General features: G+C 39.8%; 1 long non-coding RNA gene across 1 annotated transcript; it reads left to right on the top strand.

Moving 5' to 3' along the window:
- Positions 1–13,473: 13,473 nt before the first annotated feature.
- LOC121441139 lies at positions 13,474–53,970 on the top strand. The gene is made up of 4 exons (XR_005973430.1): positions 13,474–13,576; positions 15,669–15,767; positions 36,394–36,490; positions 53,896–53,970. It is a non-coding gene; the product is annotated as an uncharacterized LOC121441139 (long non-coding RNA).
- Positions 53,971–72,089: the final 18,119 nt, after the last annotated feature.

The raw sequence follows: 72,089 nt of genomic DNA, 5'->3' as shown, positions 1-72,089 counted from the left end.
CAAAGGAACTGCTGCCCCCCGGGAGCCCCGGGTACTCGGACTCAGTGCCCAGATAGGCTGGGCTGGGCGATGCCACGCGCCAAAAGAGGGCAGTGGGGGCGAAGTGGGGAGGGCTCTGGACGGAAGCTGGGTGGGCCAGGAAGAAAGAGGCAGCACCCGGGGAGTAGAGGCCCTGCAGAGAGCCCAAGCAGGACAGGGGGCCAAGAAACCCCCGAGCTCCCCGTCCCAGGCTGGCGCCGTGGGCCAGAAACTCACCCCAATGCTGGGTCTCCTGGCGCCGAAAGATCAGGCCTCCGTGCTGGTTGGGCAGCTTGCAGACAAAGCGCCTACCCTGCTTGGTGCAGGCAGGCCACCAAGTCTTAGTGATTTTGTTTAAGCCAACAACCCTGCTTTTCCATTTTGCACTGGTCATTGGAAGTTATGTAGGAAACCCTGGGTCTGTGTATTAAGGATTTTATTGATTTGTTTTACTATGTTTTATGTTTAATTTTGTTTGAGTGGGGATTGTTTTCTTTACTTCCTTTCTCCCTCCCTTCCTCCATTCCTCCCCTTCTTCCCCCCTCCCCTTCATTCTTTCTGAGATAAGCTGGTCTTTTGGCCCAGGGATAACCTTGAACTCCAGGACCTCCTGTCTCCACCTCCCAAGTGCTGGGTTTGCAAATGTGAACTCCCAGGACTTTTTGTAGGTCTAGCCCTTCATTCTAGGCTTGCCTAAAACTATGTAGCCTCAAACCTTCAGCGGTCCTCTTTTTTTGACCCTCCTAAGTGTGTTTGCTCCTTAAAGCATCTCAGGTGATTTTTGAATAAGAAGCACAATTGAAGTACTAATATTGAAGCCTTGGATGATGCTACCAGTGAATAGTAGACAATGTCTGTGCATGAGGGAACCTCGACTTTCTGAAATCTAGCAGATTCTTATTTTCAATGATGTTGGACTCCACTTTCCTAGTGGATCCTCTTGCCTGGCATACCTGCCATCTCAAAAGATACTTGCCACGGGCCCAAGTAGTGGGAGCCTTAATGAAGAAGGTGCCTACCGTGACATCTGTAACATAGATCTCAGGTTGGAGATGGAGGTGTGCAGTGCTTTTTTTCTTCCCTGGTGTTCTACTGGTGTCATGCTGGTCACTTACAGCGGTGAGGGAGTTTTCCTAGTTTATTGCCCAGTGCTTAGATCTTTTTCTTTGTTTTTCCTCTCTTCTAGGGCATGTCACCTGACTCCTCTCTTCCTCTAGTCAAAGACTCCCTTCCCCATCTCTGTCTTTGAATCACCTGAGTTACTGCACAGAAATGGGAGAAGAGCCGAGATTGTATAAAAAGAAGGTCTTATCATTCAGGCATTATCAGGTAGATCCACATTAACATATTCACAAATAAGAGCTGGGTGTGCTTCCAAATTGCCTGTAATCCAGGTATGAAGAGAAAGAAGCAGAAGGATCAGAAGTTCAAATCTATCAGCAATATAGTGAGCTTCAAGCCAGTCTAGGCTACATGAGACTCTCTATCTATATGCATATATAAGTGAAGAAGAAATGTACATGTGAAGAGAATGAGCACAAAGCATTCATCATGAACCTTTACTCTTGATTATTATCAAGCCTTTGCTTCAATAAGATAAAATTAATCAGAACACTAATTGGCTTTCTTATTAATAAGTGAGTGAAATCTGAACATTCTTTGATCCTATTCAGTGTAACATATGAACTTACTGTATTTGTATTGGGTTTGGTGAACTAGTTCAGTGAGTAAAAGTTGTTGCCACCAACCCTGACAGTCTAGATTTCATTGCTAAAACCCATACTGTAGATGGCGAGAACTGACTCCCACAAATTCCCACTTAACTGCACCTGTACACACCCACATATATACATGCACAAAATAAATAAATGTAATAAAAATTAATTTTGTACCAACCAGTCTTTCAATAAATATTTATAAATCATCTAGAATATACAAGACACAATTCTAGGTGCCAGGTCATAATTGTAAACAAAATAAACAAAAATTTCTCTTCTCAACAAATGGTTAGTTTGCTGGGGAAAGATGGATGCTAGAAAATATAAGATAAAGGGTATTTGATGGAGACCTATGCTACCAAGAAATGCTTCCCTGCTATGATAGAATCTTATCCCTCTTGAATAGTAAACCTAAATAAACTCTTCTTTAAGTTGCCTTGGTCATGGTGTTTTATCACAACAATAGAAAAGTAACTGATAGGGTAGGGTTTGCGGTTCCAGATCAATAATATCTAAATAATTGCTGTGCTTGAGTGATGGAGAATTTTTATCTGATATTGGCTATCACTGCCCTAAGGCTAAGGAAGACTGGGACCCAATTGCTGGACAACATTTTCACAGATGGAGTCAGCTTCCCTACTAATATTCTGATTGGTTGGTTTAATGGTTGGTGGAATTCATATGCATGGTAAAGAAGGACTCTTAAGATACCACATCAATCAATTCCCGGCAACCACATGGTGGCTCACAACCACCTATAATGAGATCTGGTGCCCTCTTCTGGTGCGCGGGCATACACACATACAGAATATTGTATACATAATAAATAAATATTAAAAAAAAAAAAAAAAGATACCACATCAAAAACACTCAGGACATCCAGACCTGTGCTTGTAACTTAGCCCTTGGGAGGTGGAAGCAGGAAAATTAGAGATTCACGGTCATCCTTAGCTACAAAGTTTGAGACCAGCCTGCACTACAAACAACCCCAAACTAAACAACCTATAACACCATGAGCAGACAACCAAGTTTTGAATTTTTAACATTTTTTCCCCACAGGGATGATTCTGAGAAAAACAAGCTAATATCAAATTCATTTTCATTTTACTGTAACACTTTGATTCAGTTTGTGGGCGTTAGCTGAAATACTTTTGTACATTTTTGTGAGAGTAAATTTGATCAAGTTCCAAATGGCTTCTGACTGAAAGTTTTTAAGGGTTTAGGTATTAAGACTGAACAATAGGCATATAGAGAATTATTTCCAGCTTCTCTCTCTTCAGAGAATTGACACTCTCTAATTCTCTTGGCACTTCTGTCTGAAAAGTCACACTATGCATCTTCAAGTAGTGCAGACTCCTTGCAAAAGCATTCAGTTCTCTTTTCTGGGTAATATACAAAGGGTTGGGTTTCAGATATTGCTTTTTGGGTTATATTGGGGTCTATCCCAGGCATACATTTCAAAATGAGTTCTCGCTAGCAATGGCATTTTTCTATTAAAGAAGGGCATAGGACATAGGCGCTGTATGTGATTGGAGTTAAGAGGTGGGAGCCAGCACTAAAAAGTGTGCTTCAAGTAATTCTAGCATACCCCACACTATTATCTAACTTAGATATTTTAGGAGGATGGCTGAAGAGGGATCCAGAATTGGTGGAGATTCTAAGAGGGAGTGAAAGACCCTTTGCTGACCTTTCATGTCTACAAAGGCTAACTAGACTGGGAGGAGTAAAAAGAATGAGGCTCCTAAGAGAGAGATCTCTTGCTCCCATATTACAGTCCCAAGTTTCCACCAAAATTGGATAGAACGTCACCTTTCTGGGGCTTCTTTTAAATTAGCTCGAGGACAAGTCTGTCTTAGATTTTTCTTTTCTTTCATTGCTTTGTCTGTCTTCCATGCATCCTCCATGGTGAAAATGATGCTGTTGTCTCCAAAATTCCTATTGATCCCTAACCCCCAAAGCAATAGTATTAAGAGAGAAGAATGTTAGGGGATGATTAAGCCAGAAGAGCTCTGCTCTCATGGATTGGAACAGTGTGCTGTAAAAGGGTTGGTTTTATTGCTCAGTTGATAGAGTAACTAGTAAGTGTGATGCCTGATTTCCAGCACCACAGAAAAGCAGAAGTGACATGCACATTTGCAATCCCAGCACTTGGGAGGTGTAGCCATTGGGATCAGAAGTTCAAAGTCATCCTCTGCTTGTAGGGAGTTTAAGGCCAGCCTGAGCTAGAGGCCCTGTCTCAAAGGGAAATAAAAAAGGAAAGGGGGTTGGGAGAGCTTGTTAGGTTTTTCCCCTTCTTCCTTCCAACATGGAAAGCCACACAAGGTTTTGTATGAGGAATAGGCCCTTGTTAGATACCTAATTTTTCAGTACTTTGATTTCAAGCTTCTTAGTTTCTTAAACTAAGAATAAGAGTTTCTTATAACTGACCCAGTCTCAGTTATTTTGTTGTTGCAGCATAAACAGACTAAGGAATTGCTTACCGCATCCTTCAGTCTACTTCTTGTTAGTTTTGTCTTCTCAGCTAATCTGGTACATATTAATGGAGCAAACACTATGTGCTGAGTGTCTTTTCTTAAGTATTGAGAAGCTTTTGGTCTTCTCTATTGCCAAATTAAAATATAAATGGATCTGGAAGGCTTCCCAGACTGAACTAACATCAATTCCCAACTTGAACAGTCCTCAGTTCATCATTATATCTTTCGTTTCCTAGGAAAGACGCTATCACAACCCAGTAGCTAGAGATGGAGTCAAATCAGTGGGGTGTCTTAGGGATTCTGTTGCTGTGAAGAGACATCATGACCATGAAACCTCTAATAAAGGAAAAATATTTAATTGGGGTGTCTTACATTTTCAGAGGTTTAGTCCGTTATCATCATGGTGCAACATGGGGCCATGCAGGCAGATGTGGTACTGGAGAAGGAACTGAGAGTCCTACATCTTGACCTGAAGGCCAAAGGAAATGGCTTGAGAAGTCAAAGCCCACTTCACAGTGACATACTTCCTCCAATACCTACTCAAGCAAAGCCACACCCTATGAGCTTATGGGGGCCAATTACAATCAAACTATCAAAGTGAGACATACTTTTGGTGTTGCACAATCTGGGGAGATAACCCCATCTTATGTTTTTTTAGAGTCATAACTCCTGCCATGTGTTTCTAAAAAAAAAAAAAAAGAAAAATCTCTAAAATTCTTTAAACCTGCTAAGAGTCTGTGATTCTAAATTTCTAACAGAGTTCTATTTTGGAGGAGTCATTAGATTAGATAAATTCTTAAGATTTTTCCAAGTTCTAGATGATTTTACCTGCTGTTGTTTTTTTGTGAACAAAATTGACTCTGCCTCTCATTGTTTGTGTATGTATGTGGTGTATACATATGCTCAGTGTGTGTACATGTATGTGTTTGCACGTGAAGGCCAAGGTCACCATCAACTATCTTCCTCTAATGCTCTCTACTTTTGTTTTAAAATATCCATTCATTCATTCATTTGTTCAATCACTTATAGGTTTTTTTGTCTATCTAGGTATATGTGTACACATGCATGCAAATCTGTGTGTTCATGATCAGGTAGGTGTCCTCCTCTGTCACTCTTTGTTGATTATTATTTATGCAGGGTTTTTCCCTGAACCTGGGGCTCTCATTTTGACTAGGCTAGAAGCCAGCAAACCTCCTTGGAGCTAAAGTCACAGGATTTGCAGGGATTTCATGCTTATTACATGAGTGTTTAGATGCTCATAACCACTGAACCATCTCTTTAAATCCTTTTTTGGGGAAAGGGTTTTTCAGTGAACCTAGAGCTTACCAACTCAGAGAGACTGACTAGCCAATAAGTCCCAAGAATCCTTGTAACTGCTTCTCTAGTCCTGAAATTCTAGGTGCAGGTATGCCACATCATTTCTTATGTTGGTGCTGTGGGTTCACAGTCATGTCCAGAAGTAGTTAACTAACTGAGCTATTCTCCCAGGAGTTTGCCAGTCATTTGTAAGCATGCTACCCTTGAACATTTACTGAAAGCTGGATGTAGAAGATGATGGACAGGTATCACCAAAAGTTGGTGATGAGTCCCTGATGTTTTGGTTCCTAAGTGCTACAAAGAATCTCAAGTAGAGTGGCTAAAACTAGCAGAAATATATTGTTTTATAGTTCTGGAGACTGGAAGTCCCAAATCAAGGTGGTATCCGAGTTGTGTCACCCTAAAGGTCCTAGAAGAGGAGAGTCAATTCTTATTTCTGATTTCTAATTATCTTGACTTGTGGCAATGTAACCCCAATCTCTAGTGTCCTTCTGACTGGACATGGGAAACTTCACTCTGTCATCTCTTCTTGTGAGAAACACCAGTAAAATTGAATAAAGGGCAATTTTATACCTTTGTGACCTCATTTTAACTTATGTCATAATCACATCTTCTTTTTGAATATGGTCACACTCTAAGGTACCATAGAATACAATTTCATCTTATCTTTGTAAGGGATACAATCCCATACGCAACACCTAGGGACCAACAATACATTTATCAATCATGAAAAAGAATAAAGCAAAACTGTCCACAATGGAATGAAATCGTGAGCTCACTAAACTGATAGGCTTCCCAGTTGTACCAAAGAGCCATACATATAACCAACCTTTTACAGTATTGCATGACTTTCCTGAGTATACGTGAATAAACATGAATAAATGTGTATTTGCTTCAGAGAGGTCACTCTCTAGTCTCTCCCAATAGGCCAAAAACATGGTTATACCCAAGTCTAGCTTGTTGAACTAATGAATTTATTGATGTTACCCATAGTAGAATGTTAGAGGGCATAATAGAGTGTGAGAGGACTTAATTATAGAAGCATGGATGACTCCAAGGCTGCTGCTGTATCTCCTAAAAGGGCACCCCAGCACCAAAAGTACTCAAAAAAAAGATGCATCCCTGGGTAGCAGAGTCTTGCAGGTGTCCCTCACCCTGAGTTGTTTACCACTAATATAACTTTGGGGAGATGCATCTCATTCTTGTTACTTTCTGAGCTTCTAAATCATGTGTATTTCCATAACTCTTGAGCTTTTGGACCCTCCTATCTCCTTCCAGGAGGTGATGTTTTAAATTGTAGCAAATTGCTATACAATGTACACTACTTCTTATTGGCCTCTTTATTTTTCATTTGTTCCCTTTTTCCTTTCTTTCTTTCCATATTTACATTATTTTATTTTTTATTCATTTTATATACTAACTACAGCCCCCCTTTCCTTCCCTCTTCTTACTCCCTTCCCCCAACTCCCATCTACCTCCCATCCACTCCTCTGAGAAGGTAAGGCCTCCCATGGGGAGTACTGGCATATCATTAAGATGGGGGCAGGACCAAATCCCTCCCCTTTGCATCAAGGCTGAGCAAGGTATCCCACCATAGGGAGTGAGCTCCAAAAAGTCAGTTCATGCACCAGTGATAAATCCTGGTCCCACTGCCAGGGGTCCCACAAATAGCCCAAGCCTCAGAACTGTCACCCACTTTCAGAGGGCCTAGCTCAGTCCCATACAGGTTTCCCAGCTGTCAGTCCAGAGTCCATGAGCTCCCACTAGCTGGGGTCAGCTGTCTCTGAGGGTTTCCCTATCATGATCTTGAACTCCTTTGTTCATGTAATTTAAATTATTTTCACCATCATATCCTCTCTGCCTCCACAACTCTTCTCATACCTCCACCTGCCTTTCAAGTTCATTACCTCAAGCTAGCCATGGATAGCACACATCTCTAATTTTGGCACAAGGGAGGCGGAGGCAGGAGGATCACTCTGAGTTTGAGGCCTGTCTGTTCTACAAATTGAGTTCCAGGTGGGCCAATACTGTGTGTAATAACGAGACCCTTCAAAAATAAACCTACAAAAATGAAAGCAAAATTCATGACCTCTTCTTCTTTAAATCACATACACACACAGAGAGAGAGAGAGAGAGAGAGAGAGAGAGAGAGAGAGAGGAAGAGAGAGAGAGAGGAGAGAGGAAGAGAGAGGAAGAGAGAGAGAGAGAGAGAGAGGAGAGGAAGAGAGAGAGAGGAAGCGAGAGAGAGGAAGAGAGAGAGAGAGAGAGAGGAGAGAGGAAGAGAGAGGAAGAGAGAGAGAGAGAGAGAGAGAGAGAGAGGAAAGGAGAGGAGAGGAGAAAAGGAGGGGGGTAATTTTCTGTAGCTGTTGATCTAGGTCTGGGATCTTGGGAGATGTCCTTCATCCATCCATTTTTGGATGTCAACTGGGTACCATTGTTCTGCAGGTTTTTCTCAGGAGACTATGCTGTTGAGATTGCATGGGTGCAGCTTCCCTGTAACATACAGAAAACACTATCTGGCAGCAGAGTTCCCAGTCCTTTGGTTCTTACAATCTTTCTGCCCCTCATTTTCCAAGAGCCTTAGATTTAGGGATTGTGGGGTAGATATATCAATTGAAGATGGGAACCTCCATGGTCAGTATTCTCCACATTTTGACCTGCTGTAGATCTCTGTATAGTAGTCTCCTGCTAAAAGAAGTTTCTTTGCTGAGGAGCTAGGGCCATGTGGATATATATTTAGAATTCACTTAGAAATTGTACTGATTTAGGAAATGGCAATAGTTGGTTCTCTTCTAGGGTTCATGACTTCACCAGCCATTAGTAATTGGTCTGGTTTACAGTGACAGGCATAAATTCCTTCCCACTTAATCAGGAGCAGAAGGAAAGAGAGCACAAGCAAGGAACTCAGGACCACGAGGGGTACACCCACACACTGAGACAATGGGGATGTTCTATTGGGAACTCACCAAGGCCAGCTGGGCTGGGTCTGAAAAAGCATGGAATAAAACCGGACTTGCTGAACATAGCGGACAATGAAGACTACTGAGAACTCAAGAACAATGGCAATGGGTTTTTGATCCTACTGCACGTACTGGCTTTGTGGGAGCCTAGGCTGTTTGGATGCTCACCTTACTAGACCTGGAAGGAAGTGTGAGGTCCTTGGACTCCCCACAGGGCAGGAAACCCTGACTGCTCTTTGGGCTGATGAGAGAGGGGGAGTTGATTGGGGGAGGGGGAGAGAAATGGGAGGCGGTGGCGGGGAGGAGACAGAAATCTTTAATAAATAAATAAATAATAAAAAAATAAGCTTTAAATCCAACTGTTGGCTTTTGGCTATTTTGAAGTTCCTTGAAAGCAGTAACATTTCAATTTGAGAAATAGATGGGTGATACTGTCTCTATCCTCATTGTCTTGTGTGGTAACTGCTGACTTATTTCCCTAACACGAGGAGACCAATTAAAGTAATTCACATTGTGCAAATTTAAATCAATGATGTTGCCCACTTATCCTAATCATCCAAAGTAAAGAAATTTAGTGCTTTTCTCAGAGCCAGAGTGGCAAATGTCAAAAAAGCTTTCCCATCACGGTCTTGTAAATCAATTCTCAATGACAAGGAAAAAGGAGAGAATACTTTATTATGTTCAGGTTTATGGCTTAAGTGGTAAATGGACAAAATTTACAAAACAATTATCAGGTGACATCTTCTCAAGTGGGAATGCTAACACACTTAGTAGCTTTCTGCTGGTGTGAGAACTGGGACGAGAAGACATCAATGGGATTAAACTGTCAGAACAACAGTTTATGCCCCGTTTTAATCCATTGTTTTGAACATGAACTGCAAGTTAGAACTCTCTTTCCAGGGCTCTGAGGATGCTCACGTCTGTTCTCACCTATGTTGCAGGCATGTCAAGAAAACTTCTAAAACCAAATAGAGAGTCCATTGGATTTTTTTGAGGACAGTGAAAGCATCTAGTACACATTCTTATTTAAAAGTCAATGAAAATTTTTCAACTGCACAGGAACTAAATAAGAAATTTAATGGTCCTTGGTTGGTGGGACAAAGGGTTTGTCCCAGTGAAAGAAAACACAGGGAAAATTATTTGAATTGTACCCTTTACGTATCATGAGATCGTGCTTTAATTTTGGCCAGAACAAAATTGATCTGTTGGTTTATTATCATTTTTATTCAGATGTGTCACACCTTCCTGATTTTGAGAAAGTCAACTATTATCTCTTAGAACGAAGCCTGAACCCCTGATGCTATGTGGCTCAGGTGAGCTAAAGACACCCATGGGGCAGCCTAGGTCCTCACAATTCAGCTTGCCTGAAGCATTTACATGCCTGGGGTCAGGTGCCAATATAATGAGCAAGTGTTTTATAGATGGTGGTGAAAAGAGAGGCAGAATGGTTTGTGTACTGTGGTAAGAGGCAGTTCTGAAGAAGCAGGAGCTGTGAGGAATGGGGGTGGCATCCAGGTTTGGGCTGCTGCCTACAGCCAAATATGTGTCTTCGACAGCCATATATGTGTCTTCGACAGCCAGGGTCAATGTTGACATCCATGACTCACGCTGCAACAAGGCCACAGGGAGGGTCAGGGATGTGGACTGCCACGTGTGGCCATTTTGGTGTCCAAGGGCTGTGCCCCCACTGGAACCATGTTGATCTGAGTGGCCTGTGCTGCCACCAGGGGACATGATGACATTCTGTCCCCTGGCAACAAGGCCATTTCTGGGTCAGTGCCCCAACAGCAGTCAGAGTCTGGGCTTATGTCCACGACTCCTGTTACCACAGGGCATCATAAGAACCATGTGTGTTGAACTCTGAGGGCCGTAGCTGGCTCTGTCCCTCGCTGGACACTGCAGTATGGGAGAGTTGACCCCAGCACTCACTCAGGAAAGATGGCCGCAATGGTATGGGCCTTGGACCGCTGGCTCTGCCCCTTGCTTGAGCGGGTGGTCCCAATGTCCAGGGCCAACCAGCTCAGCTATCACTCAGACCTACATCTTGGGCCTTGGGTGTGGCCCTCCCTAACAGTGGCTTCATCTATGACCTGACATAGTGCGTGAAGGGACTGATCCTGCATAATGATAACCGTGAGATCTTCGTGACTTAGCAAGAGCAGGATATCTGAGAAGAGTTTTTGGTGAGGGTCCAGTGTCAATGATGCATAAGAAACTGAAGTCTTCGAACCAGACCTTGAACATTTTGCAGGTGGAGCTGATTGGACAAAAGGGATATATACTGCGTGACACACCACAGCTCCTCATGCCACTAGGATGGATAAAGAGGTGTTGGAAGGATGGAGGGATGAAGGTGGGTTTTTTTGATTGTTTGTTCTTTTTGTTATTTTTTAAATTAATTTTGGGGGCATACTGCAGGGGCAAGGGGCAGATATGGAGGGACTAGGAGGTCAGTAGGATTGGGTTGCATGGTATGAAATTTCCAAAGCATCAATAACGAATTATTTTGTTTTAAAAAGAGAACTTTGCCTGAAGTACTCTTTCCAAATTTAGATGTTTAATCTCACCAATTTTTTTTTAAACCAAGAACTCAAGGGAGATTCAACCTAAAGGACATCTGCTAAGTGAGATATATAGATCGGGGGTTGAGTCTTGAAAACTCAATGGACATAGTTTAGAGAAAGATAGAATCAATAAGGTAGATAGAAAGAAATGAAATGCATTTCCAGAGGATAGACAAGGCCACACCAGAACTCATTATAGATGTAGCCAATGAACAGCTGAGAACCAATATCTGACGTATAACTTAATATGCAGAAGTCACTTAATAATAACTTCAGCATCACACATCCAACCAAAGAATCTGGCTTGCAATTGCTACTAGTTTTTACCTTAACTGTTTTAAATTCTTCCAAGTGTTTCTTTGGAAGCAGAAATAAATGTTAGAATAAAATTGAATTTATTGGAGGCATTTACTTGGATTAATTAGGTAATAAAATCATTTTAAAATTGCTAATTTACGGGCTGGAGAGGTAGCTCAGTGGTTAAGAGCACTGTCTGCTCTTCCAGAGGTCCTGAGTTCAATTCCCAGCAACCACATGGTGGCTCCAAACCATCTGTAAAGAGATCTGGCGCCCTCCTCTGGCATGTGGGTATAAATGGAGGCAGAAAGTTATATACATAATAAATAAATCTTAAAAAAATTGCTAATTTACTAGGCAATGTCACCAGAATGCTGAATTTCTTTATTTTTATTATTATGATCAAAAGAGATGAATGCAGGCCTAACCACAACCCGAAGAGAGAAGAGGCAGCAGTCACTCTTTGCATAATTACTGATGTTTGTCATGCTTTCTACAGAATGGGTATCTTCAGTTTTGCTAAAGACTGTTTTCTTTACTTCAGAGTGTCTGCTTTAGGACTGTTTATCATCCTTGTTGTCTTACTTTATACAGAAACATATATAGTACTTTTATTAATCAATTTAATAAATTTAATTTTGGTTCACAGTGTTAATTAAAAAGTGTGCACTTATAGAAACAAACCATTTCTTGGTTCTCTCAGGAGTAGGGGAACCCAGAGTTCAAAGCCAGACTGAGCTTCATAGCGAAATTCTGTCTCAAAACAATTATGACAGAAAAACCTTCATTCCCAAGTATCAGGTTAAATGAATGATTAAAAGCAGGGTTGAAAGTTTAGTATTATGAGCTTCACATGGTTTTTGATAATAAATGATCAGGAATTTTCCTATTCCTTTTAAGAAGATAAAATCTCAAAAAGGCTCAGTTATGTTTGAGGGGCAATTTTGGAAGGACAATGCAAAAAAGAAAGGGAGTTTGCCTGAAGGAGAAAGAAAGAAAAAGCTATCATCAGATCATCCCTAATGAGTGGGAATCTTAGTTTTTCTTGGATTTAAAAACAATTTGTTCTTTGCCAGATCTAAACATACCGTTAACCTAGAAGAAAAAGGATTTATTTTTCTGTATAACTACATTTAGTAATCTTCATGAAATGATGTCTTAGATAGAAATAAAGACAAAAATCAAATGAAATCACTGGGATTCCTGATCCCAAAATTATGAGCCTGTTTTAATGAAATACTTAAAATCTACCTTATAAAGAGCCAATTAATATAATTACAGTAGATTGAAATAATACATATGCACTGAATCTGTTTCTGTAGACCGTAACTATTGCTATCTATTTTTTTTTGTTTTTAAATGAGAAAGGTGGCTTATACAACGTATATAAGAAATGCAACTTTTTTAAAAACGAGGGAGCCTATGGTCTGCCATCATCTTCCACCCGCCCCCCCCCCTCCAAATGCCAACAGCCCAATACCAATTAGCATGAAAATCTTTAGACTGATGCCTCTGAACATTACTGCGGTTTTAACAAGGACAGCGGCATATCCAGGTAGTTAATGTAACAGAAACCACAGGCAGCAACTTGCATCCATCCCCTGCCAGTTGACATGGTTATTTCTTTGCCTCCTCTCACTGGTTCATTCTACTCCTCTTTACTTGATTCTCCACCTCAGCACTTCTACCCCGCTTCCCACAAAGCTTGAGGCAGTCACCGCCGGGCGGTGGAAGTTGCCAGGCAGGGAGTGAAGAGACAGCGGAAGAACAGGGCAGAGCCTGCAGTGCCCATAGCCTTGGCGGCTCGTTGAGCGCGGGAAGGTTAGGAGGATTGGGGTCGGGGCGGATCCCAGGGCCGCCCCCAGTCCTCCAGGGTGCCTGGGACCCGGGAGCTGCTACACGAGGCTTAGCGTGGCAGCCCAGGGCTGTGTCCTCCCCCCCCCCCCCCCCCCCCCCGCAGCTAGGGGAGGGCGGTCAGGGGGCGGAGCGCAGCACTGCGCGGGTGGCGGGAAAGGGGCGGAGATGAATGCTCGGCTCGGGCTGGTCGCTGGACCCAGTTGCAGAACCTGCAGGCCAGGTGGACGAACAGAGCTCTTGGCTCTAAGGTAGCTCCGTCTGCTTCTCCGCTTCTCCGAGTGAGCGAGGCTGCCTGGGGGGTCCCGCGGTCTCCCGGCCGTCGCCTTCCCACTGCTGGAGACAGCGCAACGGCGGGCGCACCCTGCATTCAGGTGGGTTCCCCGAACAGCAGTGGCGCCTTGCCCGTTTCTGGGGTCGCTGTGGCCTGGGAAGCAGAGTTTCTGTGGCCATTGTGGGCAAGGGCCGGCCAGGTCCCAATTGCTAGAGGAGGGTGCTCGACCCCGTAGGGTGCGCGCTTGAACGCGCGCTTGAGCTAGGTGGGGAGAGGTACGGGAGAATTATTGCCTGTGGGATTTCGCTCCTTCAGGTCTTCTGGGAGCGGTCCTCACCTCGACTCCTTGGAGGAGCTGAGCTTCCATGTTGCATCTGGCGACCACGACGCCCTTTACCCACTCGCGATCTGGGTGGTAGTAGCCTGTCGCTCCAACCTTCCTGATCCCCACCTAACAGCCATCAGGACGCCCCCTGTTCCCAGCCCGCGGGGACTGAAGGGACTGGGTGAAGGGAGACTGGTGGCAGGACTGCGGGGGATTGGAGGGGGGAAGGCTGGAGTTACTAGAGTATTGTGTACCAGCGCATCGCCACACCCAGGGTCTTCCTCCTGCTGTCCGAGCTGGGGTGGGGGCTGGGGTGATAAGTGTGCGGAACTTCCCTCCCCGAGAGTTGGCCGCGCACACAATCCTCAGGAGCTCGTGCTCCTTTGCATTGCACGAGAAGGCACGTGGGAGCGGTATTGGTCTTTAGAGGGTACTCAAAGACCTTCTTTGGGATGGCCCAGCATACGATCGGGCTTGGAAAGGGAGAAGATTTTTGGTATCTTTTTTTTTTTCTTTTTTCATTTTCTTTTTAATGAACATCATAGGAAGGAGGAGGCGAGGGTCTCAGGGAGACTTGGTTTTCCAGGATTTGCGCAGTTCCGTAAAACAAAACAAGCTTTCGAGCTTTAAAGTAAACGATGGGTAAGTGGGATGCGTCTGTGGTGTGGGCAAAGAAGCCCTTGGCAGGTTTGGTGGGGGTCTAATGCTGTCTCAGCAGGGGGTGGGCGCGGGAAGTGCTTCTTGTGTCTTTGGTTTAACATATTGGAGCCTGGGAGGAGGCGGCCACTTGTCCTGGGAAGACTGGCACTCCGAAGGGCTGGCCCTCTGCGGTGCAACTGCCCGGGCAAGGCGCTTCCTCATTTTCAATTAACTACAGAATTTAAAGGTTTGTCTTTATCTTTCCCTGCGATGCAAACCCTTCTTTTTATCTTATGGCTGCTTGGATTCTCTGGTAATTGCTTATGGATATTTTATTCCTCTGTTCTTTCCGTGACTTTTTTTTTTAAGGAAAAAAGGATCCATCTGTATTTTAATCAATAAAAGGTAGGGAAAGATCTTTTCGGATTTGTTTATGTTCAAATCAGGCCCAGGGTACTATGACGAAAACACCCCACCGAAAATCTGTTTAGATTGAATTAAGCTCTGTTCAGATTCAGACTGGAATTTTTATTTTTAAATAGATACCTTATGACCTTGGAATAAAGTAACGTTAGCGTGCGTCCCTTATCTTTTTATCAGGTTACGTTATGAAATTCTTTATTCTCAGATTATACAGGGCAAATTGACTCCTAATTTTAAATGGTAGGTCTCGAAATGGCTGTAAATTATGCTGGCACGTGCTTTCTCTTCCCCCTCCCCCCACCTCTCCCCTTCTTCCTTGCTCCCTCCTTCCCTCCCTCTGTCCCTCCCTCCCTCCTTTTCTCCCCCCCCCCTCTCTCTCTCTCTCTCACACACACACACACACACACACACACACACACACACACCTCCCCCCACCCCACCTTTCTTCCCTAGCCTAGCCTGGAACCCTGTAGGTATCCCGGATGGTCTCAAATGCGAATTCATTTTCCTTCTCTATATACCCAAGCGTTGATGAGCAGAACTCCCATATCTTTTAATGAACTATTCAGAAGGTGATTTGGTTGATGACCTGGGACTTAGTATGTTTCAGTTTCTTATCAACTACTTTATTGAACCATTGTGGAAGGAGATTCCTTAGGTAAGTTGCATTGGGAGAGAAAACACTTTGTTGGTCTTTCGGAGCAAATATTTTGCCACTTTTCCTCCCGTTTTTCTCTGTTAGATGCCTAGGAAAGATGTAATGCTGATGAATAAAACATGCTTTATTTCTCTTTTATGTCTACAGGTGGCAGTATCGAAGCCAAAAGCTTCCAGAAGTGGTTTCTAAAAAAGAAGACTTGAATGTACATGAGTAAGCAAACACAGGAATCCAGAAAATCCACAGGTATGTACGACAATTAATCCACCTATCCAGCTTTATGATTATTGCATTCCAGTAGTACAATCCCATTTATTCTTATGTTAAATATTTTTACATTTCTTTCTATTGACTTTTATGAAGTGAAACACATTTTGATGTTCTCTCAGAAAAATCTATTTCAGTTAGTACATTTAAATAAAAAAAATGCAGTATACCAGATTACCCCAGTCTTTTTCACTGTATCCACACGGTGCATTTTAAGGAGTGGCCTGATCCTTGTTAACCTTTTTCCTGAAACTGAATCTGCCGGCTGCTCAAACGATGTTTTGTAAGCGCATTTCTGACTTGTCTTGTTGAGCCAATGTAAAAACTGTTGCTGTTAATTCCATATCACATTGATCGGGCTTCTTTGTGCTTCTGATCTACCTGCTTCTCTGCCTCCCATGGATGTGTGCAGCCACTACTAGTTTATCCTGGGGCTTTTGTGTATGTATGAAAGGCAAGCATTCTACCAGTTAAGACAGCCTGGTAAGTTTCTTTTACATTGGCCTTTCTGTATTTAATACCTTCTCATCACTTCACAGTTATTACCTTCCCACTAATTTGTTTATTTGACTAAGCTAAGGGCATGTTAGAGGCAATCAAGTTTGTAAAATTGTGACAGTGAAAAGATTTGATTCTTCTTACTACATTGTAAGATTTTGCATATTAAGGTCTTTAATATTCACATTATTACTAATGGCGGGAGCCAGGGGAGGTGGGGAAAGCCAATACCCTTTATTTTTCTTTTTTGAACAGCTCATGTTATCTGTGCTAATTGACTGTTTAGGGACCAGTCAATAAAATGTCCCTTTATAAAAAGAATGAAGGTTTCTCTTCTTAGAGTGGGTAGATGGTGTGTGGAAAGGATAGGTATTGGAGGGATGCCACACGTTTATCAAATACTGAAGTATGATAATATTGTAACCTGCCTGGCAGCAATGAAAATGTTCTAAAAAGACATATGTCTATCAGATTATCAGACTTTTGAAACAGTAGACACCGAAGAAATGGGAATTTCCCAGGGAATCTCACGCTTAGAGAAGGAAAAGCCATCAGTCAGTGTGGGTGAGGGTGAGGCAGCGGGACGCACAATGACTTATCCCTGGGAAAGAGATTTCATGGTTATAGCAACTTGTCAGAGCACCTTACAGCCATCTAATGATGCTTAAATATGCATATCCTTTGATGTGGATTTAAACTTTGATCTCACTTCAGGACTCTGACTGACTTCAAGGATACTGGATCTCTTTGTCTCTTTTCCTAATGTGTCCAGTTTGAATAAATTCCCCTTTTCTGCTTTCCATGTTTATCTTGGCTCCTTTAATTGACTTCTTGAGGATGAATAAGCAGGACTGACTTAGCATAGGTGTGACCTCCCCCATGTTTGATAACACCTTATGATATATATATGTCTATATATATATGTATGTATATACATATATATATATATCATATAAATATATGCACACAGTTTTGGGTGGGAGGCGGGAGATGCTGCTGGAAATGCAAGTCAGGGCCTTGGCGGGGCATGAGCTATATTTTAAATATATTATAGTTATATATATAAATATATATTTCAAATATATATTAAAATAAAATGATATTTTGAAAATTTGAATAGACATAGCTATCATGGTGAGCCATGATTTTAAGCCTTGCCCTTGGGAAGGAGTAGCAGGTGGAATCTGCTACGTAGTGAACTCTGTCTCAAACAAAACAGAAGAAAAACACCCTGCAGGGCAGGTTGTAGTTACTCACACCTTTAGTTCCAGCACCTGGGAGGCAGGGCCAGGTAGATCTTTTGAGTTCAAGGCCAGCCTGGTCTACAGAGTGAGTTCCAGAACAGCCAGGTCTACACAGAGTAACCCTGTCTCGAAAAACTAAAACCCAAAAGATGAATAATGTCAAGTTGGTCATTTGACCGATAGAAAGCAAACAGGAGGTGTAGATTCCAAGTACAGACTAAATAAAAACAGGTTATTATAACAGAAGAGCCGTAAATTTGCTCTGAGGGAGGCTTCAGATTCGTCAGGTAACTTGGGAGACTGGTAAGTTTGGGTACAATAGGATCTAAACGTCTAAATCAGAAAAAGAAAAAGCAAGGTTGCAATTTGTTAACTTTTGCATCAGATTCCCAACTGAAAGACCTGACATGCTTTACGAATAATTTACCTTTGAGATATAACAAACATACATCAAAAAGTATAAAGTGTATTAATAGAAGGTATGATTGATGCTCACTTAACATTTTCTGTGACTATGCAGCCCCTGACAGATCAAGCCTAATATATTTCCAGCACTAGAGTTCTTGCCCAATCTATTCAGTAGTCATCTCAACTACATCATGAAGGTAACTAAATTGCCATTAAAACAACAACAAAATCTAATCAACTGCTTTAATCTGGTTTTACAATCCATATAAATAATATCATACAATAGGAACTCTAGTGTATATGTTCTTTCACAGGTTGTGTAATAAGTAGTTTCTTTGAATAGATTGAATGATAATTTACTTGTTTTCTGTTATATCTTTGCATAGTGTCCAGGATTTGGCTAAAATGAATAAAGCATATTTGAACATTATTGCTTGTGTTCTTTGGTTCACATTTTCATTCCCCAGTTCTGCAAACACAAAGTAAAGAGAGTATGGTACTTATGCTTAGATTGGAGTGTTGAGATTCAGTAGATAGAAGATGTTGACAGTTTTCCAAAATGGTTGTACCAATATAAATTCTACCAGTGGGGCATAAGAGTTCTGATTCCTTTGTACATTTTGAGCAATGCCCCCCCACCTCTCTCTCTCTCTCTCTCTCTCTCTCTCTCTCTCTCTCCCCCTCTCTCTCCCTCTCCCTCTCCCCCAGGCATGCTCTCATTGTATTTGTTCTTGCTGAGGAGCCTGGGGTATAATGCCTGAGCTGAAGTGATCCTCAGCTTCCGGAGCAGGAGACTATAGTCACACATCATCTTTTATAGTGAATTTTGCCTATTTTTGAGGAGGGAATTGAGGTATTTTTGTAGGCTTAAAAATACATACTTTAAAACTGTGATAAAATATATACATGCAATTAAGCTGTTTTTTCTAGTATATAGGTAATGACATTAGGTACAACACATTATTAAATAACTATCCATACTATGCATTACAAGAATTATTGTAAAAGCAAAACTCTGATAAACTGTAATGACTTATTCCCTCATGCTGTCATGGCAACCAACATTCTAGTTTCTGCTAAGAATTTGACACTGTAGGTGCTTTATGAGTAGAATATTCGCTTGTCCAGAGATTCTTGAGTGGTGCCACCTGGCTACTGAGAGTAACGCGGCTGTACACATGAGGATACAGATGCTTCCTGAAGGCTCTGCACTCTGCACAAAGTAGAGTGACTGGAAGAATTGTATTTTTCATTTTTTAAGGAACTGCTTTACTGTTCATAGTGTTTAGACCATTTTACATTCCTAACAATAATGTGAAGGTTCTGATTTCTCCACAGCTTTACCAAAGCTTGTTATTTTCTGTTTTTTTTCCCAGTAGTACTGATTCTAATTAGTATGAGGTGATCCTTGTGGGTTTAAAAACCATTTTTTTTTATTGAGTAGTGATGCTGAATGCTGTAGATGCCATTGATACTTGTATATCCTTTGTGAGTGCCTGTTAAAATCTTACCTTTTCTTTTTTTAAGGCGGTGGGTCAGGCTTGCTTTGTAGTTGGTATGTAGCTCAGGCTGGCCTCTGACTGGTCATTCTCTTACCACAGGCTCCCAAGTGCTGGGATTTAAGGCATGAAGTACCATGCCCAACTTTTTACTCACTTTGAATCCCTCTTATTTTATTGTAAGAAATAATCTGCTTTTGACTCCCTTGTCAGATGTGTATATATATATATATATATATATATATATATATATATATATATGTGTGTGTGTGTGTGTGTGTGTGTGTGTGTGTGTGTGTGTGTATTTATGGATTTGGTGATACACACCCACAATCCTATCACTTGGGAGCTGGGGGTAAGAAGATTGTTCGAGGACAGCCTGGGCCACTAGTGAGACCCTGCTTCAGAAAAAAAACAACAAACAAAAACCCCTCTTTCTCTAAACCTGGCTTGTCTTTTTGCTTTTTTGTTTTTGTTTTTTTGAGATGCCTTTTTATTCTTAACACGTCTTTTGGTATTTTTAAGAAAGTGTCCTCACTTTTTCCATTTGTGACTGCTGCCTTTTGTTCAAGCTAGGAAATCTTTCCCTGCTTCAGATTTTTTTTTATTTTTAAATTTTATTTTTGAAACAGGGACTAACAGTCCTGCTTGAGCAGATCCTTCTGCCCTAGCTTCCTGAATGCTAGCTTTACAGCCACTCACTACCCTGATGGCCTTCTATTGCTTTTAAGGGAGCTCATTAGCTCCAGCCACCTGTGGTAGGAGGAGCTGGTTGCCAGCTGCCTGGGTCAGCTGGCAGACCATCAGGAAGAAATCTCTGTTTAATGTTGAGGTCGCTCTACATAGATGGCAATGAGGAGAGAGCGTTCTTTGATGAACAGTTGACAACCTTGTAAAGAGACAAGCTTGTCCCAGCATAGCGTGTTCCCATTATCAGCCCCTGCCACACAGGCTGCACCCCCTACGCCTGTGTTTTTTACTGGTATAACCGGGATCTGCTTTTGGAAAGGCTCTTTTTTTTAATTGCCGAGAGCACATGAAGATAATAAATTTGGTAGCTGCCATCTTAAGCTAGCTACAAAATTGTTTAGACCTGTATCTAAAATGCTTTAGGGGCTTGAGACTATTTGTCTACCTAATGAGATCTGAGTTTAAGCATGACGCATTTATATTTATGTAACTTATTCATACTGCTTAACGGTAACCCTATCTATCTATCTATCTATCTATCTATCTATCTATCTATCTATCTATCTATCTCACTGTGACTATGTCATGAGAGGTCAGGCATGACGGTTTTCAGATTTTGCAACATTTCTGAGTATGGATTTACATTGATCAACTTATAAGCACATTACAAATATGTGCCCCAAGAACCAAAGCTGGTATGCATTGCTGTAGTAGGTGGGATAAAAGGGATTTAAAAAGTTGTATGTGCTTCCCTCCTTTCTTGGTTCACTGACTATATTTTTAATTCCAGTACTCATGAGGCAGAAACAGGAGGATTAGCTCAATTTTTATACCAGCCTGGTAGATGTATGAGGCCCTATCAAAAATCAAAATAAAACAATTTAAAATGATTAGTTCTTTGAAAAAGTGACAGATTCTGTCACTCATGTAGTCTTAATTATTGTCATTGATTCTTTGTTTAAGTACCAGTTACAGTTGGAGGAATCCACGGGAAAGACTGATAACTACAGGAGAAAATGGGTAAAGTGTATGCCTCAAGGCTTCCCGCTGTCCCCAATCACTATTACTGATACTTCCCTCAGGATTTTGTCATCCATTAGCTTTTTGTTTTCTGCATCTTTATCTTTTTCCTGAATGTTTTGCATTCACACCTTTGCTTTCATCTTTTGAACTTTCTCTTTTCCCAATGTTTAAGATAGCTCTCAATCTCAACACTAAAGGGAGGCAGATCAGATATTGGAGGCCAGCCTGGTCTGTGTTATGAGACCCTATTTTTTCGTTTTTGTTATTGTTTTTTTCCAGATGGTTTCTTTTGTTTGTTTGTTTTGTTTTGTTGTTTTTCGAGACAAGGTTTTTCTATAGCCTATCCTGGAACTCTGTACTCCAGGCTGGCCTTGAACTCATTTCTACCTGCCTCCCAAATGCTGGGAATAAAGGTATGAATCAACCAATGTCTGATTTTGACCCTATCTTTAAAAAAAAACAAAATAATAAAATTTACTCAAACAACATAATAAGATACTGTAGGTCTTTATTTTCTACTGTCTATTTCTCTACTAATGGTCTGGATGTCGACCATTTATTAGTGGCCTCTTGTCTGTCTTTCTGAGAAAGTGCCACAAGTACCTTTGTAGGGAACATGGGCATTCCTTTCTAGTCTACTCTTCTGTTCATTTTCTTAAAATCAATCTATTTATTTATTTATTTATTTATTTATTTATTTATTTATTATGTACACAGTGTTCAGCCTCCATGTTTGCCTGCAGGCCAGAAGAGGGCACCAGATCTCATTACAGATGGTTGTGAGCCACCATGTGGTTGCTGGGAATTGAACTCAGGACCTCCGGCAGAGCAATCAGTGCTCTTAACCTCTGAGCCATCTCTCCAGCCCCTCTTCTGTTTTTTAATTAATCTACTTACCATGCTTCTGGGGTTCCAAAGGAATAGAGCCTTGGTATGATTCCCTGTTCATACCATCACAGTCTATATTTAGTTGATTGTCAATTCTCCTGAACAAGTAAGTTTCTTGTCTCTGAAAGTCTCTTCTCTCCCGCATACTCACTGCCCCTTGAGAATGTAGTAATTGCTTTCCAAATGCCAAATGATCTCCCTGAATTGGACTCTGGGTCTAATCTGTCTTGCACTTATCAGCTTTCTTATAACAGATATAATTATTCCATTTATTCCATATGGACAATTTGTAGCACCCAGTCTTACAAGAGGGATTCAAATTCCACAGCAAGATATAGACTATGTCCTTCTGTCCTAAATTATTTGCCATTCCTAGAACATTCCTTGAGTTCTTTCTTGTATCTCTGTTTTTGCTCTGTCCTCTCCTTTGTTTTCCTTTTCTTCTACTGGGGAAAGAACTCAGACTGTATGCTAGGTAAGTGTTCTACCACTGAGCTACTTACTTCCAAGGTCCATTCTCCTTGTCAAAATGTGTTTGGCTTATTAAAATCAGCTCAAATGTACCTTTTTTTTTAAAAGTCAAGGTCTCACCTGGAACTAGCTAAGTAGCTCATCCTGGTTTTGAACACATCATCTTTCTGACATAATTCTAGATGTGTAATACTATGACCATTCTAGTGTGGCCTTTTTGTACCATTTGGCCGTCCTAAGTAGATCTTGTTAATGCTGCCTCTGTGTGTATAGGGGAAATGACTGGAATTGCAGGCACTGTTCTTTGCTAATCTTTATATTCCAAGTAACCACCTTCTCTGTCCTTGAAATATTGAAGATTTAATTAATGTTTATAAAGTGAAGTGATGAAGAATACATTATCTAAGTTAGGTTTTACTGCTTAACAAACTATCAAACTACCAAGTTTAATTGGTGATTTTTTTTTAAAACCACCATCCTTAGATCCTGATTTTAGCAGTACAAAATTTGGGTAGGCCAGGATTATTTGGAACTAAGTATATTTTCTGATGTTCACTTGTGACTTGAGTGGTTTGGAGGAGGGCTTTTCTTCTGGCCTTAACTACTTACTCTATAAGCTTTTTAGTTTGTGACCATGGAGCTCATGCTTGTTCACACTTTGTGGGGTGACCAGGTTGTAATGCAGTTTAGCCTCTGCATTAGTCTTTGTAATCAATGGCTTCTTTTTCCTGAGGGGAAGGAATGTTCACCACAGCAAGGGCACCCATAGAACCTGTTTTGTGTGGCTGAAAGAAAGCCGCTAGATCATAGGTAACCAAACACTCAGCAAACCTTGTTAGTGTCCTTTCACCTCAGTTAATCTTCTAGCCCGTGTGCATTCTTAAATCCCCCAAGGTCAGATCCAGCTGAGGGTGGGCAGGAGGGACTGTTTAATGGAGTCTTAGTTGAGGGTCAGGTTATTCCTTTTGTCATTACCATAGATTTGACTATCACTGTAACCTGCCTGTTTCATTGCCTTGAGTTTGAGACAAAGCTCTTTTGTAGGTCACCACAACAGTCTCTTCCTACATGATGGCAGTGGTCATGTTATGCCTTGAAGATTGCTATACCAAAGCAGTGGTCTCAACATTCTAGCTATAGCTGTAAGAAAATGCAGAGCTATTTGTCGATAGAGAACCAGGACTGAATTTTGTCAGGTTACCAGTTTAGTTGTATCATTCATGGTCTCTTATTTATCAAAGCCTTCCCTGAAGTTAAATATAAGAGACAACTAGTGAGTTTACTGAATGTAGGTGGTAGTTTCAGAAGGCACCTTTGCTAATATTGTATAGTTAACAGGCCTACTGTTGATTGCTACATAGTTTTAAGAATGCACATTTAAGATGGATTCGATGCTAATGGCTCTCCTATAATTTGAACACTACATTAGATGACACAGAGGCCGATTTGTATGTTTGTTATCCCTATTCCGGATTAATGATCTACATTAACTTTCATCCCCACTGTCAGTGCTGTGCCATTGTCAGTGTGGTGGGTTTCTAGGCACAGGTTTATCCGAGCCTGGCATCTGTGGCTCCTTATTGCTTGCCTACCCAGCAGCCCAGTTGTGTGTGCAGGAGGCGCTTGAATTGTATTTTGGCAATAGCAGCAAACCCCAAACTGGCAGGTATTTGACCAGGAAAGTGATAGTGAAGGAAAACAATGAAGTCTTTATAAATTTGCTTTAGAGGAACGGTTTGCTGGTTTCAGCCAATGTCAAAGCTTCAGGTTTGTTTAGGATAGAAAGGATAGATAATATCCCTTGGAACAGCTGTATAAAGTCAACTTCTGTGTGCACTGAGGGGCCAGCTTGTGCCTTAGTGACATGATACACATATAATGTGGGGTCATTGACTGTTCTTTCCTCTAGAATGGTAGAAATAATTTGACCAATGGAGCTCAAATGACAGTCCCAGACTCCACCTTTGTTTTTTGACATAGGTTTCTTTGCTGTGAAAACCAGGTGTATTTTATAGCTATTTCTAATGAATGAAAACATCACACACACACACACACCCAGGAGAAAGAAGGCTCACAGGTATTAAAAGTGACACTGGTGACTTAGCACATTGGGCCTTGGCATTGCCATTTCTCACACAGGCCTTAGATTCTAATCTCCAAAGTCTCTTCTAATTCTGACAAATGCCAGTTTTAGTGCTGTGTTTTTTGTTTCCTGCCAGTCCTTTCAGTATATGTCAACATAAAACTTACTGTGATTCAAAACATGGTTATAGGGTCTGGGAAGATAAACTTCGGGCAGTACAGTGCTTGTGCTAATACAATGACCTGAGTTTGATCACTAGAATGCATGAATGCGTGCATGCAAAAAGAAAGCCTCCCTGGGTGGTTGAGGCTCACACCTTTAATCTCAGCACTTGGGAGGCAGAGGCAGGTGGAGATCTGCGTGTTCGAGGCCAGTCTGGTCTACAAAGTAACTTCCACGACAGCCAAGGTTATTATAGAGAAACCCTGTCTCTATAAAACAAAAACCAAAACCAAACCAAAAGCTTGTCTCAAAGTCTAATTCCAGTGCCAGCATCGTAAATATTAGCTCTATTTTATTATATTTCTAATGCTTCTTATACTACCTCCATGTCTCAAGGAGCTATACTAGCTTCAGATCATGTCATCCTCTAGAACTGGCACCTTTGGACCTGTGATGGCAGAGCTTCTCCCTAAAACACTGGGGAGATTCACTGCTACCTTTTAGTAGCCTACTGACAACTTAAATGATTGATTCTTTCAGTTAGGCATGGACTTTGGGGGAGCTACCCCTAAATAAAATATTTCTTTGGAAATCCAGTGCACACTGCTTTCTAGAAACTCCTAGCCTTATAACTCAGACCTTTTCTACTGAGCACCTGGCACTCTCCTATACTTCACTCTAGTATACCCCCCACCTTGCCTCCTTGTGTGTGCAAATAGGTCAAAGGGTTCTCCACCTTGTTTTGGTGACAGGGTTTCTTATTGGCCTAGAACTTGCTAAGTAGGCTAGGATGGCTAGTCATTGAGCCTCAGGGATCTGCTCCTTTCTACCTTAGTGATGGGAATATAAGCATGTACTACCATCATACAAGTTTTTTTTTTTAAAAAAAAGCAGGGTTCTAGCAGTTGAGTTCATGTCCCCATGCTTGCAAAGCAGCACTTTACTGACTAAATTGTTTCCCTAATTCCATCACCTTAGCCTCTGTGTATACCATAAGGCTTCACTCATTCTCTTCCTTACTATGAGTTCTCCCTTTTCTTAGCAGACAGCAGTGTGAGCCTGACGTTCCCATATGCCCCAAAGGAAGGAAATGGGATTATCTGGTCACCTCAAAAGGACTTCATTTTTTCTTTTGTCCTTTGTGTCTTTGAATACCTCAATTGTTGCATGTCAGTCAACCTCATGAGATTTTCCTGCGTACTGTCAGATGGGACATGCAGTTTCCTAATATGTATCATTTGCATGTTCTTATCTATTCTTGAAGTCTTCTGTTTAAACATTAAAAAGTTTGCAACTTTGTGATAAAATGTAAGTTTGGTGGTAAGCACCTGCTGGCTCATTACTATATTTCCAGAGGAGGAAAATGGGGATAGACAGTATGGTTTTCTTCAAAATATTTTCTTTAATATTTTTAGTTTCCTAGTTTTAATTTGTCTAGAATGGTGTTTGTAGGTAGAAGATTGGTAATGGAGGCTCTTTCAGCTGATGGATTCTTTCTTTGTATACACTTATTTCTCTTTGTGCTAAAATGAGGCATGAATCATTACAAGCCCTCCCATTTGTCAGGGGAATTTGCTCCAGCAAATTTGAGTACCATTAGCAGGCAGTGTACATGGTGTGAATGTATGTAAAGCCAAGCACAAAACCCCCCACATTACTTACATTTGAACCACTTCATTGAGACAGGGTCCTGCTGTGCAGCACTGGATGGCCTCAAAATGGGTCTCCATTTTGAGACTGGGCACTTAGCCAGGTAAGTGCTCAGTGTTGGCGAAGGCTTTGTGTTCCAGTTTTTGGCTCTGCTTCCCATCAGCCTTTTTTCCCTGAAAGAGGATGCTGCTGCTTCAAGTATACACACTCATACATTTATTGCTTTCTGAAGTAAATTCTGCAAAATGTTATTAGGTGACTTTAGTCAATTTGGTAAACATCCTAAGTTATCTTACATAAAGCAAGGTGATCTAGCCAAGATACTTTTAGACTGGCAGCCAGTGGTTTATTTAGCACCACATTGCCACACATGGGAGTAAAAATGCATTGTGTTAAACTGAGGACTGGAAGGACTTCTTGGCTTCCATTTTGACACACACTTCCTTGTAGGACAAGTGACTGGTAATTTTCTAATCCTGTTTTCGGCCTTCAGATTTCATTGAACCATTTATCACTTGGAAATTAAGGTTGTTCTTAGATTTCAACAAAATATATTGTCAGTATCAAGTCAGAATGTTAGTATGCAAATTTTTAAAATTCATTTCAATTTTCTGTGACACCAATGGGAAACATGGCAGGGTATGTTAGTGTCTTGAGAAACAGAATAAGCCTAAACCAAAAGAAATAGTAATTATGAATTCAAACATTTGGATTCAAATCCTAGGCTTGTTATTTATCTATACTATAGGATTTTGGGCAAATCCTCTCACTTCTTTTTTACTTGATTGGGTGTTTTGCCAGCATATGTGTCTGTGCACCACATGTGGTGTCTGGTGCCTGCAGAGGCCAGAAGAGGGGGTCAGAGTCTTTGGAAGTGGAATTAAAGACTCTTGTGAGCTGCCATGTGGGTGTTTGGGAATCAGACCTGGAAGAGCAACAAGTGCTCTTAACTGCTGTCCTAACTCAGCCCCTATCCTCCACTTTTAAAAACCTTAGTTTCTTCAGTTGAACAAAGGATAGACTAGTTATAAGCAGTCTTTCCTTTCAGTCTGCTTTGGGGATCAAGTAGAACCTCTTCATGTGTGAAGTCTCTTTGTAAACAGCTGTAAAAATCATCAATTATCATTAGGGTTAATGACACAGTCCTTGTCAGCACAGCCATCTGCTTGTTGTGGCTGTCACTGGCAAAAGCAAGATGTGAAAATGGCCCAAGGGTATTTCAATTATATACACCTTCACTTTCATTCACACCTCAAGTTTTTTGTTGTTTTTGTTTTGATGGTCCAGCTGACATGATTCAAATGACAAGCTGTCTCCTGGAAACCATTGAAGTAGAGGGCCAGAATGGATAGTGGGATCATATTAACCAGTTTACTCTTCAAAGATGCAAGTTTAGGAAGTCTGACTTACAGAGGTAGTAGCAATGACTGCTTCAAGGCAAGGCAACCTCTAAGGCACTTGTAGTTGAAACTCTGATTTTTGTAGTTAATTGTTTTTGTTTTGTTTAAAACATCATCTCTAGCTCAAGCTTGACTTAAACTCATGGTCCTCTCACCTCAGCATCCCAAGAGTTAGGATTTATTGGTATTCACAGGACTTGGTTTTGGTCATAGATCTCCCCCCCCAATTCTTTGAAATGTTAAGTTTCTCTTCTTTTCTACTTCATAGCTCTTTCCCCATTCTGATAATAGTACATCTTTCTCCTCAGAGATTGTCCTCCTCTTTTAAAAGACAATATCTTAGATATCATAAGTGGGCCCAGTATAATCATGAGGGTCTTTAAAAGTGGTTTGTGCTTTCACAGTCCTCCTGTCTTTTATAAGAATTGCTGAGAATCTTGAATTACCTTGATTATTAGCTCTAGTGAATGCTTCATTGACGTCCTTTCTCTAAGAGATATGATTACTTCTGTTTTCTGTGATATTAGCTACAATGAAAGAAAGCTATGAGTCGGGTGCTCTCTATAGTGCCTTGTTTAATGTGCTAAATGGGTCAAGAAGCAGACAGTAAATCTTTTTATGGATGAGGAAACAGTACAGAGTAGTTAGCTTCCACAAGGACATGCTGCTAGTAACCAATGACCCTGAGGCTTTATTGCACAATAAAGAGGAAACTTCTAAGGTATGTTTTTGAACTTTTGCCAATTTATAAGGTCTAAAACTATTTTACAAAGTGTCCCTCATTGCATTTTGAAAGTTGAAGACAACTGTGTATATAATTGAAACAGTGTGATTCTAACACACTCATAAGAAAGGATAAAATAAGATTAATTCCAGCAAAATCTTAATTTGTAATCTCTTACTTGTCTACATGTATATGTTATAGTTTCCCATTGCTGTAATCACAGTGATCTGCTCTTTGAATTTTACATTGTGTTTTCTTGCTTTATGAGGGGTCTTTCTCATCATTATCATGTAGCTCATAGGTTGTTTCTGAGTTTTATATTGTCAAGATAATGCTAAATAAACAGCTTTTGTCTGGGATAAACAATTTAGCAAAGGAAAAAGGGTATCAGAAAGGTCCAACTCAATTCAGGAAACTCAGTAGTTAAACGAATAATCTGCTACCTGGAGGGGATAAGATAATCTGAGACATTATTGAGTGATAACCTAGAGCATGGTGGCATGTGTCTGTAATATCAGCACTTAGAATGATAAAGCAGGAGGATGGCAAATTTGACGCAGGCTGAACTATGTAGAAAACTTGTCTCAAAATAATGAAGATTAAGGGTCCAGTAAGATGACTTAGCATTAAAGGTGCTGGCCATGCAAGCCTGGAGACTTTAGTTTGATACTCAGAACCCATGTAGAGGTAAAAGGAGAGAACCAATTCTACAAGGTTTATCCCTCTGACCTGTACATACATGTACACAACATGTGCTCACACACACATAAAATAATAATAAGAAGGGGTCTGGTAAATGACTCATCAATAAGATGATTGCTATACAAACATGAAGACCTGATTTCAATCTCCAGTGTCCACATACAAGCTGGGTGTAGTGACACATACCTATGATGCCGGTACTGGAAAGGCAGACTAAAGATTGATCCCTGGAGCTTGCTAGCCAACCAGGTTAGCGGAATCTTCAAGCTTCTAAGTTCAGTGAAAGTCCCTCCCTGTAAAGATAAGAAGGAAAGGGACTGAGGAAAACACTGAACATTAACCTCTGGCCTCTATATGCATGCTTGGTTGTGCAAACACACATACCTAATAATAGGTACACATACACAAAGTAACAAACACTAATCAGCTGTCCAGTTGGTTTGTGTTTTGAGGGAAGGTCTCAATGTGTTACCCCAGGCTGGCTTCAAGTTCCTGGGCATAGGCATTGTTTACCTCAGCTGTTTGCTCAGTAACATGGAGTACAGCACACTTGGTATGGGCTACCAGCCGGTTGGTTTTGAATCCAGATTTTGATCTTGAAATGGGACTCTGTCCACAGGTACTTGCTGCCTCTGAAATGGAGGAGACACTCTGTGGGAAGTGTGCACTTTGCCTGACACATTGTGATAGACAGACAGAGCTAGCAAATGTGAGTTCCCTCCAGAGAAGTAATTTTGCCCTGGAATTGAGTGTGCTATTTTGGTGCTGCTATTTGGATGAACCTTGACTTTTTTTCTTTTTTTAGGTTTTTTACCTCAAATGTACACAGTGCTGTGGATTTTCTAATCACAAAAGACAGGTTGAATTTGATGATTATATTCATAAAACTCATTTTTTGCTGTGTTTTTGGAGATGATCTATCGTCATACTGCTAAGCAAGCCCTCAGTCACTGAACTACACCTTCAGTATAAACCTTTCTACAAACTATGTATTTATTTGGGAACTGATCTAAAATCTCTGGCACCAAGTTCCAAGGACTGCTATCAAAATCCTAAATGCTGGGATGATGAAGACAGGCACATCCCTGCAACTGAATGGCCACACAGCCTAGCTGACTCCAGGTTCAGGGAGAGACCCTGTTTAAAAATACAGTGGAAAAGAACTGAGTAGGATACTTGGAGTTGAGCTTTGTTCCACATGCACACACACAGACATGTATACATACTTACACAAAAAAGAAAATATCGGGAATTTGTAAATAATAAGAAAATGACAAGTCTAAAATCAAGGTACTGATGGATCCTCTGCTGAGGCATGCTCTCTTTCTTGCTCGTTAGTTGGCGCCCTGTTACTTCATCACCACACTGCTAAAGACCAAAAGTGTCAACAGATGTCAGGAATAATGATAGCATTCATGATGGTGGTCCTAAACATCAGAAAGGCCTGCTTTTCAATTCTATTTTCATTTGAGTCAAAGTTTGGAGAGACACAGCTTTGAAATGATGTCAGATGATTGTTACATAGTCTCTGTTATTTAAAGTGTTTTTAATAAGCTTTTTTGTTACATTATTTTTTTTGTATGGGGCCCATTTCAGAATGCATTTTTCTGCATTTTAACATCCTTAAGAACATCATGCATAGTAAGTCTGGATAGCATGCTTATAGGTGGTTCTTAGGAAACAATATTTTTGGTTTAGAAATTCAAACCTAGGCCCTGGATACACTCCCACAACATTTTCGTTTTGGATTTAAATAATTGCCTTTTTATAAACCTGTCTTGCTGTCAAGCCTTAGCTGGCTTGGAACTTGCTGTGTAGCCTAAGAAGATCTCAAAGTCATCCTCCTACCTTAACCACTCAGGCGTGGGAATTTCAGATGTGTCATTGCCTCTTTTAATGTGACCATAATAAATACTAGTAGTTAACATCATAAAAACTTGCTATGGGCAACCTTTAGAATTAGGCATAGTTGTAACAGTAAAAATTTAGAAGCAGTTTTTAAAAAAGCTTTTAAAAAGTGAATTCATGCTGGTGTTTGGTATTGCTTGTTTTACTGGAACACTTAAAAGAGCAGACTTAGCAGTCAAAGTAGCTTAACACATGATATTTGAGTCTTTGAAACAGATCTGTTCAGTGTTGAACTGCAAAATAAGGTTTTCCTTGTATTTGTTCTTTGTCTTTGATAGTAATCTTGTTATTGTTTTCTCTGTGTTGATCGTTGGTCAAGAGACTTGGCTCACTGACAGGACAGTGTGGACACTGAATGAATAAAACTTAAATTCTTTACAAATTTCCAGATACGCAGCCATCCTAAGGTTTCCGCTTGGTTTTAATACAAACTATGCTATATGGAGCCAAATGGGTATGTACTTGGAAGCAGCGATTCATGGTATTCTGTGCTGCAAGGTAGAGCTTCCCAGGTACCAATAGTATAGATAGGAAGTGGTCTGTAGGTGTGCATGTATGGTTGGGAAAAGAACTTTGTACATTTTGATTTTTTTTCTTTAGAACAGAGGCCACTTAATATTTTGCCAAATTATGTGTTTGTATAAAAGCCCTGACCATTGGTTAAATGACCTTTGCTGCTTTGTGCATCTGTTTCTTCCAACTAATGGATCCTTCTTATAGTCCTGAAGGTGATGTTCTTACCAGATACTGGCTTTATTGGACAAAGGTGTAATTTTATTAGTCAAATGTGTGTTGTTTTACTTTTTTTTCTGAGTCACTAGGAATTGAAACTGAAGTTCATGTACATGTGAATACATAACTTCTTCCTGGTGTCATCCTAAAGACACTCTCAAAATCATGTAAAGATTATACTGTTTTTGTTTGTAACTGTTTTCGGGGAATTAATGGAGTTAGCTTCAATCTGGAGGACTGACAAGCTCATTTAGCAAGTTAACGGCTGGAGCCTTCTGTAGTTTTAGGATAGAGATGCCTTAAGAATTGACGTATCTGGGATACATATAGCCCAGATAGTACTTCAGAGACGTTCAGAACTGTGGCATTTGGCTAACCATTCCCATAATTTGAAGATATATTCATCTCTAGATGTTGCCAAGGATCCTAATGTTGTGAGCAGCTTGGAACAGATTTGTGTGCTTGCTCTGTGCAGAAACTCCTAGAAGAAATGAGTGGGAAATTATACCAGGGTAGGAAAAATATTGCTATAGTAACAACCTATTTTCTATAGGAAAAGAAATTGAAAAATAAAGCAAGAAGCAGTGACACTTAAAAAGAAATGATTTTTGCACAGAAAATGGAAAATAAGGGAAACAAAAGTCTTGTCTGTCCCCTCCCTCCCTCCCTTTCTGAGACAGTGTCATAGCTCAGGCTAGCTTCAAACTAACTAGCTGAGGATGCCTTTGAATTCTTTAAATTTCCCTTTCTCCATTTCCAGAGTGATGGGATTATGTATATACACCACCATGACTGCTGTATGTGGTGCCATGGATGGAATCCAGGGTTCATGTCTGCCAAGCAAGCACTCTACCTACCAACTAAGTTTCAAGCCTCAGGCCCTGAGACTGCTTTTTGTTAAGTGTGATTTAAAATGTTGTCTTGAGTGATTTTTCCATTATTGGGTTTGAATAAAATCACTAGAGAAGTTGAAAAAAGCAATGACATTCCATTTCTCTTCATAATATGTCAGTTCCATAGTATGTTCTTCAGATGAAATTCAGCACTAATTGTATTGCTTTCATTCTCTATATAGGTGATGGAGATTTGAGCCTAGAGCTTCACACATGCAAGGCATGTGCCACTAAGCTATAACCTCAGGCCTCAAGTAGCCCTTGGTCATGAGTTTGTTTAAAACAAACAAGAAGCAACATGAATCTTGGGGTGTCTTTCACCTGAGTTTTATTTCTTTTTTTTGATAGGTTGGGGAGCCACATAATCCCTTTTGATTTTAAACTACATAAAATTATGCTTTTTGTTTGTGTGTGTGTCACTAAGGATTGGACTCTGGTCTTCATACAGTGCAAGGGCATTACCACTGAAGCTATGTGACTACCCCCTTCCTTTTCAATGTCATCCACTCCTAATGTTCTAATCTCATGACTGCAATTAGGTCCATCTAAGATTTTGTAGCCTGCTAAAAATACACTGCTCCTTGAATTTCTGATGATTTTACCACCAAGGTGGGTATGGGGTCTGTGTGTTTTGAAGTGCACTTTTAAATTGCCTGAGTCTTTATAGTGCACAGTCAGGATTAAGGTTCCTTCTGTACTCTTGCTGCTTAACGTCTAAAGTCTTTGCACTTTCCTAAGAGGCATATTCCACATGTTGTGATGAGGGTGTGTACACAGACATGTGGAGGCCAGAAGCTGAGGTTGTGTCTTCCTCGACTGTGCTCCATCTTATCTTTTGAGACACTATTTCTCACTGAACCTGGACCTGGCTTATGGGAACCACCCATGTCTGCCTCCCCAGTGCTGGGATTGCATTTTCCTGGTGCCATGTTCATCTTTTTACGTGGGTTATGACTTAGGTGAGAAGCTATTAACTGAATCATCTTCCTGCTCTGCTTGGTTTTCTTAGCGTCTGTCATGAGGCTGCAGTCGTAGCATCTGGGACTTATCTATAAGCCTGGTGCCATTGATATAGATTGCTGAAAGAAAGGCTGATCTCAGTGAAGGGAACAGAATATCCCAGTCTCAAAATCTCCCCCTTCCCCAAAAACCCACTAATTGTGCCTTCGTATGTGATCTTTTCAGCAGAGTTCTTCAAAGGCTTGCAGAAAAATGGAAGCTGCCAGCCTTTTTAAAATTGAATAAATAAAGCACAGTTGAAAATGTATTACTCATGTAAGTAAGTGTGTGTGTGTTCAAGACTTATCAGGATAGAATGGCAAGCACTTCTACCTGCTGAGCCATCTCACCACCCCACCAACCTTTCTTAAGATTAGGCCTATAACTAGCAGGTTACTTTTGCTCTAATCATTTAAAGTTAGCAAAAGCATTTAATAGGGGATTACAGAAGGACACAAATACAAGGAGCCCTGGACTATTGTGCCTGGCTTTGGAGCTAAGCTTCTTTCCCCTTTTCTCTGAACTTTTGCTTAATTTCTCTTTTCCTTCTCATTCATTCTAAATACGTTTTTTTTTTCTAGACTAATCTGCTACTTTCTTCATCCATTGGGTTCCTGAGGGTTTTTTTCCCCATTATTATTTTTGGTTAAGAAGTCTGTAGTGATGCACCTGGCTAAGGAAAGTTAGCTGCCAAGCTGACAGCGAGAGGCATTGGAGCTGTGAGGAGAGAGAAGTTGAGCCAGTAAAACCTACTGTTGTCTGGTCAATATGTAGTAGCTCACTTGAGGATGGTGGTCATAGCTACAGTCATTGAGATGACCATGCTGGTGTCTCACTGTCCAGAGTGCTTACTTGGTATTAAATAACTTAAAAAATGAGGTCAGTTTGACATTGAGAACTGAGAACTGTACGGAGAGGTCCTACTGTATCACATGGTGGGTGTGTTAAAGTTTCAAAGCACTTTTGTGTGCAGAAGAACCTGAGGAAAGATTTGATACAAGATAGATTAACTCATTCAACATAAAAAGCAAGGTTTCTTGTATACATCCCTGTTCATTCCTGTCCTCATTCAGTCCATGTCATGGTGACCTCCTCTTCTTTTCCTTTTATTTCTTCCCCTCATGTACTTCCATTGAAGTCATTTGTTCCTGCCATCAGTGGGTGACCGTGAACTCTTTTGTTCATTCTTGGTAATTGCTTTTCTTATTTTTTTATTATGGTGAGGTGACCTCTTTCCAGCAGGCAAGAAGGGAAGAGGAGTTTGTTTAATTATCACATCCAGAAGTTACCTTGAGATTTAGATCTGTAAATTCTAAATCACCCAGCATGAAAAATAGTCCTCACTGAAGTAGAATGTACCGGTGGCTGCCTAGGTGCCTAATGGGTTGTAGTGATGACCAGAGTCATGTGGCTTGATTGGAAGAGCAAGGCAATGGAGTCTATTGTAGATGGGGTGCTGTAATGCAAAACTCAAAGAGCATGGATGTTAATTAGTGTTCTCACCACAAAAGTGCTACTAGCTGTATAAAGAAAGGCATTTGGCAACTAACTATAGTTAACCATTACACAGGATGTGTACTTTAGAACATGATGCTGTATAGGATAGATAACAGTTTTATCAGACAACTAAAAAATTAAGAAATAAGACATGTACATCATCCCCCTGATGAAGCTGTGCATACTCTAACCATTAAGTGAGGAAGCCTGAGATTTCTTTTGCTATTGATAGGAAGATGGAGAATTATTATTGTCGCCAACTCCTTACTCCTTAGTTTTGGCTTTTTTGAGACATTCTTGGATGTAATTATGGCCCAGGCTGGCCTTGAATTCTATAGTGTTTCTACCTCTGCCTCCTCAGTGGAGATGACACCAGAGTGGACTTTGCTCTTTCACTCAAGGCTCTTACTCAAGCACTGGAGTGCTGGCTATAAGCAGCAGAAATTGTCCCGAATTATTCTTGTCAGTAATTTAAACAGTATCTCTAGGGACACAACCTCCTTCCTCTTTGCAGCTTTGGGGTACACATGTTGCTCCTAATTTTTGAACTGTTTATCATATACTACTGTACTTTGGTGCTGGAGAGAACCAGCAGGGCCTTGTGCATGTCATCCAAGTGCTTGCCCAGTCACCCACATCCTCAGCATTTCATTTTGCATCCTTAAGCCTTGTTCTCCATGTCTCTGTCTTTATTCCTCAGACTCCTGGTAGTGTGATACACAATAGGCACCTCCTACAGCTTTTTCTTGTGCTAGTATCTCCACTGAAGGCTTTCCAGGGTAATACCATTATAGGCTTTTGTTTTTTTCTCTTGTACCTCTGGGGCCGAGCTCCATATTATTGGGAGTGGCAGCGGGTATTTCTTCATTGAGACAGAGCTGAAGTAGGAAAAATCATGGCATCCCCATATATACATATCAGAAAGCAATTTTACTTCGGTGTTTTGTCTTACAACATAATAAGGGGTGTACATATCACAAACTAAGCAAATACCCTTCCTGTCTTGTTCATGGCTTCACATAGTTAAATAAGTAATCTGGGTAAATGTTCTGGAGAGTGTGTTTGTGAATCTTAGAACCCCAATGCTAGGGATTCCCAGTCTACTGGGAAACTGACTTATTTTGTGATTTCTAGGCTATAGAAATGTGTACAACATTGCTGTGACGGGAGCAACAGCATAGAGCATGCCAAGATCTAGCAAGCAATTTGAAGTCTCAAGAGGAAGGCTTAGGTAAGTTTGCTTGGCTTTTTTGCTCCACTAGCTCTTGATTATTGTTCATAACAAGAGTGACTTGTGTAATTCAGAGAAATGCATGATGGATCAGTGTTCAGTGAAGAGGTGTGGTAGAGGGGGAACCCAGGCTTGAAGCAATGAAACAGTGGGAATGTGGCTAATAATGTTTGACTAACCCTCCCTCTCTCTGTCCACAAATGAATGATTTACTTTGCTGCCTTTGCTATAATAGCAACAGTGTTTACTTTCCAAGACTGTCTTGTGATGTATCCTTTTTCTAAAAGCCACATTTGATTGAGAATCCAAATCAGCATACCATGCATACCATTTGAGAAAAATGTCAGGCTTCTTCCTGCTGTAAAAATGTCATGTGTGCTTAAAATGACAAAGTTTGTCCCAAGCAGTAGTTTCATATGTTTTATAATGATTTGTTTTGAATCTTCAAAGCAACTTAATTCTTACTGTTTCATTTTCAAGAAGACATCAGCCAAATATCTTTGTCTTTTTGTTTTTTAATTTCAAAATGTTGAAATGCAGGTTTAGCAAATCTACAATGGAGAACAAAGGTGGTACTTTTTTGTCTTTTTTCTTTTACCATGACAGATAAATGTAAGGTCGATTTGTCATCTGAATGTACACTATAATCATGTTTCATGTTCACCTGGATGGGCCATGGATCTCAAAATGTTTTCACCTTGCAAAATCAAGTGTGCACTTTAAACAAAGCCCTTTCCCCCAATCTCCTAGCAACCACATTCTACTTTGTTTTTAAATGAGTGTCTACTTTAGATTTCTCGTTATAGTGGAATCATGCATATTTGTCTGCTTCTGTCTTGCTTGTTTTAATTGGCATGATGTCTTCCAGGTTCATCTGTTAGTTGAAAATGATGAAATTTCTGCCTTTTTAAGACTGAGTACAATCCCCCCACACTGTGTATGTGTATGTGATGTGTTCATGGGTGTGTACCCTCAACCACATTTTCTTCATTCATTTGTGAAGTTACTGCTGCTTTTTCTCAAATGTTCTTTTGAAAACCTTTCTTGGAAAGTTAACATATAGAGAACATAGAGAAATCAAATCGAGTCACACATGATAAATGGAATTTCCGTGTGTGATTTTTAATATAGGATATTCCTGCTTGGATAATATGGAAGCCACTTATCTGAAATCCTAGTGTAAGTGGTTTAGATTCACATTCCTCCCATATCCATCTCCCCACATGCCTGTTGGGCTCTTCTTAGAATTACATTTTCCCAGACTGTACGCTAGAGGGGCAGATGAAAGCAGTTCAGTTGCTACCTGGCGAGCATGATAAATGGTGATATTTTCTCCTGCAGTTGTCTGGGCCTCACTAGAATGTATTGCAGGCAATAGGAGGCAAAGGGACAGGGCAAGAATAGGGGCTCTTGCAGCCAGGAAAGGATTGGTGACTTATGAGTTCATTGGGGCTTGTACTGGGTTTTCCCACTGGGTGCTGTGGGGTTTTTTCACAAGTCTTCTGTATGGATTTTATCTCCAACTCAGAGAAGAGATAGGCCTGCCTCCAAAGAAAGCATGTTGATAGTAGGCTCTGTGATCTGATTTTAAGTCTGAGAAGTGTTGTTACAGAATCAAAAACTTCAAGAAACATACCCACTGGGGAAGAATTGAAATGCTGTCCCTTTCTCTATTTCTACACTTTTTTTTGCATTTTATAAGCAAATGGACTAGGCATGCTCTTATAGCATCTGGGGTGATCCCTGTTCTCCCAGGCACTTTAGTGCCTGGCAAATAGAATCTGTGAGAAAAATCTGCCTTTGTCCTCTCTGTCTCTTATTGGGGAAGCACATGCGGTTCTAGAGTGCTGGAGGGCCACTTTTTCCTTGTGCTGCTTAATGGGATGTCTCTAAGGTGAGGTTGTGCTAGTGCTAGAGAATGCTTTCTTCCTGTCTGGACTGTGTGCCTTTCTTTTTCGATGTCCTCCTAGGATAATAACAAGGCAGGGACTCCCCCAAATCATTGAGGGAGTAGGAAAGTTGCAAAAGGTTCCCAGGGTCACAGTAGGAGCAAGTCTGTTGCAGTGATACCTGCTTTGTTCCTGTTGACAACGAGAAGGAGAAAATGCTTTCCTAAAGCCCTGACAGCTGATAGGCTAGTCAGCTGATTCTTATTCTTCCAGTCAGGTGAGGATCATGACCAATCATCCTCCAAAGTGAGGGTGATAGGTAGGAGCCATGAGCCCCATTGACTGATGTATTCCAGAAGAAACTTTCCTTTGAGACACTGTCTCACTGTAATCCAGGCTGGCTGCGGATTCCGAGCAATCATCCTGCTTCAGTTTCCAAGTGCTGAGATTACAGGTATGAGCCCATGATAGGCCCAGAAGAAATAATTCGAAGAGTCATTTATTTTTGTTTGAGGCAGGGTCTTACTATGTAGCCTAGACTGTCCTCAGACTTGATTTGTACGTCAGTCTCCTGAGTGTATGCCATCTCTTCTGGATTAGAGAGATAGTTACTAAGTCTGTTGCATTTTGTGTATGTGTCTTTTTATTTTTTGGTTTTCAAGCCTGGGTTTTTCTGTGTAGCTTGGCTGTCCTGGAACTTGCTCTGTAAACCAGGCTGATCAGACTCTGCTTCCGGAGTGCTGGGATTAAAGGCATGCACCATGGCTGGCTATGTGTATGTATCTTTAAAAAAATACATGATCAATCTTTGAAGAATTCTATGAGTATGAATGTGCCCCACTACCTTGCTGTCATATATAGACTTGTTTTAACAAATGCCTGTGCATCTCACCATAGATTTCTACCCTCTTGTCTTATTTTACAGCTTACCCTTATTTTAGCCCTTATTTCAGGAGAGAGACGAGCAATTAATTGAATATTTTGCTAGAGTTCACAAGAAGGGGCTTCTTGCTTTTTGCTATTTGCAGGTTTTATGTATGCTAAGACATGTAAGGAGAAACTGTCCTGTCATAGTGTTGTAACATGTGAAAATCCTCCCTTGGTTCAATATAGCATTTTCCTAAAGCACAATTTACAATTCCATGCAGTTCATGATGGCATTTGTCCATGTAGAACTAAGTGATGTCCTTGCAATAACAGATTGCCTTAGTATTGTAAACATTAGGAAAACTGGGAGTTCTCGATAGTGCTTTTATTACCGCTGCTTTCACTGGAGAACATTGCATCGTCATTTGTTTTCACTGTCACACCTTTGCTGTGCCAGGCTGCTTGGATGGTAGAAAAGGAACCACGAGTGTGGGTAGGTGAAGAACCTGCTCCCAGTCTTCTTAAAGGGAAGGTGGGAGGTCAAGATTTGGCTTTGCAAATACTTAGTGTGTATATCCGAATGCTAGGTGCTGAGAGTACAATAGCTAACCTTAGGTTGGGGTCTCCCTTGGGGAGAGAAGAGGGTGTAGGATGGTTTAGGAAGGATAATGATTCCAGAGAGTAGAGAAACTGATAGGTAACTTCTGTGGTTCTGGGAGTTTTTCTTCCGTTTCTGTTTCTGGTGGAGCATCTGCTTTGAGGCAGATATACCCCACAAGGTCTCTAGGGATTATTCATCGTCGGGCCCTTTTCTTTCACTCCAGTATGCTGGATATGGTAATGACAGGGTTGGGGAAGGCTTTGTAGATGAAAAGTTAAGTTGGAGCAGGTTTTGTTGAACCTTACTTGACCAAAAATTTTAAAAACCGGAAGGAACCCTGTCATGGATCATTTCCCATTCCTAGAGTAGGACACCCCCCCCCCCGGTTGAAAGAATGGGACTCAAATACTTACTACGTGAAAAAAGTGATAAATCACATGAATATGCAAGCTGTTGCTAATAAAACACACAGAAGAAACTCTGAATCTGAAGGTTAGTCCCTAAAACCCAGGTGTCCTCCTTTTCATGGAGAAGCATGTGACCAAGAAGAGTTGCATTCCTTTTACTAATTGGGCTCAGGTTGCAGTTTAGACCACAGATGGACAAGAAAAGCCCAGCAGGGTTTCTTGGGTATAGTTACTCATTCTCTCAAATGTTGTTAAATACCAAAGGGAAAGGAAAAACAGAAAGGAGAGGGGATGGTTGGTGGTTTAAAACTGGTGACTAACCAACTTGTGCTGACTAATGCTGGTGAACTAGTAATGAGTAACAGTAATGAATTTAGAAGGGCTGTAAGCAGAAGGGAGCTATTTAAAGGTTGCTTTTATATAAAAGGTAGCCAAATTGTTGGTCACAAGAAAGGATTCTCTTTGGGGAACTTGAGTAATTCTCTGTTCCACAGCCAGGTTCAGCTTTATTAAAACTTTTTTAAGGCTAGATATTGTGATTCCCCTGCCTCAGTCTATGCCTTGTACTAATGTACCCAAATTCCAGTTATCTTTTTTTTTCATTTTTTTTTATTTTTTTTCAAGACAGGATTATTCTGTGTAATAGCCAAGGATGTCCTGCAATTCACTTTGTAGACCAGGCTTGCCTTGAGCTCACAGAGATCCTCCTGCCTCTGTCCCGAGTGCTGTGATTGAAGGCCTGCACCACCACTACCTTGCTCCAGTTCATTTAAAAAAATTATTTTGTGTGTAGTTGTTTTGCTTATATGCATATCTGTGCACCATGTGCATGCCTGGTGCCCTCGGAGGCCAGGAAAATATTTTAGATCTTCTAGAACTGGACTTACAGATGTTTGTGAGCCACCATGTGGGTGTTTGGAATTAAAAAAATCTGGGTCCTCTGGAAAAGCTGATTCATGTCTTCAATCTCCAGTTCATCTTTAAGTACTTTAGTGGCTTAATCTGTAAAATTGAGATTGAACGCTTTTCCATTTCACTCAAGTTTAGGCCTTTGGAAGGTAAGTAGAGGAATAGCATGGATGGTTTTGTTTTCATTGGGATACCCTGGAATGGTTAAATTATTATTTTTGATCTCTACTGATCATTTTTTTTGGCCAGGAGAGGTGTCTTACATCCCAAGAGACTTGGAATGGAAGCAAGTGGAAAGAGGCTGGCTGCTTGCTACTTTACAGGGATTTACTGTCTGAATGGGGAAGGGTTTGGAAGTCTGTAGGAGGACAGAAAGTTCTTATGTTGATAAACATTAAAAGGAATGTTTCTTCAGACTGTACAAAGGATGGCAGCACAAAGGAACGGCTCTCTGTGTTCATACTAGTGTTCTGACATGATAATGAAGGTTGATCTTGAAAGAAGACGTTTCTCGGGAATAAAGCAGAAACTTATTTTGTATAGTCAGTGAGCTCATAGAATATTATATAAAGAACTGCACCTATTTAATGTGCTAAGAATAAGCTAGAGAAAAAAATTCTATTGGGATGGATAAGGCCTTTGGGCGCTGAAGAAAATAGAGTGCCACGAGAGTGAAGCCATTTCACTCATGTGCACTGTTGCAAGTTCTCAGAAGATTTGGGTGCTTCATTTTGTTCTGTTTTGAGACAGAGTCTCACTGTGTAGCCTGTGCCTGGAATTCCTTATGTAGCCTAGGCTAGACTTGAACCTGCAGTGGCCTTCTGACTCTGCCTTAGAAAATGAAGTTTAAGACATGTGATTACCACACCTCCACATGATTTAGGTTCTAAGTTTTTATTTTTATTTTATGTGCTTTGGTGTTTTCCCTGCATGTATGTCTGTGTGAAGGTGTCAGATCCCCTGCAACTGGAGTTGCATACAGTTGTGAGCTGCCATGTGGGTGCTGGGAATTCAACCTGGGTCCTCTGGAAGAGCAGCCAGTGGTCTTAACATGCACAGCCATCTCTAAATAATGATTTTGTTCTCTGATATGTTTCAATTTTAAATATTGTTTATTTTAACTGATTTTACATTTGTAGAAGAGTTAAAGAAATAGTGGAGAGTTTCTAGCTTCCTTAGCAAGCCATGGTATACACACTTAGCACAACCAGGAAATTTAACATGGTACAAAAATTCCAACCTCCAGACTCAATTTAGACTCATGAATTTTTCCACTTCAGTCCTTCTTCTGTTCCAGGATCTCATCCAGGATCTCACAGTGCTTTTACTCATGTCTACTTAGGCTCCAAAATCTGAACACTTCTTTATCAGTTCAAAGGCTGCTTATTACTAAAAACACTTATTGGGGTTATGACTGTTAGAAAATTTCCTTGAAGATAGCCAAAACTTTGAAAACTGCAAAGGTATAGTAATGAGACAAGACTTTTGACCTTGTTTGTACACATCTCTCCTAAATAGCTTTTTCTATGTTTGCAATGGGTTCTCTAAGTTGTGCTTGTCTTGAAAAGTTAAGTCACTCATATTTCACAATTTTATCATTGTTTCTTAAAAAGGAAGTTGAGCCTTTGGAACTTTACATTTTGCTTTTGATCTTTGGTCTCGTGTACAACAGCAGGTAAAAGGGAAGACATTACAAAACCATTGCATAGTAAACCTCAGATGGCCAGTAGTTTTTGTTCTGGTGGTAATCAAAATTGGAAAATAAAAGAGAAATCTTCTAAAATGGCACCGCTTAATGCATCAAATAGGTTTTTTAAATTAGGCTTATTTTTTATATGTGAGTGTTTTACCTGCATGTATGTGTACTACATGCATACCTGTTGCCTGCGGATGTCAGAAGAGGGTATCAGATCCACTGGGACTGGAGCTACAGATAGTCATAAGCATTGTGTGGGCCCTGGAAATTGACCCTAGGTCCTCTGGAAGAGCAGCCAGTGCTTTTAACAGCTGAGCCATCTTTCCAGCCCCAAAATATTTTTTTAAAATACAAGGTATGTGTTTCAGATATTTAAAATAATTGTAACATTTCAATATACACATTGGTCTGGTTATTAAATAATTTTTACCATCTATTCTAATTGTTCTAAACTTTACTAATGCATTATTAAAACATTTTCATTATAATTTTTTATTGAACGTTAGAGATTACTTTGGTCTTTACCTAGTTTTGGTGTCTCCAAGCTGTATTTCAGAAATTAAAATAGCAAATCAGGTAAAATACCGTTTTGTGGTCATTTTAGTAGTTTGTGGCTTCATTCTTCACAATCCCATATTTTATAAGTCTCCACTGAAGATATTGACCATAGTGAACTCTCATATATCTGAAACCTATGAAAAGGTCTGATGTTTCCTGAGGGTATACTGATTTCCTTTATTATTAAATCCAAAATCCTTTCCATTAAAGGTGGTGGTGCGGTATGAAATGAAACTGCCTCCCAGATAAAGAGTGAGTCAGGAAAGGCCTGGGCCAGAGGACAAAACTTTGGAAAGCTTACCATCAGTTAATGACTGAGAAGGATGCGTCTTCCCTAGTTCAAGATGCCAACAGGCCTGGAGCTATGGGCAGCCTAGGAAACAGGCAAACTGTGGGGGCAGAGTGCCTTTGCCAGTTCTTGTCCTAATGTCTGCTTTCTCCAATTATTTTTTTTTGGACTTGGAAAATGCAAATGTGTTGTTCTTTCAGACCCGTTTTTAATTTGTCCTAACCTATACATGTACGTAAGGACAGAAAACAGGAGGGATGAACAGTGGTCCTCTAGAAAAGTTCTCACTCACGGGCCAGGATGTGTGTCTCCTAAGTGATTGTAAGTCCAGCCAAGTCAAAATTGAAGATGATTGCAGCCACCAAACATTAGGACTCTCAACCCTATCTTTTCTCTCAGTCTGTCTCTGTCTCTCTTATTTCTTTGTTACCCAAGCAACCCAGCTAGGTTGTTTCTTTTCACCTGCTCTATGTTTGTTGGTATTTGTGACTGTTAATGATTATCTCTGTCAGCTAAGATAGAAGCTTACTGAAGCCTTGAGTTCATTCTGAAAGACTGAAGGCCAAGGTCTTTCTGTAGGCTTTTGCACAAGTAGTTCTTTTCTGTTGTTCCGCATACTACTAGACTTGACCCTGACAGTGCCTCTAATCAGAGAAAATAAATTTTACAAAAACTACAAATTATAAAATTTGCCTCTGGGAACACAAGAAGCAAGCATCTTTCAGGATTATGTATGAAAGGCTGCCTTCCAAATTTTACACAATGCAGTAGGTCATATTACATCTTCTGAGCCATAAGAACCTTCTGGGGAAATGAGTAAAATAAAGAATCTCCCAGTTGTGCTTCATCCTGGTTGAACTTTAAAATGTTTGTTTGAGTTAACACTAATGCTCCTGAGAGGTGTGATTGTATTTCACAAACCTCCATTTTATTTTGGCACTTTTAGTTTATCATTAAGCACCTCAGTAACATTTTGGCTCTCCTTAGATATTTCTTCTCTTCCAGTAAGTTGAAATTTTTATTAGTTCTTCTTGTGGTTGTCTATAATTAAAAATGACTTCATGTTTTTCTAGGACAACCTCTTTGAAATGGTGTTAGGTTAGACATTTTAGGGACAGTGCTGAGGGCCAAAGACACTAGTTAGATTAAAAAAAATGAGTTTGTCTTTCTCCTAGAAATTTAAAGGTGAAGGTTGCTGTTTTAATGTAATGTCTCCTAATTAAGTTTCTTTTGTTGATTTTCAATGGGGGTGTTTTGTTAACCTTTTGGTTATAATAATTTCTCATTTCACCGCAAAGCAAGAGCTTCATAGAACACAGCTGTTCAGGGGAGGAAACTGATTTCTAGAGTGCTTATTTTAATGTGCTTTTTGGGCATTTTGTTTTATAAGACGTAGGTCACTTAACTGCAGTTATTAATTTATAATCTATGGCTAAACTGATTTCCCTAAACATCTAATAATAATAATATGTATGTGATAAATTCATGTATTTAACAAATCCCAATGTTTTCTCTAAATTGCTGATTGATCTAATTAAAAGTAATCAATTTTTGCAAAAGTACTATAAATTTGTGTTTTCTTATAGACTCTAAAGTACCTCTACTTTTAAAATAGACTGGTTTTGGCTACACTTGGTTTTCATGACCTTTTTACATTGTTTGAGAAAATTCTCGAACAGGATGTTTGGTTTGGTGGCTTGGTTGTAATGCATATATCAAACTGAATTGCTCATTGATAAAAAATGGTCTGTAAATCGTCATACTCCTTTTGTCTTTTATATTCCTTAGAATATAAAGGAGCTGAGCAAGGCTGGGTTCCTTTTCTGTCATCTGTAGTGTGAAGCCATCACATTGATGGTATACTCATTTTAAGTGATTATTACAACCACATACTCAGTAAGCGAGTTCCAGCATGTAGCTAAACTCATTCGAAGAAACACTTGGCTAATAGTAGGAAAGGTTTAACGCACTAGAGAAATGGAATTAGTAGACATTCTGTTAAAAGGAAAGGCAGTTATTGTAATGGACTTTCCTGTTAAGGTTGCAGAAAGCATCTAGAAAAAGCCCATTTTGGACTTGAATTATTGTATGTAATTTTAAAACCTGTTTTTTCTCAGGAGCTACGTATTTGAAGAAAACCATATTTACCAATAAAATACATGGTTTATAAGAGGTACCAGTCATTCCCAGCTAGCTATATCTATCCCTCTTTGCTTCTTGATAAACAGATGGAGAAACTGAGTCCTGAAAGGTTTCAGCATGTTTGAAGTTACCCAGGAAATTAAGTAACACTAAGCAGCCTAAGAAAAGGTCAAGATGATACTTCTACTTGATTGACACCTTCTCAAAGGTCCAGTGCTGCTCAGTTTTATGAGTATCAAGCTTTTGATTATATATCACTCAGGATCTAAAACCAAAAAATAAAACCATGTTAAACTTGCTTTGAAAATATACATATATTATGCTTTTAAAATGGAAGGACTTCAGCAGCACTTTTGTCTATCCATATGTTATGGATCGGAGCAAACTTTCAGATTTCCTTTTTGACATCTCAGATATCAATGTATTCAAACTTCCTGTCTAATGATGGTTCACAATCTCCAAGCTGCTTTTCATTAATTTGCCGAATGATGCCTGTTTTTGGTGGAGCAGAGCTTGTGTTCTTTTGAGTTCTGAGGTGACCCTGCTTTGCTGGTGTTCCCCAAATACCTGAGCTTCTGGATGGTTTGGGTGATTGGGGCCAGGTGAAACATTTTCTTGGGTAGCTTCATCTTCCGTCTGACTTTCCCCTCGAGGGTCACAGCATGAGACACCTGGCCAAGAGGGGGCTTTCTAGTCAAATCCAAAGTTCTTGCTGTAGTAACAGGCAAAGAACTTCGAGTTCAGAAAGCAGGATAGATGATGACAAGAGATGTTTCTTCCAACTCCAGACACAGTTTCATGGCATTTCATTGGTTAGTATTTAATTGATGGACTTTGAAAAGTAGAAAAGTTCTTACTACATTTTATTCCTTCCTTGACATTGAGAGGAAAAGATGCTAGACCTTGTTTAGAAATAAGGCTATAGCTACACACAAGAGACATTGGAGGCATGTCTGAAATCCACATCAATAGCAAACAAAAGGAGACATGTGTTTCACCCATCTAACTTCACCAACCCTTATCAAGAAAAAACATCTGAGCAAGGGCATAGTGTTTGATATCTTTGTTTTGTGTGTATCAGTATACTTTATTTGTTTTTTTTAAGAGACAGGTATCACTAAAACTAGAATGGCCTCAAATTTCTAGACTCTAGGATTCCCCAGTAGCTGAGATTGTAGGTGTGAGTCCCTGTACTTGACAAAGCTGATTCTTAGTGTTACTGAATTTTTGTGTAATAGTATGATTGCATATATATTAAAAAATATATTGACCCTGTTACAGAACTTGGGGATGCAGTGGTGATCATGCACAAAAATTTGTCTTTTTTTTTACCAGATTATGAGATTAAAAACTGAAGAATGTTATATATATGCATTTCATTTTTCACTATTAAGCCTTTAAAATGGGGACTAAGATTAATCATTGTCATTTATTGTTTTCTCTGGAAAACTGAAATATATTGGATACTTTAGAATTTTCTTAGACAGTTTATGAGAGTCTAAGAATGACAGCCTAACCCAATTTATGATTAATAATTTTCAAATGGGAGGTATTCCATTAAGTCATTGTGGTAGTTGCTCCTTTAGGAACCTTACTGCCTGTAGTGATAAATTATTTTTGTCCCAGCAGTGCTAACTGGAGCAAATGCAGTTTTAGAACTGATGTGTGGAAAAGGAAAGCACTTACTCATCTTTGTAGTGCTGGTGGTGGGACCAAGGGCATTGTATATTCTGGGCTCCTGCTGAATACAATCCCAGATCTTATTGCCCCCACCAAACCAGATTTTAAATCTTCGATTTTATGTTTTAATAAAATAAATAAACTGTATTAGAAGTTAAGGAAGGATGAACAAATAAATTGTCCAGGTGAGTGGTCATAAACCTTTAGCGCTAGAATGGTCTGAATCCAGTACCAAACTGGTTATCTGATTTAACAAGTTTGCTTGATTGTTTATTTTCCTTTTCAAACTGATAGAAGTCAGTTTACCCCAGTTTTCAATATGCTTTAGACACTTCCAGGAATTTCTTGTTGAGTGCCTCAGCCACCTGTGGGTAACTTGATTATTTATTTTTTCAGAAATTTCTACTTTTCATAAGGGATTAGGTACCAAGTTTTGTTTATCTGTTAATAGCTGTGGATAACAAAGCTGGAAACTTTGGTTTTTGTTTTGAGGCAGGGTCTCATGTAGCTCAGGTTAGCCTCATTTTCTCTGTTGCAGAAACTATTCCTAATCTCCGTCTCCAGAGTACCTGAGCTACCACATCTTGTTTTGATTAGCTTTGTAGCGCCAATTGTAGAAGGAGCAGTATGCTGCGTTCCCGCGTGGCTCCTGCACAGCTAGCTTTACACCCAAAATAACAACACACAAATTGTATTCATTTAAACACTGCTTGGCCCACTAGCTCTAGCCTCTTACTGGCTAACTCTCACATCTTGATTAATTAATTAATTATTAATGTGTGTAGCACCACGAGGTGGTGGCTTACCGGGAAGATTCTAATCTGCGTCCATCTCAGAGAGGAGAGCTATGGTGGCTGCCTCACTGTCTTCTTCCTCCCAGCATTCTGTTTTGTCTTCCCGCCTACATATGTTCTGACCTATCAGGCCAAGCAGTTTTCTTTATTAATTAACCAATGAAACAACAGATAGAAGAACCACCTACATCAAAGCTTGTTGTACTAGAATTGCTTTATGTACTGCAGACTGGAGACTTGTTTTCTTAAAGTCTTCCGTGTCATAATTTACCATATGTAAATATTAATGGCAGCCACTTGCCCCTCAAGTTTCAGATATTTCTTGAAGGCATAGCAGAACATTAGAGAGTCAGAATGTATTCCACTGAGAGCACCTCTAGAGAAATAACTTGTTAAACCTGGCTAGAAATTTTCTATTAGAAGTGTTAGTTGTATTAGGGTTTAGTTAAAAAAGAGGGACATATTCCCGAGGAACTCAATCACCTCTGCAGGAAGTGGCTGGGAACCCGCATAAGGGTCCTACCTATGTCACTTTCTCACAAGACACCTGTCTCTCATGGATTCTACTTTCGCTGAGAGGGCATATGTTTCTTAAATGAAGAACAAGATTTTATTTTCAGAGAAAAAAAAAAAAAAAAAAAAAAAAAAAAAGAGGTGCTTTATCTTTGCAACTTTCATCATTTCCTCTCTTTGCTCTTCCTGTGTTTAAGGAGAGAACTATTGAGAGTCCCTTTTGTCTGGACTGTTGTCATTCTGGTTGCGGGGCCCTGTTCTTAGGACTTCTTAACTCCAGCTCCAAGGTTATCATCTCAGCAATGTCTGGATCAAAGTTGGTCGTGGTCTCAAAACCTTGTGCTTAGAATCATTACTTCTCTGCATGGTCATTGTTTTTTATCTGACTCCTTATTTTACCACTTCCAGGTTCTCTTTTCAGACTGTGACAGAATGATTTTCTACTTGTCCCTTAGTTCTTAAAGTGACTTCTCGGTTTGGATCACTATGCCTGTTTTGGTGGTGGTCAGCTAAGTCTTTTGAAGATTTATTTGTTTTGGTAATTTATTTGCACTCCACATTCCTCCTTAATCTAACATTCATTTCCTTCTTAAATTTTTTTGTGTAATAGTTTGGATATATTCACTACAGTTTAAATTCTGTGATAGCAGCATCCCCTCTCCCCAGCATATTGCCCCATTTAATAGCTATTCAATCACTGCTTACTTCTGTTTGTAGTGTAAAGGATACTGTGATGAGACCCTGGGACTTGGGCTCAGTTTCAGTTTTTCCTTTGCAAGATATGCAGTCACTTCTATAGCCAGATCACAGTCTCCTCATCTGTGAAGTAAGGGTATGGCTATGGAGATTTATGAGGTTGCTTTCAACTTTATGAGGCACTATTTGGGTCTGACTAAGACAGTAGCCAGTCAGTTGGATACCATGATTTTCTTTCACAACCTCAGTTGACTCTACAAGTTCCTGCCTTGGGTTGGGAATGGCTGGCCCATTGCTTTGCTGCGGAAGCTATGCCAGAATCCCGAGTCATCTCCTTTGGGACATCTAAGAGCAGTGGTTTTCAAACTTCTTCTGGAACAGTTGAATTACCTTCAAAGGAAGAAAGAATTTAATAAATTCCTTGTTATGTATAGAGAAAAGCTATGTTTAATGGCTAGAGAGCTGGAGAGTCTCACAAAGTAGTTTTTATAATTTGAGAAGGTATAGAAAGAATTCCTTGGCCTTCTTGACCTGCTTTATTCTTAGACCTTGTTCCTCTTGTAGCATCACCTACTCTTTTTTTTTCTTAAAATTTATTTATTTATTATGTATACAATATTCTGTGTGTGTGTGTGTATGGCCAGAAGAGGGCATTACAGATGGTTGTGAGCCACCATGTGGTTGCTGGGAATTGAACTCAGGACCTTTGGAAGAGCAGGCAATGCTCTTAACCTCTGAGCCATCTCTCCAGCCCAGCATCACCTACTCTTGTCCTTGCCTCCAGCCACACAGATACTAGTTCACTTCATAGACCATTTCAAATTCTCTGTAAGGATTTGAATGGCTATCTATAGTCATAATCACAGTAGTATATAGTGTTAGTTCCTTTACCTTTTTCACCCCCTCCCCACACCATCTGATTGCTATTAAAAGACTGGAGATTTTTCTGTGATAATTAAGATACCAGGTGGAGAGGTGTCTTTTTTAATTCATTTGGGTTTTGTCACTCTTTGTTGCAGTTTCTTCTGATGAAATAGCATTACAATTAGTTTTATCAACTCTGTGACTGATTACCTGACAAACAACTTTAGGGTTCATTTGACACATTATTTCAGTATTAGCAGAGCAGAGCAGTTTTTGACACAGCAACCAGGAAGCAGAGTGGACGAATAACATGAAGGGGCCAGGGCAAGATACTGCCTACAGGATACAAGGCGAGTGTTAGATGTCCCCTAACCAAGTCCCACCTTACCCTATCCTAGCACCTCCCAATAGTCTTTTGAGATTTGAATTTTGTTAATGTGTTAAGTCAGTGGATCAACCACAGAGGCCTCTATATAGATGTCCTCAAAGAGCTCTCCAGAGCTGTGCTTTGTTTTAATCTCATGAATGTGAATCAGTCAAGTTGATTGATTAAGCAAAATTAACCATTGCAAATAGCACGAATAATTGTAGTTCATGGTTAAAAATCTTTCAAAGGGGATCTCAAGATCTTAATGCTTAAATTTAGTAGTGAAAACATTTAAGGAAACAAGAACACCTATTTTAAAACACACTGAAGACCAATATCTTTCATGAACATAAAAACAGTCTTAGCTCATAGCATTTCATTTTTAGTATCTAGAGGTCTGTAATGATGCTCCTGCTTTTTGTTCTTGGGATTAATAGGTGGAGGGGTTTTTACTTATTTTTTTAGTGTGTGTATGTGCATGTGAGCATGTGCATGTATGTGTGTATTTTTAAAACCATTTTTGTCAGGTGTTTTAACTGCTGTGTGTAAAAGAATTGGTTTTTGGTTTCAATACTTTCCTCCCATTTTTCTGCTTTCCATTTCATTGTTCTCAGCTCTTAGTTATTACTATTTGATTATTCCCTTCTTCCCTTCTAGCTTTAACTATATTTTGCTCCTTTCTAGTTTCCTTAAGTAGAAACTCGGATCATTGCTTAGGGGTCTTCCTTTGTTTCACATAGAAAGAATTAATGCTATACATTTCCCTCTATGCACAAGTTTAGCTGTATCACATTTTGACATGCTATATTTTTATTTTGTTCAATTCAAAATTGTTTTCTTTACCCATATGTTAGAAGTATGTTTAATTTCCAAGTAATTGGACATTGTCCTTTTGCCTTTCTGTTGTTTTTGTTTAAGTTCATCATGAACAGAAGCCATACTTTGTATTAGTTTAATTATCTTGAATTTATAAGGCGTTTTCAAAGCATAGTCTATCTTGTTAAGGGTTTTGTTTTCCTTTTAAAGAATGCATATTCTGTTTTTGTTGGTTTGAGTGTTTTATAAGTAATAGGTTCAGTTTATTGGTAGTTTCCTATTTCTGTATAACTGAGGGTAGAATATTGATTTGTTCAAATAGAGTTGTGCAATAGAAAACTCAATTGTTAGCCTCATCTAGTTTTCAACTTGATTTTCTTTGGGATTATTATAGATTAATTTAATTCAACTTTTGTGATTATCCTATATAAGGTAATAATAATATATTTTGAAATCGTGGGTTTATATAGCTTTGAAACATTTTCAGTCAATATATTGTCAGCTTTTTTTTTCTCAACTGAACTGCACAGTATCCTTTCTCTCCACCTCTCTCCTGTGCAAAGTGGCAGACCTTCTGACATTTGAACCTTTATTTTGCTTTGTTTCAGATAGTTTATCTCTTTACTGTTCAGATGAGCTAACGTTTAGATCTGCCAGATTTTGTTTATTTGGTTGTTAGGTTCTCAAATTTTCAACAGTTCTTCCTTATATCTTTCTACTTTTCTGATTGGCATGTGTTATCTTTTTGTGTTGAATAATACTAATTTCATCTGGGATATTTTGAGTATTATGTTATGAGACTAGATCTTATAGAGGATTGTGTTTTCATTTTAGCCCACAGTTGACAGTTGACAGGGTTATTAGTCCCCAGGAGCAATGGCTATTTTACCTTCAGTAAGCTGTGGCCAGTACCATTTGCGTGTCTGCTGTTGATGGCCAACCTGGAGTCTCAGCAATTCACTGCCAATTCTTTGGTAGGTTATTTCTGATGAGAACTACATGTCCAAGCCTGAGATCTAGGCCTTGGGCTTTATAAACAATTAAGAGGGTGGTTAGTTTCCTAAGCTCCTCCTTCTTGATGATTTTTTTGAGATCCTTCCAGTTCTACCATCTTTTTTAATTTTAATTTTTAATTATTTATATTTTTGGCATTTGACCAGAAACTTTGGACTTTAGTTGCTGTCTTCTGGCATGAACTGCACAACAGTGTCTACGTTTCTGTAGCCAAATGACTGGACAACAAACCATAATGGGATTCAGCCCCACTTTCTTGGAACCATGGTTCTGCTGAACCCAGAGAAAGGTTTTGTTTTAGCCTTGCAGACTTCTCTTGGGGCTGGCTGTCATCTACACCGCTGGAATACTTGGGGATAGAAGCCTGAGACAGCAGGGGGAAGGAGAGCAATGGATGCTACAAATATCAGCAATTCTCTTTCATGGCTATAGCCAGAGAACTTTGGGCAGCTCATCTTTTTTCCCTCTGCCAGCAGCCAGTGTCTGGCAACAGCGTGTTAAGCCTGGACTTGGGCACACACATTGTTGTTGGTATTTCAAGTTCTGGTTGTCTTTCCTAGGGCTGCCGCTACTGTTGACTTTGCAGAGCCCTCATGTAATTGCTCCAGGTTTTGTAATTGTAAATCCTGGTTAAGACAGGGGACAGAGCGTGCTGATTGGGAGATTGACAATGGTGTGAGACATATGGAGGACATGAACTACTCCTTGACTCTAACTCTCCCAAGCTTTACATCTTTGCTTGAAAAGCATTTCTACAATCTACATTTTAAAAAAAATGGGTAAAGCTGTGGGTACTGCTATCCCCAAACATCCCTAGTCCATCAGCCCATGAAACAAAACCTTAAAAACCTCACTGGAATGGATAAGTTTGTTATTTTTTTAATGTCTCTTACCTGTTCATTTAAGCAAAGAGACCAGGAGTGTAGCTTAGTGGTAGAATTCTTGCAAAAAAGCAAACATGCCAAAAAGCCCTTTATTTCATTCAGAGCAAACACACACACACACACACACACACACACACACACACACACACACACATGGTGGGGGAGGGAGAGACTTTTTCAAAGTGAAAAATTATACAGAGATTTTTTTCTCTCTCTCCCTCCTTCTGTTCTAATGCCTCACTGAAGATTGAACCACCTTTTTTTTTTTTTTTTTTTTGAGACTCGATCCTCCTTGCTCTAGCCTAGGCAGCCTTTGAACTTAGGATCTTTGTGCCCAGCCTTTCAAGTAGCTGGGTCTGTAGGCATGCACCAATCAAGCCCAGGCAAAGTTAAGAATTTCTGAAATCTTTTCATTCCAGCCTAGAAGAAGGACCATGGAGATGATGCTCTGTACAAATCCAATCCAGCAGATTCACTCTCTGGCAATGAACAGGTACCTCTTTCACGAGAAGAGCTTGGTTGTACATAAATTATATAGAGAGTCCTGTTTGGGATTTGGAGTTTTAAATATGCTTATAATTTCTTTAGATGTGATTATTGTGACCATAACTAAAATAGTTTAGTGGGTATCTGGGAATAAGCTTCTCTCAAAGTTTCATGTAAGATGGAAATCCCACCCTTAGCAGTGAACGGGGAAATGGTTTTAGGTGTTCCCAGGGTGGTGAGGGATAGTCAAAGACCTGTTGTTCCTGGGTTGGGGGCAGGAAGCCCAGTTGTGGAAGTGAGAATGGAATCTTTTAGGGAGTGAGGATTTGCATTTCCAGGAGCAGGGCGGGCTGTACAGTGGGATAGTCTGGCTCCAACTTGAGCCCACTCACAGGATGTCAGGGGAAGTGTGTCTAAGGTCATGGCCACGCCACGTGGCAGACCAGCTGGATTCAAAGCAGGAGCCTCTGGCCACACATCCTGAGTTTCCATGGTCTAATATAGAAGGATTGAAAGAGGGTGGATGCAGGATGCTGGCATGGGCTGTACAGTGCATGGGCAGTAAGTCTTAAGTGGCAGTGGGTGGAGATCATAGCATTTCATCTCCTTTCCTTTGACACCTTTTAAAGATACAACCTACAGTATCCAGAGTCTTATGCCAGTGTCTGCTTACAGGGCTCTTACAGAGATCTTTGATCTTTTGTGTTCTTAGGAGCAAAAGGGAAATTTTTATTTGGATACCATTTACAACAAGTGTGGAGATGTAAGTTTAGATTGAGAATTTGTCCTTTACTATTCAGCAGTTTTATTGGGGATGATTTAAAAAACCCTTGTGTAATTTTCAGATGTGGATGGCTGTACAGGATACAGTAGATTTTTTTTTAACTTTTCCTTAGAGAAGGGCTGTTCAGAATGTTTAGTGGGTTGAGTTTCAGAATTTCAGCAGCTTTATGGTGTCATGCAGTTTGACAGACTGAATTTGCACTTAGAGGAATGGAATGTATTTTTAATCATGGGAATTTATTGTGCCTAAGGAACATAGGAGAGAATGTCAGATTTCAACTGTAATTAATATTTCACTGGTGACCTCAACTCTACAGCAGCTAAACTTTACATTTAGGAAGCGCTAAAAATGGCTCAAGTCAAAGCCGAGTATAAAATGTGAAGGGTCTTAGAAAAATCAGTTTAGAGTTCTTACACTTCCTTTATGCATTTAGTATCTCAGAAAGATCTCCGGCCTACCTAAATTCTTAATTTTGAGAGAAAAATATATCATGAAAAACTATAAATGTTCAGTCTTTTATGGCTCCCCAATAAATTATACAATATGCTGGGAGGAATGAGGGAGAGGAGTGAGAATCACCATAGAAACTAGGGTAGGCGTTTCTAAGTACTGGGGGGGGGGGCATATGAGCTGCTATTATTAGGCATCCTTATTGAAGGTGCTGTATTTTTATGACTGCCTGGGAGTGTTCATTGAAGTGATAAAGACACTTGAAGCATTTATTTACTTCAGGTTCTTTCTAAAACTTAAGAATACCATTTCTTCTATTGAGAAAAATGCTAGAAGGTAGCAGTATGATCTTTAGTTGTATTATTTTGGACGTAATGCCATATTTGGAATTTATGAGTGTGCCTTGGAAATAGGTGCCTGGAAGACAAATCTCAAGGAATAGAAACTGAAGTTTACTATCATTAAGGATTTAGGCATGAGCTGCCTTTAAAAAAAAGTTTTTTTGGCTATGATGAACTTTTTCTCAAGCTGTTTTCCAGTCATCTGTTGGGTTTCTTCCACTTTGCCTAGAGCTCTTTGTCATGAGGTGATAATTAGCTAGTGACCAAGTCTGCATTCAGTATAATTTGCATGAGGTATGTAAAGGCCATTATTAAATTGCCTCCAAGCCTTGGATAACACAAAGCTCTAAAGAGATTGTTAGTGAGCATAAAAGCCAGTGAGATGGCAGAGACAGAACTATATCATACTATAAGGACACTGCTTTGTGAACATCACATGCCTTTACTATAGGCCAGTTGTTAAAAACATTTCCTTTAAAATGATTTATTTATCCATTTTTATGTGTGTATGCTCTTGTGATTTTATGGCACCTATAACTTATAGGGCTAAGGATGTAGTTCAGTGGTCAGACACTTGCCTAGAGTACACTATCCTTAGCAACACTATAGACACTTGCCTCAAAACCCACAAAAGCAAAACAAAGAACCAAATGGAAGAAAAAGAAAGAAAAGATACTGTACCTACACAGTAACACAACTTCATTGAATAGCTGTGTGTAATTTCAAGAGGCTCCAAAATCCCACGACAAGGTGCAGAGATGGCAAAATTTGAGAGTTGATAGCCTCGCTTGGTTCACTTTCTAAACCCACTCCTTGTTCTTGCTAAGCTTGCTTCAGTCTGTCTCTTCTCATAGTGGAGAATCCTCATAGGGCAATTTTCTTTCCTGCAGGGTAGCATGTCTTCTGTGATCCAGTAGACAGTGTTTTATGCCATTGTCCCTCTGGAGTTCCAGAAGATAACCTCAGAGGTGATGGGGACAAAAAGGGCTTGGGGCAAGCATATAATCTATTTCCAGTTTCTGCCTTCTCCTAAAATGTGATTCTGATTCTAATCTTCTTGATAGCTATGTTGGCAGCACCTTAGCTTTTCTTGCCCTCAAATTTTATAGTACTGTTGGTACTCTAAGGATATGTAACATTCCTCTTCTCTGTTTTTGTGATTTTCCTGAAAAGTTTTTATTCTAATTCTGGAAAATTCCAAGGTTACACATCCTATAGTCAGTAGTAGGGTTGAGTAGAGCTGGCATTTGGCCTGAGCATTCTGTGTTCTGAACCCCATTTGACTGTCCTTATCTGGGGTTAACTAATTCAGGTACCCCATCTTTGTATGTGTGTCCTTGATATTAACCTAAGAATTTGGAGGCTGCTTTTCATAGCCAATACCTGGAATATAGCATTCTTAAAGTCAAAAATGTTAATTTCATGTGCAGTACATTCTTTCTGGACCTCAAGATGCTTGGTTTGGAAAGATTTGATGTCCTCAGCTACCAAAACCTCTGCTCAGACTTTGTTGTATAGCTACAGATGGATCCTACCTGGTGCTTGCCAACTCTCTGGGAGGTACCCCTTAGTGCTATTCCTGCTTATTGGAGTCCTCAAGGTCATTCATGGAGACATGTTCAATCTCTAGTTCATGAGACAGATTTGAATAAGTCATGTACCTAGGTGTCTTCAAGTAATGTATGCTGCTTTGGTTGTTGTGTCTCTGAAGTAGTATTCAGTTTCAGTTATCAATGTGCTTTTGCTCAGAGTTTGTCTTTTTTAGTAAAGCTAAGCACCATTCACTGATTGCTCACAGCTCTGCTGACCACTTGCAGTTTAAGGTTTGCTAGATACTTCAGTCTATAGCCATAACCTATTAGATTATTCTGGGTTATATTACCAACAAAGCTTTTTGTGGCATTGCCTTATAAAACGTGCATTGAGGTTGTTGACTCCCTTTGGCCAGTGTGGCAGCAGCAACAATAAGCAGCCATACAGGAGATGAAATTACCTAAGTCTGAAGAGAGGGTCTTAAACAGACTTGTGATATAGAAGGTAGATGAGCTTGGAAGGAAACCAAACATGTACCAATATACCTCCAAGGCTGCTCTGACTTAACTTCTCATTTTGCCTTATCAGAGATGTAAAGAGTAGGCTCCTGCAATTGACCTGTCTGTGTTCACTCATCTCTTCTACTACCCACTTCTTCCTGAAGCCTCTGTTCCAAAGTTATCCCTCAGGGAAACCTGGAATGCCTCTCTGTCCTGTGCTCTGTAGGCCTCCCTCCTGCACATCCGCTGTCCTTGAGCAGAGTCCTGCTTTCCAGGATGTCTTTGCAACTACATTTTTTCTCGTCTCTCTTATTCCGTACTTAATGACTGATTATAAACACTTAAAATCTGTGGTGCCTCTGAAACTTGTGATTCCCACAACTTGACAAATGCTTGGCAGCCCCTGTACCCACCCTTGCTCCCACTCCAAATGTTTAGTGGATTAGGGAACAGAAAGTACCTAAACAGAGTGCTCAATCAAGGGCTCTTCTGTTTAGGGTACTTTTACCCCTTGAGTTAATATTTAGAACATCTGCATGGTGCATGTATGTGTGTGCAGGTACGTGTGCATGTGCCAGAGGATGGCCTTGTCACTTCTCCAGCACCATCCAATTTTTTGATGCAGGGACTCTTACTGGCATGTAGCTGTCTTAAGTAGACTAGGCTAGACCATGCTCATCGTGAGTCCTAGAGAGCCAGGTGTTCTGGCTTGCTCAGCACTGCGATTACCTATTGGTGCAACAATGCTTGACTTTCTTTACATGGGCTCTGAATGAATGTAGGCCCTGTGCTTGCAAATGAAGTACCTTTGAACTGAACCATCTACTCAGCTACAGAACCTTTTGTTTCCTTTGAGAGAGAAAGAGAGAGAATTAAATATGAATTGGAAATTTCTTTTAGGCTTTACAGTAGGCACAGAACAAGATGTGGCAAAATTGGGCTGGAGAATATTGTTTTTGTTACATAGGAAATTTGAGATTATGAGTTTGGAGAATGCTGATTGAAAAATAAGTCCTAGTAACTTGGAAGAGTCATTGAATTGAAGGCTGAGGATGTGGATAGCTAAGTCATCCAGTCTGAGAACAGATGTGGTTTATTTTATATAAACCCAGCATTAATAGATAGTTTATCTTGGTTAAGATTTATCGCTATTATTCAGGCAGATTTGCTGATAGGTAAACTCGGATATACAAATAAATTGTCATCTACAAAGAACTCATTACTAATTAAAATTTCCAAATTGAACAGTACAAAGAACCCAAGAAGCTTAAAAGCCTTGGCATATTCGAAGCTGTTTTGAAATAATTTATTAGAGACCCCATTAATGGTACTAGTACAAAATTACTATCCTATAAATAAAAATGAACTTTGGAAAAGCTAGCAATATGATAAAAGCACTGTTCTTTCTTTCTTTTTTATTACTATTATTACAAATTTTCACATCCTCCCCTCCCCCATTCCCCCTCCCCTCCCTCTCCAAGGAAGGCAGAGGACCTTGGACTTCCCACAGGGCAGGGAACCCTGACTGCTCTTTGAAAGCGCCGTCCTTTTTGAGCTCTCTAGATCATTCTGTAAGGGACTGGATTTGTAGAAAACACTGTCTTGTTAGGTCTAGTGAGCTCCGTGCTTTAGCAAAAACAAGAGCAAGCAGCTAGGTGATAGAGCTCTTGCCTAGCATGCCTGAATACCTGGGTTCCAGACTCAACATTGCTAAGAGGGAAAATTCCCTTTTAACTTTTTAATAACTCCATTTTACCCAAGAGTAGAAAATATTAATGTGTTTGTTTGAAAACTTTTATTTAATCTATCCACTTTTCTGTTAACAAAGAAAAGCTGTATATATGTGCTGACCTTGAACTCAGGAGTCCTCCTGTCTTTGTGTCCTGGTGCTGAGATTATAGGTATGCCCAAGAGAGCTGATCCCCCTCCCATGTAATAGTCTTGCATACATTTTTAATGCTTGATTTTTATTTGGCTTCAGTCCATCTTTATCTAATTATTCCTAGTAAATTCATTCATTCCTGGGGACTCCTGTATTTCGGTCTAAGGTTCCTATGGTAACTTTCTTCTTACTACAAAGATGCCCGCTTTCTTCTGGGCCTTTGCTTTACAAGTGCACTCATCAGTTCCAGTGGATGCTTTTCAGAAGCTATAATCATTTTCTGAGTGATTGTTCTTATAAATTCTGAATTTGGTCTTGACTACATAGCGTGTAACCTGGTCTCTACCCAGTATTGCCCTTGTGTTTTTCTCACTAACTCCCAAGGGCCAAAGATTATCTTACAGTGGGCTCTGAAATAAAGTTTTTTTTTTCTGAAATATATGTGTAAATGGAATGTTTTTCAGAGAAGAAGGTTGTCAATGAGTTCAAACTTGTGGAATTTTTGTCAAATTGTATTGATTAACCAATGCTCTTGCATCTTCCGGACAGTTGGTGAGAAAACAGTGATTGTAGTTAATTTTTAGTGAGTGTCACATAGTTGGTAATTGCTCTGATTCATGATATTATTATATTCTCTTTCCTTCACTCATAGCAAAACAAGCTTAATTTGATTTATATCCTTAGGAAGAAGAAAAATAACCCTAAGATTACTCACATGGCTGTGATTCAGCTTTTGGCTCCTTCCTCTTTCCTTCTCCTCTTCTCCCGCCCTTCTCCTCCTACCCTACCCACTCTCGTATTCACTCCCACCCACGATGTTGTTGTCATCAAAGAAATGAGTCAGATCGTTCTTAAATGGGTGGGGCAGGAGATAAGTAATAAAAAATTTTCTGAGTGAAGTATGCGGCTTCTGTGTAAAATCATTTCAAGAAGACAGGCAGTTCCTTATATGACACGAAAAGCTTGGAACTGAGTCCAGCCCTCATCAAGACATGATCCCAGTGTCTTACATGAATCTGTGTAGTTTGTGTGCGTGTTTGTAGAGTTGTTCCCATAGCATAGCCATGGAGGCAAGCTCCTCTGAGATTCTGATAGTGGAAATTTTATATAAACTATATACGAAGCTAATGAGCTCTCAAAGCAGAGTACTTTGCTAAACAGTGAGTTTTCTTTTGGAGACAGAATCTCATTCTGTAGCTCAGGGTACTATTGAACTTTGTGTGCCTCCTGCCTTTGCTTCCCAGGGCAGGGAGTGATAGGCATGTGTCATCATACCTGGCATTATTTGCCTTCAAATGAACAGTATCACTCAGAAGCTTGAGGCTGTTCTTCCTACCCTTGGAGTGGAAAACAACTACTGGGGGTGGCTGCTTACCCATGGTGATGTGGTGAGCATTATGGATACAGCGATTTCTATTTCTTTCTTGTATTTTCTTTTTTTAAAATTCCAACATTTATGCTTATTTTTTTTAATTTATTTATTTATTAAAGATTTCTGTCTCTTCCCCGCCACCGCCTCCCATTTCCCTCCCCCTCCCCCAATCAAGTCCCCCTCCCTCCTCAGCCCGATATTTTCTTGCTTACGTCCATTCTTCAGGTGATGAAATACAGAAAGGAAGTAAATCTCACATCCCTTCAGGCATTGCTCTCCCAGGGCCAGTATTGGATCTCTGACTGTCTGTGTTCATCTTGAACTATAGTTGAGGTTTCTGGAACTGACAATGTCAGATTATTTGGTAATTTGAGTTGCTGACAGAGAGGCAACTCTATGCTGTTTATCCAGATCAACTTTTAGTGCAGAGTTTAAAGAGATCTGTGCCTCTGACCCAAGCTGCCAAGCAAAGGTGTGAGTCTGAGCCTTCTCCCACTATTCATTTGTAATTCAAACCACCCTCTCTTCCTTCTGCTCTTTCTTCCCCATCATGTTAAAGAGAAGTTGGAGCAGTTGCTTGACCTTCAACAGAGCAGGGTAGTTGAGGATCTGCCTACTTGTACAGTACGCTCACACCTCAGGTGCTTGCTGTCCTTGTTAGCATTCTTTATGTCACACGCTGACTGGAAACTGTTAGCTTTTGGTACCTGAGGCCTCGTGCAGTGGTTAAACTGCTACACATAGCATTTTCTTGCTACACAAGAAGCATTCAACTTCTTGTACAATTTTCTAATTAAAGCTAATCTAACAGAGAATGTATACTGAGGCTTTCCACCCAACTGCCCGAGTTTCCTTTAGGGTAAATGTAGTGGGCTTTTGTGTTGTGGTCTTATGATAAAAAACATAAAGCAAAGGAGAAGACATGAGTACTTTTTCCTGGGTCTGTGCTCTTCTTTATCCTTATTGGGTGCTGTTTGGAGGTAACAGACAGCGCTCTGCTCTGCCCTCAACCGGGCTATTAATATCCTGCCAGTTCCTTGACTCAGTTATCTTTTCCTGGCTGGTAACAGTGCTAATATCTTGACCCATCTGGGCCAACTAGAATGTGAGTTCTGTTTTTTTGTTTGTTTGTTTTGTTTTAATTTTGAGGCAGGGTTTCACGTAGGCTGGCCTTGAACTAACTCCTTATCCTCCTGCCACAGTCCTACAACCTTCCCGCTTCCTACAGTCACTGAGATGGCAGGCTTTTTGCCACCATGCTTGGTCGTGACGGGAGCTTTTGAATGACCTTTCTTTGACTGGTTCCATCTGGTTCCTAGCTCCCTTCTGCAGTGACTTTAGGAGATCCCAGAAAATGTGGTGGGAAAAGTACAAACAGATACTGAAATGCTCTGCTGAAGTGAAGGCTTGGTCAGGTGTTCATCATCAATATTAAGTAGTTTTATGTGTTTTTTTTTTAATGACAGAATAACTCTGCTGGGTGTGTCTCAAACACTGTTTCCAAGGCTTTTCAGTTCAGGAGCACAGCTAGGGATGAGCGAATCAGGACTGAAACACTAGCCGTTCTCCAGACTTTTAAAAGATGTTAAAGGTCTCTTCAGATACCAGAGTTTTGGTTGTATGATGTTATTAAAGTTCTGTATTTCCATGGGAAGCTATGTAATTATAGACCTGATGCTGTCTGTGTACCATAGGGAGGTAACTGTTTTTCAGTGGCTAGATTAATATATCCCTGCTGAAATATGAACAAGTTTTAAAAACTAGTTGAGAAATGCTCTTGTAGTTAAAATAGACTTGAAAAGTATAAATTGGAAATACACTTCCAAGTAGTCTGTTTAAATTTAATTTCTAAATACTGATTCTATATGAAAATTTAAAGTGGTATTTATTCCAGTGAAGTCTTTCGGGGGGATTTTTAATAACGTGAGTGATCAACCTTAGAATTAGCTTTTTAAAAAGTATTATTTAAGTGTGTGTATGTTTTCTGTGTCTTCATCTATGAGTTGGAAAATTTATATCTGAATATTGTGTTATGTTGTAAAAATAGAATGTATGTCCTACCTAACATAACTAGTTATCCATCAAGATTTAATCAACAGTAAATGCTAAGCCTCTGTCAAAGCAGTTGTCGACTTTGGTCAAGGTTAAAGGAAGTATGCTGAAAAGAGATAACTGTAGTTCAGCTGCTTGCATGAGCCTTGCAGACTTTTTGTGTGTAGGGAATTGCACTCATTATTCCACTTCTTCCTGTCTACGTAATACCTGGTACCAATTGACTCCATGGAATGCCACTCCCATCATGCTAGTTACTGAACCTTTTACTGAAAAGTTGATTTTTAAGCAGTTTATTTGGGATTTTTCCCAGAGACCATTTGGTGACTTTCAAGTTTTTGCCTTTGGCTTTTAAGTAAGTTGATATTAAAAGACTGAGATGTTGGGGCGGGGCGGGGTCATTGTCACATTTGTGTTTCTATGTGAGTGACTCAAGTTAGAGTAGGAACTGCAGTGCATAGGAAAGCGAAAGCCTCTTACATGTCTCTCACGTCCCTGACCACTTCCTGAAGAAGCTGCCACATGGGCCCCAACATGAGAGTTAAACCGGGTTCCTCCACTGGTGAAGACGTGAGGCAGGCTGCACATTTCCCCACTGTGTGAACTAAAATTGCCAGCACATGGTTCTGGAACATTACATATTAGGGAGTGGGGCCAGAGCTTCACTGAGGCTTCAAAAGTAATCTTGGAGCTTTCTTGTTTACATGACTTTGAAATCTTTTAGAACGTGCATTGTGATCTTTAAATGTACACGTTAGAAAAGAAAAAAAAAGTGAGCTTGTCAGATCAACTGCCACCGCTAGTCTAATAAAACTGACTCATATCCAAACGGCTGTGCTTACACTACCCTCCCATTCTGGGGAAAATGTGGCCGGGGGAGGCGGAGTGAGTCATCACCTGGTTTGTTTGACATATGCTTCCTTCCATAAATTGGGAATGGCAAGCAGCACAGTGCTCTGGGCTTGCCTCGGAGAAATGACTGTTGCAGCTTTGCTGGAGCAAAATGGGGTGTCTGGTTTGGACAGATGAAGCTAAGCACATTTTTTGACTTTAAATGTCAGTGGAGGGGGGAGAGGAAATGGACAGATCCGAACAAGGAACACTTGTAAGTACCATTTTCAGAGAATGGAGAAATGGAAGGCTGTTCGTGGTTGAATTTCTTCCCGAGGTGGTATTTACGAGAAATTGGAGGTATTAAGAATGAATCGGCAGCTACTTCACGAAGTGGGCTTGTTTATTTATTAAGAGTGTGCTTTGTATGGACAGAACAAAATGGACAGGGAAGGGGGATATGATTTGTAGCTAGCATAAGGATTTGTTCTGATGATACTTAAACTTGCTTACGGTTTACAACTGTTTTAATAAAACATGTTTGCCTTAGGATCTTTTCTTGGGCCCTTTAAGGGAAGGAAAGAGAGGCTATGCCCTTTCCCCATTTCCCTACAGTGGTTCTCCGAGGCTCTGTAGAACTGTACAGAAGGAAGTTTGGAACGTAAACTTTTCAGCGAGTCTGACAGAGGCAGGATGAGCCGTACATTTGCAGCTGAAGTGCGTTTTTAAACTCAGCCTCTGCTTTGGGATTATTTTTTAATACATGCCAGACATTCTTCTGATTTCTAGCCTGCCTGGGTCTCAGCTTCTTCTCTGTCTGTGTGAAGCTAGGGTGTTACTTGTTTTAAAGCTTGAATTGTTGGAGCCAGGGCGTTTTCTGTTTCAGCTTGCCCCCACCCCCTTCCTGAATGAGTGTCCTTTGTATAACCCCAGTAATTCAGAAATCCTACAGTCATAGGGACTGCCCTGTCATGTGACTTAGGTACTAGGTGTTAGTTGTGATTGGTCAGCAGCTAATTGGTGGGTCCGTATAAAAAGTCCCGGGTCAGGCGATTTTGTCCACTGTCTACTCAGCCCCTGACTACTGCTCAAGATGGGTAGGGTGCAGGTGGGATCTGTCTACTGATTCCTCCTATGATAGATGATGAAGTAATTGCTGCCCCGGGGTCTGCACACCAGTGTAAGACACTCAGATTACTTGTGGCTGATTTGATCAAACTGGCTTCCTGAACTGGTAACTGTCACTTTAATGTAGCTTACTGATTAAACTGAGAAAAATGTAACTGAAAATGTGTGCCAAGAACTTGTGTGGACTTATTCCCTGTCTCCTCTTTCCCCTTTGTCTGATTCATTTTGTCACAGGAATGAAACGCAGATTAGTCGTTAGAAAACTTTTCGAGGCAAAGCACCTCGTGTGATCAGAACAAAGCCGTTTTATAATCAGATTTACCAAGCTGAGAGCGAGTTTCGGGCAAACGGAAGCTGCAGTGTTCTGTCACCAGGAAACACTGCATTTTCCAGAATCGGTAAGTGAAAAGTGGCATTGTCCCTAATAAATATCATATGGTGTGTGGGAGAATTGCAAAATTGTTCACAGACTCCTAACAATTGTGTAGAACAGAAAATATAACATGAAAGGTAGGAATTTTAAAAGCAGGCAGCCCTACAGTATAGCATAAAGGCTGAGAAGGAACCAGGTAATTAAAAAAATGAGCTGAATGTTACAAGTGCAGCCAAATACATACTGTAACTAGGTCTTAATTTTTGAACCTGGGCTCCTTTTCAGTGGAGGAATGTATAAAATCAATGGGCTGTTGGCCTGAGTTGCTGCATGAACTTTCCATGGATAAAAATTTTCATTCATTCTGACTAGCAAGTTGAAATTTGAAGAGATACTTTCAGAATTAGTCTGCTCCTTTCCCTCTCCATTGTGTCGAGTGCTTTGTCTAGATCTTTACAAAATGAAAGTTGAAGCATCTGATTGTGAGTGGTAGATTCTGATGGTCGTGGATTTTGCTTTGCATTCATATACCAATTTTGAAATTCTTCTATTTGATTATATTAATAAAGCAAAAGGGTGCCTATTTCCATATAGTCCATAACATCTGAAGTTGGTAATGAGCAACTCTTAGCTGTGTAGTGCCTTTGTGTTTGGCTTCCTTTCTCTGAAACCTGAAATTTAGTTTTCAGATTTTGAGTCTGAGCTTTTCCTATGCTTAAGGTTTTCAGAAAAAGACAATAGCCTTTGAATACCTATATTCCTAAAAACAGTAAGATGGCACAGTTTTATATTAAATGTGAATGTTTGATTGCTTGGCTCTGCTGAATAAAAAAATTGTAGAGAAAGGTTAAGCACAACAAGCAAAGATTAGATAGTGGGTGGCTGCTTGATTTTTGCCAGTTTCTTATTGGTGAGTTGAAGTAATCATGTGATATATACTTACATAGAATTAGAGAGAAAATATTTTAAGTGTCAGTAATTATATAGGTATTCTTGGCAATCTTCATTTATGAATGTAAACATGTAATTATGTCCTATGAACAGAATTGTGCTTTGAATTTTAAAGAGTGTAATATTGTTTATTTTGTGTTAAGTATCTCCAGCTAAATTAAAAGTCGGGCAAACATGTTTGACTTCTGGTTCTCATTCCGCTGCTTTTGAAATTATAAAATTTCCAACTTTAAAAAAGCAAGTTATAACAGGATAGCAAAACTACAGGCTCGCTGTTAGTTGAGTGGGTTACGGATGGGGAGGAGGAAAATGAGTACAGTAGATTCTGTAAATCCCCCCCCCCCACACACACTTTACATACTTTGAGGGTTTGAAGATCATTTTTCAACAGCTCATAAGTAGCTCCCAAGACGTTCATTTAAATTGGAAGACAAGCATGACTGTGAGGTGCAGACCCAGCCACAAATCAGTACATTGGCATCACAAATTTGTGTGAGTGTCACAAGCCATTTGACTTAGTATGCCCTCCTGACACACATGAATTTATAGGTTTGAGAGACAGACAAATGGTGACAAAGCATGACAATATTTTTAGATAATTTATATTCTACTGCTAGTGTGCATGCAGGGAGTAATACTTATTTTTCATGTCTGGATTTCATGTAAATACTTGGATAAGACATGATGATTTAATGTTAAGCTAAATACATGCTGGATAGGAAAAAGACTATAAAACCTTTAAATGTTCTTTAGGCAATCAGAAGCCATTGTCGTGAGTGATAAAAATGGGATATAATATAAATTGGGATAGTAAATGTTACAAAGTATGTCCCAGAAGAATTACCAAAAGCTTCATTTTTAAATTTACTTTGTCATCTTTTTCTCAATGTATTATGTTTAAATATACATCTAAAAGCATGTAATACATCTAAAATATACATCTAAAAATACATCTAAAAGAAGTTCTTTCCTGGAGTTACAGAAAGTATTGGTATTTTGGTATATTTGGTAAGATATATTAATGACATGTATCTGTGGGTTTGCAAAACAACGTGAAAGACATTTGAGAGACTTATGATTAAATTTTATTGAGGTAATCACTGTCTCTGTCTCTGTCTCTCTGTGTAAGCTTTATTTGAAGGGGGGCTTTAATCACTAATGAAATGAATGGCTATTTATTAGAACTCAGATAAGCCTTGTAATGTTGTTCCTATGACAACTGAGTAGCTGGGTGTTGATCTTTAGCTTTAAGATCTCAGTTCATAAATGTCATTCAAACCTTCTGTTGCAGTCTCTTTGAGTAGGAGGAGAAGGGGAAAGCATGAAGTGTCATAAGTAGGAAACACTGTATTCCTTTCATGTCTCCTTGACTTGCCTTTGTGTATGGGATCACCATGGAATATAGGTCTTGAGGATAGCAATACTTAAATACAAAATCTTATGAGAAAAGTTGGGAGAGATAAGTACCAACATGGAGTAATAAGTCAGCGTACATGAAGTTGTGCACATCTTTGTTGAGCGCTGAGCAGCAGTGAAAATATCTTGAACCAGAAATTGTAGGCTCTACAAGAGCTGCTAACATTCAAATGCAATGTGAAGAGAATTCTTTGGTAGGTGGCTTACCACTTTGGTATAGTATTCCTCTTCCCTAGGCTGACTACAGAAGATTCTGTGTTCTTGCAACATGCTTTTCAACCAACTGTGCATCTGCTAGCACAGCTTTACTAGCTTATGTCTTTTTCCCATGAAATAGACAGGATTGCATTATTAGTCATAAACACGAAGACATTTCTTACATCAAAAAATTACTCAACATACTTTAAGAAGAGTTTTTGAGACCTGTTTATGGAAGTGAACTGGCAGACTGAGAATCTAGGAAACACTGTATCAGCAAGAGACTGTTTAGACTAATAATGTCCCTAGATTGATTATTCACTTGTGCATATTCCTTGCCTGAAGGCATTTTCTGTTCCCATTTTCTATTACTCAATGTTTTTGGCAATTTATTTTGCCAATAGTATCTTAAGAATTAGTGAGGGAAAGATTTCAGTAAGGTTTATCCCTTACTTAATAAATATAATTCTACCATTTTTTTTCTCAATCCAAATGGTTCTAACTAGTGAGGGAAAACGTTTTTGTCACAAACTGATAGCAAGTCCTGACCTGAGCTTACAGGAGGCCACTTGTAGTCTTTATTTAGCTCAGTGGGTCCTTATGTTTTATCACAGAAATATTTGCATACTTGCTTTTAGAATAGAATGCCAGACCTCCCCTGTAGTTACATACATATGTGCATATATTAAGTAATCACCCTCTTTGTAAGATTTATAATAATCTGAGTGCCTCCTGCCAGAAAAGGGTTTCTGACTCTTGAATTAACATTTATTGGACTCATGCTATGTGTTAGGTACTTTTCTAAATATATCCCTGGCATCTAGTACAGTGCTTGTCAGTTCCTGATAGTTACCCAGGAGATATATTTTAGTATCAAATATTTTACATGTATTAACTGAAATGCCAGTAGATTTTTACTCCATTTTATGCAGAGAAAACTGCATAGAGAGGTGAAGCAAATTGCCCGAAATGACATAGAAGAGAATAATAGAGCAAGGCTTTACAAACACGGAAACCTGGCTGTGTCCGAGGGGTGTATCACCTGCTTTCTTCATTCTTGGTTATCCTATACCTAGTGTCATCAGAAGGTGATAATATCATCACTGTGGTTATTACTATGTTCCTGTGTGAAATGTTTTTTTTTAAACTGGTCTGTGGTGGGATTATGGGAGTTCAAGGGATCTAACCTCTATCAGTGAATCAACCTGACTTCTTTAGTTGGTAAAAACTAAGAGAAAAAAAAATACATTTTTTTAATCCCAAGGGAATTTACTTACACAGTTAGAAACAAAATTCTTCCATTGCTATTTTCTGGGACTTTTTTTTTTAACCCAGAAGGAGGTCTAGAATGTGAAGGGAGAAATGGTCACCTCAGGGAGTTATGCTGGGCACAGTAAGTGGCTCCAGGAAATTGAACGGCATTACTGAATCCTGAAAAGGAGTGCTTCTTAAAAATATGTCTAAGGTGGTTCTCTTGTACCTATGTGTTTCTAGTGATTAAAAAATTCTTCTCAGCCCTCCCCTGTTTTACTTTCTTGTCCTTCCATCCCCACTTAGGTTTTTTTTATAGCTCTTATTTCCTTTTGGCATATTGTGCATTTTATGTCCTTGCTTGACATTTTAGCCAACCACTCCTGGTATTCTTTGCTTTGAACAGACGAAAAGATTTTTAGATATGTATTTTGATCTCTGTTTTTAACTTCCCTTATGCTCATTTCAAACTACTGTAGATGGGGGGGCGGGGGGAAATTTTGCTGACTTTCTTCCTTCTTCCATCCCTATCTCCCTCCTTCGCTCCCTCCCTCTCTTCCTTTCTTCCTAGTCTTTTGTCTTTTGTCTTCCTTGTCTTTTGATACATACAGGATTTCTCTGTGTATCTCTTGGCTGTCTGTCTTGGAACTTGCTCTGTAGACCAGGCTGGCCTTAAAGTTACAGAGATCTGCCTGTCTCTGCCTCCTGAGTGCCGTGTTTAGTCTGACACCAACTTTTTTTTGCTATTACCATTTTATTAATAGTTCTGAAAACTTATTTCTCCTAAACAAACCATGTAGATTTCATGGTCAAGGTTTGGAGAACAGATGTTTTATTCAGAAGGGGAAACTGAACCAGTTTCAAATGGACTTACTAGGTACATATTTTTTAAATTTAGAAATGAGATGATTGGCCATTTATTTTCTTGCTATCAAGAAGAGTAAATATTAAGGAGAACATGCAAAGTAAAATCATTTTATGAACTACTTTCAATTTATAAAGATGGGCAGCAAAATTAGAACATGTATTTCAGGTAAAATATCAACACTTACCTACTAAACTGCCCTTGTTTCTTTGGAAAATAGTCAATATAAAACAACTGCTATTATACTATATATTAAAAATGGAAGTGATTTAATATTAGCATCTTCTAGTTCAAATCCTTAGGATTCCATGCTATAACTTAATCTCTCACTACTCCATTTATTCTAATTTATACATTCTAAAGTGTGTAGACTAATGTAAGACATAAGTAAGGCATACCATATATGCTATTAGCTGTAAATTATGTTGTTATGTAAATACATCATTATAGCTCCTTTCCTTTAATTTTTCTAAAGGAACAGATTTGATGCATATAGAAGTTGAATTTGATGCTTTTGTAAGTCAGTATAGCAACCGAAACATTTGCTTTTCTTAGCTATAGTAAATAACATCTATTTTGTTTGAAACCACTTTAAAACTATTAATCTCAAATCAAAATAAGAAAAAAGTAACTACAAAGAAATATATATATATATATATATATATATATATATATATATATATATATATTGAACCTTTCAGAGACTGGATGGTGGTACATGCCTCTAATCCCAGCACAAGTCTCTGAGTTTGAGACTGGCCTGGTCTACAGAGTGAGTTCCTGAGCTTTTACAGAGGAACCTTGTCTTGAAACCCCCCCCCAAAAAAAGAAAAGAAATGTAAATTTTCTAAGCTACAGGGTGTCCAGACTAAGATTTCATTTTAAAGCACGTCTCTGTCTCCTTCTTGCCATGAAAAAGAATTCTTTCCTGAAGCACCTGGCTATTCTGCTTGGGGACCTTATTATTGGTGTTATTGTAGCTTTTCTGCCTTTGTTCTTTTTAATGGATAACATATTGTTTAAAAGAGACTCTTTTGATATCCTCCTCCCATACACATATAAAGACCTTAGCTTAGTTTTTAACAAAGAAAACTTGATTGAATTTATGTAGGTAGAGAAATACTTTGCTGAGAGCTTTCACAGTTCTGGTTACCTGCGTGCAAAAATTATCTCCAAATCTGAACTGTTTATTCTGTAAGAGGCCCAAGCTTGGGGATCAAATGTGCTTGTGCTTTAAGTGTACTTTGCCCCTCCGTACCTGAGTGACGCCATTGGTTTCTGTAAACCACAGAGCCGGAGGAGAGTTCTGGTGTTTCCACCTGGTCGTACATAGCAGTGTACCTGTTAGGGAACCTGGAGTAATGGTGCCCCACGCACTTGTCTTTCCCAAATCCTTTGGGGTTAAGCCATGGCCTATGGGTTTATGCTAACCTATTTGACTTTGGGCACAACACATTAACTAGAATAGCAACAAGTTTCTGATTGCCATTTGTTGTGCACTTAGTATGTTTTGAGTAGTTGCTCCTGTGGGTACTCCAGTGGCAGTACCCCATTTGATGCTCATAGCTAGCTGTTGGTGCCACCGTCTCCTCTACTTTATGAGTGACGAGTCTAAAGCACAGAGAAACAAAGGCACTTACTCTGGGCCACTTTGTCTGTTGTAGAAACAGAATCTGAATCCAAATAGACTGCTGATAGCTTAGATGGGAAGTCCTTTGGGTTCAAAGGCAGAGTTAAAGTTGACTGAAGCTGAAAGCAGTGATCTTCTTAATTCTGTCTAAAAAGCATCACATCTTTCCGGCCTGGGTCTCTCAATATTGAAATACACAGTTGACTTTTGCTACTTCTTATATCACAAATCAGTAGGAACGGTCTTAGTCATGGGTGTTTTATGAGTTTTAATTAGGCCACTGAAATCCAGGAGGGGAATTCCTTGTTTTCAGTTGATCTAAATCACTAATACATTTACTCATCTAACTTCCCCTGTTTTTCCCTCTCAAGCTTTCTTTTGAAGGTGGGGGTGGAGGGGAGAATTATGTGAGTACTGTTATCCTAGGATGGACTTTTGGTAGGAAGGTAAAGTGAATGAGAATCTGTATTCATGAATGTCTTTTAATTTTATCTCCACTTAGTTCTGAAGACTTTCTCTATAGAACAGAACTTGGAAGCAGCCACTGATGCCCATTAAAAGAAAAACTTC

This window comes from Microtus oregoni, unplaced genomic scaffold (assembly GCF_018167655.1).
Source record: "Microtus oregoni isolate MIOR12 unplaced genomic scaffold, Mior012 000073F_ref0000255, whole genome shotgun sequence".
Taxonomy (NCBI): Eukaryota; Metazoa; Chordata; class Mammalia; order Rodentia; family Cricetidae; genus Microtus; species Microtus oregoni.
Note: the sequence above shows the minus strand (reverse complement) of the source record. Positions and strands in the feature narration are given on the sequence as shown.